Below are 72,089 nucleotides of genomic sequence, written 5' to 3'. Positions count from 1 at the left end.
GGAATTGAAGAAAAAGAATACTCCAGGCTCCAAGGTCCAGAAAATATTTTCAAGAAAATCATAGAAGAAAATTTTCCCAACTTAAAGAAAGAGATGTCCATACATATACAAGAGGCCTACAGAACTCCAAATAGACTAGACCAGAAAAGAAACACATCACGTCACATCATAGTCAAAACACTAAATCTACAGAACAAAGAAAAGATATTAAAAGCAGCAAGGGAAAAAGGCCAAGTAACATATGAAGGTAGACCTATCAGAATCACACCGGACTTCTCATCAGAAACTATGAAAGCCAGAAGGGCTTTGGCAAGTATCATGGAGACTCTAAGAGATCACAAATGTCAACCCAGACTACTATACCCTGCAAAGCTTTCAATCAACATAGATGGAGAAAACAAAATATTCCATGACAAAACTAAATTTACACAATATCTACACAGCAAACCAACCCTACAGAAGATACTAGAAGGAAAACTCCAATCCAATGAAAACAAATTCACCCAAGAAAACAGGGCATACAGATAATATCCCCCCCAAAAAATGAAAAGAAAACAAGCAATGAAACAGGGTTAGATCATCGACTCCATTACAAAAGGAACTAACATGCATTGGTCACTATTATCTATCAATATCAATGGACTCAACTCACCAATAAAAAGACACAGGCTAACGGAATGGTTAAGGAAACAGGATCCAACATTCTGTTGCATCCAAGAAACACACCTATGCAACAAAGACAAACACTACCTCAGAGTAAAGGGCTGGAAAACTGTTTTTCAAGCAAACGGTTCCAGAAAACAAGCTGGAGTAGCCATCCTAATATCTAATAAAATAGACTTTCAACCCAAGTTAATCAAAAAAGATAAGGAGGGCCACTATATTCTCATCAAAGGAAAAATCTACCAAGAGGACATCACAATCTTGAATATCTATGCCCCAAATACAAGAGCACCGACATTCGTAAATGAAACATTATTAAAGCTTAAATCATACATTGATCCTAATACCTTAATAGTGGGAGACTTCAACACTCCACTCTCACCAAGGGACAGATCAACTAGACAGACACCAAATAGGGAAATAAAAGCACTCACAGAATCCCTAAATCAAATGGACCTAATAGACGTCTACAGATCATTTCACCCAAACTCAAAAGAATACACCTTCTTTTCAGCACCCCATGGAACCTTTTCCAAAATAGACCATATAGTGGGCCACAAAGCAAGCCTCAACAGATACAAAAGGATTGAAATAATCCCTTGTATACTATCTGACCACCATGGACTAAAGCTCGACCTCAACAACAACAGAAACAACAAAAAGCCGACACGCACATGGAAACTAAACAACTTACTACTCAATGACAGCTGGGTTAAGGAAGAAATAAAGAAAGAAATTAAAGACTTCCTAGAATTCAATGAAAAGGAAGGCACAACATACCCAAATTTATGGGACACACTGAAAGCAGTGCTCAGAGGAAAATTTATAGCACTAAGTGCCTGCAAGAAGAAATTCGTAACATCACATACAAACAACTTAATGGCCCAACTGAAAACCCTAGAACAAAAAGAAGCAGAGACACCCAAAAGGAACAGACGGCTGGAAATAATCAAACTAAGGGCTGAAAACAATCAACTAGAAACAAATAAAACTATCCAAAGAATCAATGAAACAAAAAGCTGGTTCTTTGAGAAAATCAACAAGATAGACAAACCCTTAGCCAAACTAACTAAAAAGCAGAGAGAAACTATCCAGATCAGCAAAATCAGAAATGAAAATGGGGACATAACCACAGACATTGAGGAAATCCAAACAATTATTAGGTCATACTACAAAAGCCTATATGCCACAAAATTTGAGAATCTAAATGAAATGGATAATTTTCTTGAAAGATTCCATCTACAAAAACTAAGTCAATATCAGGTAGAAAGACTGAATAGCCCTATATCTCCCAAGGAAATCGAAGCAGTCATTAACAGTCTCCCCTCCAAAAAAAGCCCTGGACCAGATGGCTTCAGCGCAGAATTCTACAAGACCTTCAAAGAAGTGCTAACTCCAATTCTCCTCAAGCTATTCCACAAAATAGAAACAGAAGGAACACTACCAAACTCATTCTATGAAGCCACAGTCACCTTAATACCTAAACCACACAAAGACCCAACAAAAAAAGAGAACTTTAGGCCTATCTCTCTTATGAACATTGATGCAAAAATACTCAATAAAATACTTGCAAACCGAATCCAAGAACACATCAAAGATATCATCCACCATGACCAAGTAGGCTTCATCCCAGGCATGCAAGGGTGGTTCAACATACGGAAATCCATCAATGTAATCCACTACATAAACAAACTGAAGGAGAAAAACCACATGATCATCTCCTTAGACGCCGAAAAAGCATTTGACAAAGTCCAACACCCATTCATGTTTAAAGTCTTGGAGAGATCAGGGATACAAGGCACATACCTAAACATAGTAAAGGCAATATATAGCAAGCCTATAGCTAACATCAAACTCAATGGAGAGAAACTTAAATCAATCCCACTGAAATCAGGGACAAGACAAGGCTGTCCATTGTCCCCATATCTCTTCAACATAGTACTTGAAGTCCTAGCCAGAGCAATAAGACAACTAAAGGAGATCAAGGGGATACAAATCGGAAAGGAAGAGGTCAAAGTGTCACTATTTGCAGATGATATGATAGTATACATGAGCGACCCCAAAAATTCAACCAGAGAACTCCTTCAGCTGATAAACACCTTCAGCAAAGTGGCAGGATACAAAATCAACTAAAAAAAATCAGAAGCCCTCCTATATACCAAAGACAAAAAGGCTGAGAAAGAAATTAGGGAAACAACACCCTTCACAATAGCCACTAATAACATAAAGTACCTTGGTGTGACTCTAACCAAGCAAGTGAAAGACCTGTTTGAGAAAAACTTCAAGTCGCTGAAGAAAGAAATCGAAGAAGATATCAGAAGATGGAAAGATCTCCCGTGCTCATGGATTGGTAGGATTAACATTGTGAAAATGGCCATACTGCCAAAAGCAATCTACAGATTCAATGCAATTCCCATCAAAATACCAACTCAATTCTTTACAGACCTTGAAAAAAAGATTCTCAGCTTCATATGGAGAAACAAAAAACCCAGAATCTCCAAAACAATCCTGTACAACAACAGATCATCTGGAGGTATCTCCATCCCTGATCTCAGACTGTACTACAGGGCAACAGTAATAAAAACTGCATGGTATTGGCATAGAAACAGAAAGGAGGATCAATGGAACCGCATAGAAGACCCAGAAATAAATCCACACACCTATGAATACTCGATATTCGACAAAGAAGCCAATTCCATTCAATGGAAAAAAGACAGCATCTTCAACAAATGGTGCTGGACCAACTGGATGTCTATATGCAGAAAAATGAAAATAGATCCATATTTATCACCCTGCACAAAACTAAAGTCAAAGTGGATCAAGGACCTCAACATAAAACCAGATACACTAAATCAATTGGAAAAAAAAGTGGGGAACAGCCTAGAACTCATTGGCACAGGAGACAACTTCCTGAACAGAACACCAACAGCACAGGCTCTAAGAGCAACAATCAATAAATGGGACCTCATGAAACTGAAAAGTTTCTGTAAAGCAAAGGATACCGTCATCAAAACAAAACGACTGCCTACAGATTGGGAAAGAATCTTCACTAACCCTTTATCTGACAGAGGACTAATATCCAGTATATACAAAGAACTAAAGAAGCTGAAAAGCAGCAATCCAAGTAATCCAATTAAAAAATGGGGAACAGAGCTAAACAGAGAATTCTCGACAGAGGAATATCGAATGGCAGAAAAACACTTAAAGAAATGCTCATCCTCATTAGCCATCAGGGAAATGCAAATCAAAACGACCCTGAGATATCACCTTACACCCATCAGAATGGCCAAGATGAAAAACTCAAGCAATAACACATGCTGGAGAGGTTGTGGAGAAAGGGGAACCCTGCTCCACTGCTGGTGGGAATGTAAACTGGTACAACCACTCTGGAAAGCTATCTGGCGCTTTCTAAGACAAATAGGAATAGTGCTTCCTCCAGACCCAGCTATACCACTGCTAGGTATATACCCAAAGTTTGTTCAAGTACACAAAAAGGACACTTGCTCAACCATGTTTATAGCAGCTCTATTTGTAATAGCCAGAACCTGGAAACAACCCAGATGTCCATCAACGGTGGAATGGGTACAGAAATTGTGGTATTTTTATACAATGGAATACTACTCAGCAATCAAAAAGGAGGAAATCATGAAATTTGCAGGCAAATGGTGGGATCTAGAAAAGATCATTCTGAGTGAAATATCCCAGAAGGAGAAAGACAAACATGGGATATACTCACTTATATAGACCTATAAGATATGATAAACATAATGAAATCTATACACCTAAAAAAGATAATCAATTGAGCGGACATGGGGTAAGATGATCAATCCTCGTTTAGAAAGACAGATGGGATGTGCATTGAACGTATGACAGGAGTCTACTGAGCGCATCTGAAAGACTCTAACTAGCAGTGTTTTCAAAGCAAAGACTCATGACCAAACCTTTGGCAGAGTACAGGGAATCATAAGAAAGAAGGGGAGTTAGTCTGATGGGGAAAGGATAGGAGCTCCACAAGGACCAAATATATCTGGGCACAGGGTCTTTTCTGAGACTGACATTCAACCAAGGACCATGTATGGATATAACCTAGAACCTCCACTCAGATGTAGCCTGTGGTAGCTCAGTAACCAATTGGTTTCCCAAAGTGAGGGGAACAGGGACTATTTCTAACAGGAACTCGATGACTGGCTCTTTGGTCTCCCCACCCCCGAAGGGAGGAGCAGTCCTGTTAGGCCACAGAGGAGGGCTTTGCAGCCAGTCCTGAAGATACCTGATAAAACAGGATCAGATGAATGGGGAGGAGGTCCCCCCCATCAGTGGACTTGGAAAGGGGCACGGTGGAGATGAGGGAGGGAGGGAGGGAGGGACTGGGAAGGAATGAGGGATCGGGACACGGCTGGGATACAGAGTTAATAAAATGTAACTGATAAAAAAAATAAAATAAAATAAAAAAAAAGAAAAATCCACCAAGAGGACATCACAATCTTGAATATCTATGCCCCAAATACAAGAGCACCGACATTCGTAAATGAAACATTATTAAAGCTTAAATCATACATTGATCCTAATACCTTAATAGTGGGAGACTTTAACACTCCACTCTCACCAAGGGACAGATCAACTAGACAGACACCAAATAGGGAAATAAAAGCACTCACAGAATCCCTAAATCAAATGGACCTAATAGACGTCTACAGATCGTTTCACCCAAACTCAAAAGAGTACACCTTCTTTTCAGCACCCCATGGAACCTTTTCCAAAATAGACCATATAGTGGGTCACAAAGCAAGCCTCAACAGATAAAAAAGGATTGAAAAAATCCCTTGTATACTATCTGACCACCATGGACTAAAGCTAGACATCAACAACAACAGAAACAACAAAAAGCCGACATGCACATGGAAACTGAACAACTTACTACTCAATGACAGCTGGGTTAAGGAAGAAATAAAGAAAGAAATTAAAGACTTCCTAGAAATCAATGAAAAGGAAGGCACAACATACACAAATTTATGGGACACATTGAAAGCAGTGCTCAGAGGAAAATTTATAGCACTAAGTGCCTGCAAGAAGAAATTCGTAACATCACATACAAACAACTTAATGGCCCAACTGAAAACCCTAGAAAACAAAGAAGCAGATACACCAAAGAGGAGCAGATGGCTGGAAATAATCAAACTAAGGGCTGAAATCAATCAATTAGAAACAGATAAAACTATCCAAAGAATCAATGAAACAAAAAGCTGGTTCTTTGAGAAAATCAACAAGATAGACAAACCCTTAGAAAAACTAAAAAAAAAAAAAAAAAAAAAAAAAAAAAAAAAAAATGCAGAGAGAAACTATCCAGATCAGCAAAATCAGAAATGAAAATGGGGGACATAACCACAGACACTGAGGAAATCCAAACAATTATTAGGTCATACTACAAAAGCCTATATGCCACAAAATTTGAAATCTAAATGAAATGGATAATTTTCTTGAAAGATTCCATCTACCAAATCTAAGTCAAGATCAGGTAGAAAGACTGAATAGCCCTATATCTCCCAAGGAAATCGAAGCAGTCATTAACAGTCTCCCCTCCAAAAAGAGCCCTGGACCAGATGGCTTCAGCGTACAATTCTACAAGACCTTCAAAGAAGTGCTAACTCCAATTCTCCTCAAGCTATTCCACAAAATAGAAACAGAAGGAACAATACCAAACTCATTCTATGAAGCCACAGTCAGCTTGATACCTAAACCACACAAAGACCCAACAAAAAAAGAGAACTTCAGGCCTATCTCTCTTATGAACATTGACGCAAAAATACTCAATAAAATACTTGCAAACGGAATCCAAGAATATATCAAAGATATCATCCACCATGACCAAGTAGTCTTCATCCCAGGCATGCAAGGGTGGTTCAACATACGGAAATCCATCAATGTAATCCACTACATAAACAAACTGAAGGAGAAAACCACATGATTATCTCCTTAGATGCTGAAAATGCATTTGACAAAGTCCAACACCCATTCATGTTTAAAGTCTTGGAGAGATCAGGGATCGAAGGCACATACCTAAACATAGTAAAGGCAATATACAGCAAGCCTATAGCCAACATCAAAATCAATGGAGAGAAACTTAAATCAATCCCACTGAAATCAGGAACAAGACAAGGCTGCCCACTCTCTCCATAACTCTTCAACATAGTACTTGAAGTCCTAGCCAGAGCAATAAGACAACTAAAGGAGATCAAGGGGATAGAAACCTGAAAGGAAGAGGTCAAAGTGTCACTATTTGCAGATGATATGATAGTATACATGAACGACCCAAAAATTCAACCAGAGAACTCTTTCAGCTGATAAACACCTTCAGCAAAGTGGCAAGATACAAAATCAACTCAAAAAAATCAGAAGCCCTCCTATATACCAAAGACAAAAAGGCTGAAAAAGAAATTAGGGAAACAACACCCTTCACAATAGCCACTAATAACATAAAATACCTTGGTGTGACTCTAACCAAGCAAGTGAAAGACCTGTTTGAGAAAAACTTCAAGTCGCTGAAGAAAGAAATCGAAGAAGATATCAGAAGATGGAAAAATCTCCCTTGCTCATGGATTGGTAGGATTAACATTGTGAAAATGGCCACACTGCCAAAAGCAATATACAGATTCAATGCAATTCCCATCAAAATACCAACTCAATTCTTTACAGACCTTGAAAAAAAGATTCTCAGCTTCATATGGAGAAACAAAAAACCCAGAATCTCCAAAACAATCCTGAACAACAACAGATCATCTGGAGATATCTCCATCCCTGATCTCAAGCTGTACTATAGGGCAACAGTAATAAAAACTGCATGGTGTTGGCATAGAAACAGAAAGGAGGATCAATAGAACCGCATAGAAGACCCAGAAATAAACCCACACACCTATGAATGCTCCATATTTGACAAAGAAGCCAAATCCATTCAATGGAAAAAAGACAGCATCTTCAACAAATGGTGCTGGACCAACTGGATGTCTACATGCAGAAAAATGAAAATAGATCCATATTTATCACCCTGCACAAAACTAAAGTCAAAGTGGATCAAGGACCTCAACATAAAACCAGATACCCTAAATCAATTGGAAAAAAAAGTGGGGAACAGCCTAGAACTCATTGGCACAGGAGACAACTTCCTGAACAGAACACCAACAGCACAGGCTCTAAGAGCAACAATCAATAAATGGGACCTCATGAAACTGAAAAGTTTCTGTAAAGCAAAGGACACCGTCATCAAAACAAAACGACTGCCTACAGATTGGGAAAGAATCTTCAGTAACCCTTTATCTGACAGAGGACTAATATCCAGTATATAAAAAGAACTAAAGAAGCTGAAAAGCAACAAACCAAGTAATCCAATTAAAAAATGGGGAACAGAGCTAAACAGAGAATTCTCGACAGAGGACTATTGAATGGCAGAGTAACACTTAAAGAAATGCTCATCCTCATTAGCCATCAGGGAAATGCAAATCAAAACAACCCTGAGATATCACCTTACACCCATCAGAATGGCCAAGATGCAAAACTCAAGCGACAACACATGCTGGAGAGGTTGTGGAGAAAGGGGAACCCTCCTCCACTGCTGGTGGGAATGTAAATTGGTACAACCACTCTGGAAAGCTAATTGGCGCTTTCTAAGACAATTAGGAATAGTGCTTCCTCAAGACCCAGCTATACCACTGCTAGGTATATACCCAAAGTTTGTTCAAGTACACAAAAGGGATACTTGCTCACCCATGTTTATAGCAGCTTTATTTGTAATAGCCAGAACCTGGAAACAACCTAGATGTCCATCAATGGAGGAATGGGTACAGAAATTGTGGTATTTTTACACAATGGAATACTACTCAGCAATCAAACAGGAGGAAATCATGAAATTTGCAGGGAAATGGTGGGATCTAGAAAAGATCATTCTGAGTGAAATATCCCAGAAGGAGAAAGAAAAACATGGGATATACTCACTTATATAGACCTATAAGATATGATAAACATAATGAAATCTATACACCTAAAAATGATAATCAATTGAGCGGACATGGGGTAAGATGATCAATCCTCATTTAGAAAGACAGATGGGATGTGCATTGAACGTATAACAGGAGTCTACTGAAAGACTCTAACTAGCAGTGTTTTCAAAGCAAAGACTCATGACCAAACCTTTGGCAGAGTACAGGGAATCATAAGAAAGAAGGGGAGTTAGTCTGATGGGGAAAGGATAGGAGCTCCATAAGGACCAAATATATCTGGGCACAGGGTCTTTTCTGAGACTGACATTCAACCAAGGACCATGTATGGATATAACATAGAACCTCCGCTCTGATGTAGCCTGTGGTAGCTCAGTAACCAATTGGTTTCCCAAAGTGAGGGGAACAAGGACTATTTCTAGCAGGAACTCAATGACTGGCCCTTTGGCCTCCACACCCCCGAAGGGAGGAGCAGTCCTGTTAGGCCACAGAGGAGGACTTTGCAGTCCTGAAGATACCTGATAAAAGAGGATCAGATGAATGGGGAGGAGTTCCCCCCTATCAGTGTACTTGGAAAGGGGGACGGTGGAGATGAGGGAGGGACTGGGAGGGAATGAGGGATCGGGACATGGCTGGGATACAGAGTTAATAAAATGTAACTGATAAAGAAAATTTAAAAAAAGAAATTAAGGAAACAACACCCTTCACAACAGCCAATAATAACATAAAGTAGTACCTTGGTGTGACTCTAATCAAGCAAGTGAAAGACCTGTGTGAAAAAAACTTCAAAAAACCACCTCTAAAGAAGGAAATTGAAGAAAATATGAGAAGATGAAAAGATCTCCTGTGCTCATGGATTGGTAGGATTAACATAGTAAAAATGGCCATTCTCCCAAAAGCATACTACAGAATCATGACGATTCCCATAAAATTACTAAGACAATTCTTTACAGACCTTGAAAGAAAAATTCTCAACTTCATATGGAAAAACAAAAAATACAGAAGTGCCAAAATGATTCTGTACAACAGATAGTCTGGATATATCTCCATCCCTTATCTCAACTTGTACTACAGAGCAATGTAATAAAAACTGCATGGTACTGGCATAGAAACATAATTGTGATCGATCAAACTGAACAAAAGACACAGAAATAAACCCACACACCTATAGATAGTTGATTTTTGACAAAGAAGCCAGAACCATTCAATGGAAAAAAGACAGCATCTTCAACAAATGGTGCTGGTCCAAATGGATTTCTACATGCAGAAAAATGAAAGTAGATCCATATTTATCATCCTGCACAAAACTAAAGTCCAAGTGGATCAAAGATGTCAACATAAATCCAGATACACTAAATCGGTTAGAAGAAAAAGTGGGGAAAAGGCTAGAACTCATTGGCACAGGAGAAAAACTTCCTGAACAGAACATCAACAGCATAGGCTGTAAGATCAACAATCAATAAATGAGACCTCATGAAATTGAAAAGCTTCTGTAAAGCAAAGGATACTGTTGTCAGAAAAAAAAAAAAAAAACAGCATACAGACTTAGAAAGGGTCTTCACCAACCCTATATTTCACAGAGGGCTAATAATATCCAGAATATACAAAGAACTAAAGAAGTTAAAAGGAAACAAATCAAGTAATCCAATTAAAAAATGGCGTATAGAGCTACATAGAGAATTCTCTGTAGAGAAATAGAGAATGACAGAGAAACACTTAAAGAAATGCTCAATGTCCTTTGCCATCAGGGAGATGGAAATCAAAACCACACTGGGATTTCACCTGACACCCATCAGAATGGCTAAAATAAAAAACTCAAATGGCAACATATGCTGGAAAGGTTATGGAGAAAAGGGAACCCTCCTCCATTGCTGGTAGAAATGTAAACTTCTACAACCACTTTGGAAATCAATCTAGCACTTTCTCAGATTATTAGGAATAGTACTTCCTCGAGATCCAGCTATAACCACTCCTTGGCATATATCCAAAATATGCTTAAGTACACAACAAGGACATTTGTTCAACAATATTTGTAGCAGCTTTATTCGTAATAGACCGAACCTGAAAATCCCTCAGATGTCCCTCAATATTGGAATGGAAACAAAAATTGTGCTACATTTACACAATGGACTACTATTCAGCAATAAAAAAAAAAAACAAGGATTTTCAGGCAAATGGTGGGATCTAGAAAAGATCATCCTGAGTGAGGCATCCCAGAAGCATAAAAACACAGAAGGTATATACTCACTTATAAGTGGATACTAGACCTATACGATAAGATAAACATACTTAAATCCGTACACCTAAAGAAGCTAAACAAGAAGCATGACCAGCGGTAAGATGATCAATCCTCACTTAGAAAGACAAATGGGATGGACATTGGAAGAAGGAGAAAACAAGAAACAAGACAGGAGTCTACATTTGAGGTCTTCTGAAATACTCTACCTAGCAGTGGATCAAAGCAGAAGCTGAGACTCAGAGTGCAGGCAATCATATGAAAGAAGGGGAAGTTAGTAAGACCTGCTGAGGACAGGAGCTCCACAAGGAGAGCAACATAATCAAAATATCTAGACACAGGCGTCTTTTCTGAGACTGATTCTCCAACCAAGAATCACGCATGGATATAACCTAGAACCCCTGCTCAGATGTAGCCCATGACAGCTCAGTATCTAAGTGGGTTTCCTAGTAAGTGGAACAGGGACTGTCTCTGACATGGACTCAGAGGCTGGCTCTTTGATGCTCCTCCCTCCCCCGAGGAAGGACTAGCCTTGCCAGGCCACTGAGAAGGACATTGCAGCCAGACCTGCTGAGACCTGATAGGCTAGGGTCAGATAGAATGGGAGGAGGACCTCCCTTATCAGTGGACTTAGAGAGGGGCATGTGAGGAGATGAGGGATGGAGGGTAGGATTCGGAGAGGGAGAAGGAGAGGGGTACAGCTGGCATACAAAGCAAATAAAATGTAGTTAATGTAAAAAAAAATAAAAATTTAATTAAAAATAAAAAGTAATTAAATTAATTGTTTTAAATCAAGTATTTTTTAAATTATGGTGGAATATGGAGAAATGGTAGGGATATTTATCTATGCTTATATACTCAAAAAGGGTAAACCCCAGTGTTCAAGATGCAGGGATTGATTGTGATATAAAATGAATGCAATGATTTATGAAGTATAAAAGAGGACATTAGCAGTACAGGATTCAAACCTCCAAATATAAAGAAGTATTGATGTATCAAGAAGAACCATTAATTTTCCTGAAGTAAGAAGAAACATATTTTGGTGTGTGGGTGTGTGTGTGTGTGTGTGCAACAGGCTTGATATTAATATACTGTTTACATATATCATAGAAGTAAACATGTTAGACTTCAGCAGAGAACAGGCCAGGAAGACATGCATATATATTTTCATTTTAGACATCGTGATGCCCCATTTATTTTTAGTGGCTATACCTACAATATTTTCATTTGGCCCCTTCTTTTTAATCTAGTAGGACTCTTCTGATGTAACCTCTGGGGATCAGCCTAAGTTGCTTCATATAAAAAGTTTCTTGCTTCATCTTTTTAGCCAATTTAGCCTAACCCCGAGCTCTTGGTTGAAACCACAGTGCCTTTGGCTAATAAAGAAGATCTGCAAACATATTTTCTAGTTTGTTTTTGACCTAAGTAAATGGGCTCAGATGGAAAAGTCAATGGAAGAAATAGTTTCCAAATTCCCAGTGGCAGGGGATAAGAAAACAGCAAAGATTAGGAATGATTAGTGTGAGAGTCTCACTCAACAACAGTGTTGCAAACACATGAACCAAGCATATATCTTGCATTCTGTGTGATCTGCATCAAGCAGACACATGTATTAGTGGGATGTTCTCCTTGATTTTTATTCTCTGGCTCTTGCAGATTCCCAGTCTTGTCTGTGCCTTTAACAACAATCAATGCTATTACCAAATAAAAGAAGATTTTCACCGTGAAGGAGATGTGGTGATTGGTGCATTTTTCCCTGTTCATACTTATTACACCATCCAAGAAATCCCACATTCCCATCTAATAGGTTATTATGAGGACTATTACCTACAGTAAGTACAGTTATTCAGTTTTGGAATTCAGAATTCTTATGACTTAGGGGGAATAGCTATTAAAAAATCTTACATATTCCTTATGGTTTTTACTGTGACAATTTCTATTTTACAGTTTCCAAATCTTGTCAATTTTGTTTTTTTTTTTTTTTTTTTTTTTTGGCCTCTATTCCTCTCCAAAAGGGAAATAAAATGGAAAATGTGATTTTCTTCATGTTAGTTTCCTCATTTGATTGCTAAGTGTAACCTCTCACATGCTTCTAATGCCACAAAGTATAAATGGTTTTCAGTGCTATGCTTTCACAGAAAGGATTCTTTCATTTAAGCCTGACTTTGTTGATCAGGGAATGAGGTCACTAAATGCAGAGACTCCTGAGTGTTCATTGTCTTGCTTGTGTGAAGAAGCTGTCTTGTTTTACCTGCCACTGAACCAGACTTAAGAATATCACCGCCAAAATTCATGTATACTGCTGTGTTCTACAAATGTCCTTTATGTCATGTTTTTGTGTAAGTGTGTGTTTGCTAATTTGCTTTTTAGTTCTCAGGCAGATTTCCAGAGTTTTCCTGATTTTTCTATCTCTTTGAAGTATTTTATCTCAGTTTTATAGATGTGTTTTTGACTGTGAGAGTGTCAACATGGGGCTATTTTTTATCTTTTGTGAAATATGCAAGAATACCATGCCTGTAAGGACACACGGTCTCAATAGATTTCAGTATTATGACTTCTGAGAAAGGATGCTGTAATTTAAGCCTGACACTGATGCTCATGGAGTTTCTAAAAACTTGAAGTATTGTGATATTTAGATGTGTTCCCCAAGACATAGTGACTGTGAGGGAGTCAACTTTCAACTGTTTCTTAGCTTGTATAAAATATGCCAGATTAATAGATAGTGTCAAACAGGTCTTGCTGAATTAGAGAGAAATATTCTTATATGTTTCTTAATAATTAAAATAATTCAGAACTTCCTTTCCTGTGCAGACATTATATCTGTATTGATCCAAAAAGTAAGGATCTGAAATACAGCAATAAGACTGTTAAATCCCTTTGAACAAATAAGAATATGAGTTCAGAGTCAACAAGTAGAAAATGAACAAAGGAAATATACATGTGAAAGTGAATTATGCTCAGTTTGTCAATACTATATGTTTGTTAAGGACTTGGTATGGTAGTAAGTCATTAAATGATAGACATTGGAGGAGAAAAACTGTTTAAATATTAAAGGCCATTAAATATTTTGTTACCTTGACAGAATTTTTTTTTTGAAAATTTGAAACAGGAAAGATAGCTGTTTAAGATGAAATATTTCATGGTAGTTCTAATTTCTTAGGGAATCCTATTATGTCTCAAATAAAATCACAAAATTTCTCATTTGTATAACAGATGTGGTTGTTGGGTAAGTCATCTTCTACTTCATCATAATTATGGCTCCATATTTCTTCTGCCGGTTTTTTCCTCAATTCAGGTACCAATGTGCATTGTTTTGTGTTTCCCTGTATTTTGTGCAGCATCAAGCCCATTGCTGTGAATACTATACTTTCAGTTACTTAATATCTGGGTTTAATAGTTATTTAATATTTAATATCTGGATTCTTCATCATAAACAAGAAGATTGTGATCTCTCAAAATATTTAACTTGTTATTAAGTCAGAAAAAAAAACAAAATTCATTTAGTCTATCATAATAGCATAGGTGCCAAGTGAGTACTTGTTGCATAGAGTGTTGAAGAAATGCATATTTGCTTCCGATGAGTATAGGATTATTCTAAATGAAAAGTGGCTTGTTCCATTTTCAGATTCATCTAACATTATTTTTTTCAAATTTATTATAGCATTCAGTATTTCTGTTTGTGTGTGTTGTGTGTGTGTGTGTCTGTGTGTGTGTGTGCTTTTGATCCAACTCAAACTTGCTGGTAAAAATAGAGCCCAACTGTAGGAACAAATTTCCTCATCCCACAACTGTGTGTGCTGAGATTAAACTCAGCCCCTCAGATCCAAAAGCAGGATCCTGCACTGGCTAAGCCACTTTATTAGCCAGTATGTTAAATCCTTTTATTGATCTAGTTCATATCTTTCCAAATGTAAGAAATAATTTCCTCTTGGTGATTATGAGGGTGAATTCTTTTCCTTTACATGAATTACAAAATGGTTTTAAACTTATATGCAAAAGTATATTTCATCAATGTACATTCAATTATTCTGTTTTATTAAAACCGATGCATCACCAAAATTTATTTCTTGACAATTTGCATTTTATTAAATGCAACAGTCTATTGACTTTGTATTTTACTATAGTTATGTGTAATTATGAACAATTTTCCATATTAAAATACAAAAATATCTCCTGGCAGATTATTCTAAAATATTTTGCATTGTAATATATTTTTAAATATATTTGATTTTTTGATATTCATTATTGAAAGTACATGAAATTCCACTTTGACTAAGATTTATCAGTATTTTGTTAATGGTAATTATGAAAACTCTAATATAATTATCAACAGGAGAAAGATTTAAATATAAACATATACACTAAAACAAATGTGGACTACATTTGTAGCAGGAAGGACTGGAAAAAGCTCTAAAATATTCCATTGTTAACTTTCTAGACTAGTTCTCATTTAGTTCTAGTTCTCTGGATTCTCTTTACCATGTCTTCTTTTATGTATATCAGCAGAGAATATGGTTCCACTCCTAACTGTATTTTGATCCCAACTTGGCATTATAATTCATCTCCCTCTTTCCTTGAATTTCAGTAATATGTTTTTTCAGTGCACAGAGCTAGACTGGGTTTTGAGTGTTCCATAAATTCCTTTGTGGCATTCTTTTTACTTACATTTACTTGAAAATTCCTTCATTGTTGTCTACTCTTTTGTAGCGACTGAACTTGGTTCATCTCTAGTATGTGATTTACATTGGCACTCAGGTCTTGTTGGTTAGCTCTATTTTCCTCAGTGTGTTTTGTAAGGAATATATAATCTGAAGAGTTATATTCCAGCAAAGCCATAAATACAAACACAAGCAGCTCAGTAGCAACACACCAACATTTCTGGTATAGTGTGCTTGGCAAGGCCTCACTGAGGTAAGTACTTCTGGCTCTCCTTTGTCTGCACTACAGGGATTCTTTCACCATTCATCTCGGACTGTCATGTATAGAGACAGATGTGTGTATCCAACTATAATATTCACATTCAGCAATAACTCAGACCTTTGTGCATTTTCTGTGAAATCAATTCTAAGTTAGGAATCCATACAAAATTGAATAATATGTTTGACCTTTATCTATTTTAATTGAATAAATAGTTGGTGATATTTTCTATGATTTTTGCAAATGTTAGATGCTGCAGAAAATGTATAAAAGGCATTTCTAAAATTAAAGACAATTTCAAGTGATTTGTCTATATATCCTGGTGTTATTATCCTTCTTATTACAATATTATTAAGTTTTGTTCATTAAAATTGTTTTTTTTTTCTGAGCATTCACAATCTTATATTCTAATTTTAAATTAACTTTAACAATTTCTTAACATTTTCACTTGGCCTAAGAAGCCCATAAGAAGACTATCAGTGGACTTGGGGAGGGGCATGCATGAAGAAGAAAGTGGGAGGTTAGGATCGGGAGGGGAGGAGGGTGGGGGTTATGGGGGGGGATACAAAGTGAATAAAGTGTAATTAATTTAAAAAATAAAATGAAATGAAAAAAAAAAAAAAAGAAGACCAACAAAGCCAAGAAATCTGGCCCCTGGAGGGGGCTGCAGTGACTGATGCACCAATCAAGGACCATGCATGGAGAGGACCTAGAGACCCTGCTCATATTAGCTTATAGGCAGATCAGTTTCTACATGGGTTCCCTAGTAAGGGGCAGGGGCAGTTTACGACATAAACTATGTTGCCCATTCTTTGGTCACTTCCCCTCTGGTTGGGGGTCCTTGCTAGGCCACAGAGGAAGAAGATACAGGCAATCCTATTGAGACTTTATAGGCTAGGGTTAGATGGTAGGGGATGGTGTCTCTCCCTTTCTGAGGAATAGGGGAAGGATGTAGGGTGGAAGACAGAGGGAGGGTGGGACCTGGAGGAGATAAGAGATGGGGTAAAATCAGGATGTAATGTGAATAGATTATAAAAAAATGAATTTAAGTTAAAAATATGTAGATACTTTACATGTATAAAAAATGAATTTTTATCCAATATGTAAGATGTAAGAATCAAATTCACTGTAGTAAGAAATGTCATATAATCAGAATACAGTATTTTGTTCATCTTTTCACAATGTGGCTCATTGGGTGTGTCCACCATTCTTATTATTAACTTCCTTTTTTCTTTCAATTGGTCTTTCTTTCTTTGAATGCTGTCCAGGACCTGAGAGTCGTTTTTGTGATGCTGAGAGATGCTCTATTTTATTTAAGTCCAACCTTCCTGTGACTGCTAGTCCATCATATATCTGAGATCATAGCCTGCTTAACCAAGCCCCATGGCTTTAATCATCTTCCGGTCCATTTTCCACTGGGCAGTTGTTCATTTTGAAAGCTGTCTTTCTCTTGAATTTTTCTGGTAAACTCTACCAAAATTGTGTTCATTCTTTAAAAACCTTTTCAGTCTGTATTTTGTTACTTGTATATATATATATATTTTTTTTTCTAGGCTGACTATTTTGTAGGGGATAACCAAATGCTCTTCCATATGGAAGAATGTTATATCTTGGGCAGATTATTTTACAGAATTTCTTAGTTAGCTACACTTTTTTATGTGTAGCTTTGAGTCTTCCTGGGCAATTACAACAAGTCCAATAAATTTAATAAGAGAAAGGAGGTGCATAAGGTCCGGCACAGCTAAAAGAGGAGGGGTGCAATAGTATTATCTTATGTTATGATATGGTATGGTATGGTATGGTATGGTATGGTATGGTATGGTATGGTATAATTACATTGTATTGCCTTATATTGTATTATATTATATGCTCCAAATTATATTATAATCTCAAAAGGGAAAATAATAAAACTATTTTTCATATTCAAAAGTATATACTATATACTATTGGCATTCAAAACAGATGTCAAAAAAAGATTGACCAAATCTTTGAGATTAAAGTATCTCCTTATGATTGCTTTGTGATTGGAAATTTTGAGCTGTTCTAATTTGCTTCCTGTAAGACAAGTAATAGTGATTGTTATCTCTAGTATATTCACACATGTAAGAATTGTCAAAAATTATATATATATACACATATATATCTTCATTTTATGTAGACATACATTTAAATATAAAGTGTTTATAGATGATAAAATGTCACATTTGTATTATTCCATACAGACAATCATTTTTCTAATTAATTCTTTTCCAGTGAACAACATATTTTGCAAAATTGTTTTTGGTCTACTTTCTTTTAAAGAATAATGTTTACAAATTTTGATAATTTTTATTGTCAAATAACTTTATTAATCTATCAAATACAAAATAAATTTATTTTCAAAACAAATACATGCATTCAAAAATAACCGTGTAATAAATCTCCTACATATATACAAATATGTAGCATAAGCAATGAGCACATAACCCAGCTGCCAAGTTTTGATCTTGTTTTTCTGTTTACATTTCAATATCTCATTTCCTCCTTTTCATATTATTTTCACTACTAAGACTATTATTTATTCATTTACTTGTGTATGTGTGTGTTATGTGACTGTATGACCATTTTATGGTTATGACCAAAAAGGCCAGCAAAGGTGTTGAATCCTCTGGAGACATAGTTTTGGATAGGTGCAAACTGGCTAATGGGATTGTTAGTATGATTTCTGAGTTCTCTGGAAAGAAACATTCTTAAATGATGAACCAGTTTTCCTGCCACACCTCATTATGTTGTCATTCAAAATTTAAGCACAATAAAATATAGATACATTTATAAAGAATTGGTTATATTCACCAATTCTCCCATCTAGATCTATACTCACCTTTTCTGTCTTCATCTATATACCTGCCCAATTTTAAATTTAATTCTTTCTCTCCAGTCAAGTCAAATTGTCTTGCTCAAGTATTATGAGGCTGGAACCATCCTAAAATATGATTGGCTTAGCAAGGGTCAAATGATTGAAGAAAACTGACTCTTCCTTTCCCACAGTTATCAAGTTCTAACTGTGGTGTTTTGAATAGAAGTAACTGGCACAGACTCATGTGTTTGAATGCTTTGTCCATAGTGAGTGGCATTATTAGACAGTGTAGCCTTCTTAGAGTAGGTGTGGTCTTGCTGGAGAAAGTATGTCACTGTTCGTTGGGCTTAGAGGTCTAAGGAGGTCAGGTCTGGCCAGTGTGTCTCAGTCTTCTGTGTGTCATTCAGGATGTAAAATTAGCATCTTCTTCTCCAAGAGCACGTGTGCCTGTCTTTTGCCAAGCTTGGCCCCAATGATAATAATCAACTGAACCTCAGAAACTAAGCTAGCCACAATGAAATGTTTTTCCTTATGAGAGTAACCATGGTCATTGTGTATCTTCACAAGAAAACCATAAAAAATATCCTCTTTGCCCCTGGTGTGAATTTGTATCTAACTCTACTGTCTGGGCTGGTATTTTGTCTCGCTTGAGAATGAACAGGTTTTTACATGTTGTTACCTTACCATGAGATCATAGTTATATCTTCCCCTTTGTGTCTAGGGAACATTCATAGCGGTTACTCATAGTCTTCCTTCTTAAAATCTTTCCACTGCTCTTCAGCTAAGATGTTTAAGCCTTGTGAAAGAAGAACAATTTACACAATAGTACCTTAATGAAGCCTTTAGTGTGATCAACACATTTTGACACTGAAATAAAATCAGACTCTTCTGTGAGTGTGGATTTGGGACCTTTCAGAGTAAAAGGTATTTTCGTCACATAATTTATTATTATACAGGTGAAGAGGTGGTTAAAAAAGGAGAATACTGTAAGTGCAAATGTGAAAATCTCAGTTTAAACTCCCAAAAAGATGCTATCTTTTTTCCATTGTATGGTTTTGGCATCTTTCTCAAAAATCAGCCGTCCATAAGTGTGTGGGTTTATTTCTGGGTCTTCTATTTGGTTCCATTGATCCACCAGTCAGTTTCTATGCCAGTACCATGCATAGTACTGTTTTACCACTGTTGCTCTATAGTACAGCTTGAGATCAGGAATTGAGATCCATTCAGAAGATCTTTTATTGTAGAGCATTGTTTTAGCAATTCTGTGTTCATTGTTATTCCATATGAAGTTGAGAATTTTTCTGTCAAGACCTGTAAAGAATTGTGTTGATAATTTGATGGGAATTGCATCGAATCTGTAGATTGCTTTTGGTAAGATGGCCATTTTTACTATGTTAATCCTGCCAAGCCATGAGCATGGGAGATCTTTCCATCTTCTGATAACTTCTTCTATTTCTTTCTTCAGAAACTGGATTTTTTTTCATACACGTTTTTGACTTGCTTTGTTAGGGTTACACCAAGATACTTTATGTCCTTTGTGGCTATTGTACAGGGTGTTGTTTCTCTAACTTCTTTCTCAGCTCTCTTGTATTTTGTATACAGAAAGACTACTGATTTTTTTTTTCATTTTGTATTCAGCTCCTTTGCTGAAGATGTTGATCAGTTGTAGGAGTTCCCTGGTAAAATTTTTGGGGTCACTCATGTATACTATCGTATCATCTTAAAAACTGATATTTGACTTCTTCCTTTCCAATTTGTATCCCCATGATCTCCTTTAATTGTCTTATTGCTATTGCAAAGATTTCAAGAGCTATGTTGAAGAGATATGAAGAGAGTGGGTAGCGTTGCCTTGTCCCTGAATTCTGTGGATTGATATAAGTTTCTGTACCCTCAGTTGAGGAATGGATACAGAAATTGTGGTACATTTATACATTGGAATACTACTCAGCAATTAAAAACAAAGAAATCATGAAAATCACGGGCAAATGGTGGGAAGTAGAAAGGATCATCCTGAGTGAGGTATCCCAGTAGCAGAAGGACACACAAGGTATATACTCACTCATAATTTGATATTAGACATATATTATAGGATAAACATACTAAAATCTTTACACCTAAAGAAGCTAATCAATAAGGAGGACTCTGGGTAAGATGTACAAACCTCATTCAGAAAAGCAAAAGGGATGGACATCAGAAGAGGGAGAAAACAGGAAACAGGATAGGAGACTACCACAGAGGGCTTCTGAAAGACTCTACCCTTCAGGGTATCAAGCAGGTGCTGAGACTCATAGCCAAACTTTATTTCCTGTAGAGTTCAGGGAATCTTATGAAAGAAGGGAGAGATAGAAACACCTGGAGGGGACAGGAACACCATAAGGAGAGCAACAGAACCAAAAACTATGGACACAGGTGTGTTTTCTGAGACTGATACTCCAACAGAGACCATTCATGGATATTACCTAGGACTCTTGCACAGATGTAGCCAGTCCATGACAGCTGAGTCTCAAAGTGGCTTCTCTAGTAATGAGAACGGGAATTGTCTCTGACATGAACTCAGTGGACTACTCTTTGATCACCTCCCACTCAGGGGGATACAGCCTTACCAAGCCACAGAGGAAGAAAATGCAGCCATTTATGATGTGACCTGATAGACTAGGATCAGATGGAAGAGGAAGAGGACCTCTCCTACCAGTGGACTGGGGGAGGGGCATGAGTAGAGAAGAGGGATGGAGAGTGGGATTGGGAGGAGAAAAGGAAGGGGGCTACAGGTGGGATATAAACTGTAACTAATAAAAATAAAATATATCTTAAAAAATTCTCCCGAAAAGGATATGAATGCATGCCTGTAATTCAAAGATCACTTGAAGTGCAGGAAAAAGAAACAGAAGAATCTCTACAAGTTTGCTGTGCAGAAAACTGTGCAATGTGGTATTCTAAATAAAGGAATTGAGGAGCCAGGTATGGTGGGGATAGCCTTTATTAGGAGGACTTACCAGAGCGAGATAGGTAGGCATTTTTGTGCAAGCAAACAGGCAGGCAGGCAAGCAAGCAAGTAATTGATCAAACACATAATCAATGAAACACATAAATAAGTAATAGAAATTATTGGTGAAAAGGTGAAAAGCTAGGACTAACTCTGGAGGTTGTCCTATCTTGCATTCATACTTATAGATGTCCAAAAACTGTACACACAGGGAGAAATACATGTGCACAAGTGACCTAGACAAATATCATAAATATACAGAAGGACAAACATATAACAGGCGTCAGAGTATGTTCTTTTTAATCATATCTGAGATTTTTGGAGAAACTAATTTCTGATTTGTAGACAGAATTTTTATTGTACCTATCTATAAAAAAATAAATAAAGCATGCTTTGAGGAGCTAAGAGTAATGACTGATAATGATAAAGGATCTTGCGTAATCTTAAAAGAGTTACCCAATCTAGATCCATCCACTCAAGGTAAAAAATATTAAAATAAAATTTTCATGAAAAAATATTGAAATATAAATGTTATTAGACTAAATATGCAGATGTGTGCTCTATGTGGTCCTCCTCTTGTTTATTTTGTGCCATTTTCACAGGTATAATTTTAAGAATTACCAATTTATTCTGGCTATGGTATTTGCCATTGAGGAGATCAATGGGAACCCCAATCATTTACCCAACATATCTATTGGATTTGACTTCTACAATGTCCGATTCACTGAGCAGGAAATTCTTATGAATATCTGTATGTGGCTCACAGCACACAGAGGCAATGTTTTAGCTAATTACAATTGTAAAAAGAGAAATTTTATTGCTGCACTCACAGGAACATCTTGGACAACATCTGCTTATATTGGGACATTGCTACAACTCTTTAAATTTCCTCAGGTGAGAAAATATAAAGGATGGGACCTGGGAATCAGGCCTTTAAAAACATGTATATACTATAAGTATCTGAAAAACTAAAGGGAGAATGCTTGAATTATGCAACCATTAAAACCAGTGCCCAGAAAAGAGAAAGGAAGGTGAATTGAGTGAAGCGTATAGTATTGGTAAGACTTTCTTTTTTAAAAAGTGAAATCAGGTAGCTCCTTGAAACATATAGTATTGGTAAGACTTACTTTTTTTAAAAGATTTTAATTGAATTTTTATTTTTTATGTTAATTTCATTTTATTCACTTTGTATCCCAGTTGTAGCTCCCTCCCTCAATCCCTCCCAATCCCAACCTCCCATTTTAATCTCTTCCCATGCCCCTCTCTAAATCCACTGATGGCAGAGGTCCTCCTCAACTTCCATCTGACCCTAACTTATCAGGACTCATCAGGACTGGCTGCAATGTCCTCCACTGTGGCCTGGTAAGGCTGCTCTTCCCTCAAGAGGGGGTGGTGAAAGAGCCAGCCACGGAGTTCATGTCAGAGATAGTCCCTGTTCCCCTTACAAGGAAACCCACTTGGATACTGAGCTCCCCATGGGCTACATCTGAGCAGGGGTTCTAGGTTAAATCCATGAATGGACCTTGGTTAGAATATCATTCATGAAAAGATGATTGTGCCTAGATATATTGGTTCTGTTGCTCTACTTGTAGAGATCCTGTCCTCTCCAGGTCTTACTTCTATGTGATTCCTTGCCATCTGCCCAAAGTTTGGTTATGAGTCTCAGCATCTGCCTTCTACAAAATGGCATAAGTCGAATTTGCTTTTGAAATGGGAATGAACCTGTTTACCAACTGTTGTTATTTTCAGCTTTGGGACTATTGTAGTGTTTGATGTTAATATTCTTCCTCTTCTCTCCAATTTGGCTCAGCTTTCTTTTGGACCTTATGATCCTATCTTGAGTGACAGAGGTCAGTATTCTTCCCTCTACCAGATGGCCCCCAAGGACACATCTCTTACACTTGGCATTGTCTCTTTGCTGATTCATTTTAGTTGGTCCTGGGTTGGTCTCATCCTCCCAGATGACCACAAAGGGAATAAAATCCTATCAGATTTCAGAGATGAGATGGAGAGAAAAAGAATCTGCACAGCTTTTGTGAAGATGATCCCAAACACATGGACTTTTTATTTTAACAAACGCTGGAAATTTATTGATGAGATCCAAGAATCATCTGCAAATGTGATAATTATTCATGGTGACATTGATTCTTTACAAGGTCTGATGAGAAGTATTGGGCAAAAGTTATTGACATGGAAAGTGTGGATCATGAACTTTGAACAGGATGTTACTTCTCATGCTGATTATTTTATGTTAGACTCATTTCATGGGAGCTTCATTTTTACCCACCATTACAGGGGAAGTTTTGAGTTTACCAATTTTATTCAAACAGTTACTCCTTACAGATACCCAGAAGACATTTATCTTCCTAAAATGTGGTATTTGTTCTTCAAGTGCTCATTTTCTGAAATTGATTGTCAACTTTTGGACAACTGTCAAGCCAATGCTTCTCTGAATGTATTACCTAGACACTTATTTGATGTGTCCATGAGTGAAGAGAGCTACAATATATACAGAGCCGTGCATGCTGTGGCTCACAGTCTCCATGAGATGAGGCTTAAACAAGTACAAATGCAGCCATATGAAAACGGAAAAGAGATGGAGTTCTTCCCTTGGCAGGTAATATTCTTTCCATTGTATTTTAAGATCATCACTGGGATACATGACACTTTGCAAAGACGCTAACTTATCCATTGTAAAATTCAGCATATGTTATCCAGAATCACAGAAGTGTTTGTTTTTCTAATCTTAAGTGGAGGTGAAGACAGTCTTAAGAATGTATTGCTGAGGAATTGGATGCAAGATACCTGGAGGAAATACATTTAGTCAATATCAAGTTCATGTCAACAATATCTAGCTGTCAATTTTCTCATAATAACAGGTTCAATAAGAAAAATCAATATATTTCCTATGTATATCTCTTATAAAAGAAATAAAAGTGGACATTTAACTGAAACAATGACAGTGGTTTTGTACCTAAACAGTGCCTTTTAATTACGCTTTAGACATCAGTAATGTCATTTTACACAATGGGCTACTGAAGATATTCTGAAAGCAAATAAGTCTGGCTAGATTTTAAATTTTCTTATTCTTATTTTTTATTATTTAATCACTTTGTATCCTGGCTGTAGACCCCTCTCTCATATCCTTCCTGTCTCTTCTCCCTTGCTCTTCCTCCCCTATGTTTCTCCACTAGTTCACTAATAGAAAAGGCCTTCCTTCCATACTATTTGACCATGGCCTACCAGGTCTCATCAGAACTAGATCCTCCTTCTCTGTGGCCTAGTTAAACCACCTCACCAGGGGAAGGTGATCAAAAAGCCTGCCACTGAGTCCATGTCAGAAACGCTACCTGATGCCCTTACTAGCGTACCCACATGGAGACTGAATTGCCCACGGGCTACATCTGAGCAGGGGGATGAGGTCCTCTCTATGCATGCTCTTTGACTGATTCATCAGTCTCTCCAGGACCCCTTGAGCCCAGAATTTTAGCACTGTTGGTCTTCTTGTGGAGCTCCTGTTACCTCCAGGTCTTTTATCTCTCCCTTCCTTCATAGGATTCCCTGCACACTGCCCAAAGTTTTGCTATGAGTCTCAGCATCTGCCTTGATACCCTGATGGGTAGAGTCCTTCAGAGGTTCCCTTTGGAAGGTGCCTTTCTTGTTCTGTGTCTTCGCCTACTTCAAATGTGTATTCTGTTTACCTTTCTGAACGAGGATTAAGTATTTTCCCTATGGTCCTCCTTGTTGTTTAGCTTCTTTAGGACTATAGATTTTAGTGTCCATCCTTTATTATATGGCCAATATACACTTACAAGTGAGTATATATACCATATGTGTGTTTCTGCTTCTGGGTAACCTCACTCAGAAATATCTTTTCTATGACCATACCATCATGAACACACCTGATCTTGTCTGACTAGCTTTTAAAAATATTGTTGCATGCACGAGTCAGCAGTCATTGATCTACTATGTGAGTGTGGTTCAAAGTTTTCTCTTGAAACTGAATGCTCTTTCACAAGCCCACTAATCCAGGCTTTTATTTACTCCACATCATTTAAACTTTAATTAATGTTGACTTTTACAACAGAGATGAAAATAATAAGAGATATTCCATAGCACAGGTTCTGTTCTCCCTATTGGACACAGTGTAATATAAATTCATGAATCTCTTTCAGCTTAACGCTTTCCTGAGAGACATTCATGTGAGAGACAACATGGGTTTATATTGGAGAGAGAAGTTAAATGAAGAGTATAACATCTTTAACCTTTGGAATTTTCCAAAGGGTCTTGGACTAAAGAAGAAAATAGGAACTTTTTCTGCAAATGCTCCTCAGGGTAAACAGTTATCTTTATCTGAGCAGATGATACAATGGCCAGAAATATTTTCAGAGGTGGGTTATATATTATGTCAAAGCTTTAAGTTCAAGTTGATAATAAAATTATGATTCTTGAAATAATGACACTTGTTGTCTGACCAAAGGAACATCACTCTCCAATTGCCAGCATAAAAAACCATGAAATAATTATTAGCATAAGGGGTTTTTCCCTTCCTTGGTTCAGATCAATGGAAGTATCCGGTGTTAAATGTATCAAAAAATTCTCTCATATAAGGGTTAGTTTATTCAACTTGACACAAATATGGGACACTTTTCAGCAGGGTTTTACTGTCTTCAAAATGTCTCTAGGTTGATCTGACTGAGAAAAATCTCTCATTTCGTGTTAACATTATGAAATAATAAAATTACTTTTTGTTGCTTTTATTAAACACCATAACCAAAAGTGACTTTGGGAACAAAGAATATATTTTCGCTCATGTTTCCAGAGTTATGGGAGTCCACTATGGATGGCTGCATGACAGCAAGGGGAAACAGGCATGGAAGCAGGCATGGAAGCAGAGATAGAGTTTATCTGTTCACACACATTTACAGTAAGCAAAATGTTGGAAGTAATGCCGCTCAATGCAGTAGTTACTAAATACAAAGACCATATCAGTCTGGAGGAACTTATGCCTTTCTATATCTTCTTTCCCAGTGACCTACTTTTCTTAAATGTGTCCCAAACTCATTAAGCTTCCAAATTCTCCAACACTGTGATAATACTCATGTTAATATTTTAAAAGGTTTGCTTCAGACGGACATCATATTTCTAAATATTTTTCTATATTCATAACAATACTGAAAATCCTTTGCATAATATTAAAAAACCTCTAGTGCGATTTTTCTAGAACTGTAAATATTAGACAATGTTCTCTTATTCTTCTTAGATTCCTAAGTCCGTGTGCAGTGAGAGTTGTGGGCCTGGATTCAGGAAAGCAACTCTGGAGGGCAAGGCTGTTTGCTGTTATAACTGCACTCCTTGTGCAGAGAATGAGATTTCTAATGAGACAGGTAAAGGAAGGTTTTATTGAAAGCTTTCATTTTTCTACACAGAATTCCATAATATCATGGCAAATGAAAATTATCTGACTACAATTCAGAGATAAATAGTTTCCTCCTTTTGTTTAGGAACTCAACTATCATAATTCATTACCATACCCTTGAAATAGCTCAACAGAGCAATTAAAAATCATGCTTGATTTATATATGTGATCCATTGCCAGCATTCATTTGTAGAAAAATATTTTCCCTTGTATGTAACAGTGTGTTTTATGTCACTGTCCCATTTAACACATATTAGTTAAGTATCAAAGATTGATGTTTTTCAAACTATATTTCAATCCCTTTTAATAGTTATACAAGATTCAGATGAGATGTGATGCTCATCTGCTCTTGGATGTGTGGATGTTACTTGAGGGTTGTCAAACAAACACCCTGAAAAAGAAAACTGACTATATCCCAATAGCACTCGGTTGCCAATAACCCTTTCCTTGGGGTGTCTCGATATTCCACCCTCGACTCTCTATGCAGGAATTTTGTCTGGCTTAAGCCTGCAGTCATCTATTGCATTGTCTCAAGTGCCATGAATTCATAGATTGAACTGCTCTAGGTGTACAGAAAACCCTGTTTTATCATCGTGTTGTTCAGACTGCAGGTCTGTTAGCTTTCTCTCCTCTCTTAGATAAGAATTTTACAGAACATTTTCTTTTGTTAGCAGACCCTTTAGTAGAGATCATGAGGTGTGGCATTTAGGGACCTATGAATGCCACTAGGGGAAAGTTTTGAGGATTTAAAAGCCCATGCCACATCCAGTCTCTCTTTTGTCAATAAACTCTCAATAAACTGTATGAATGTGTCTATTTATGCATTTATGTATACATATTTGTGTGTGGGCATTCATGCCCCTTTGTCACAAAGTGAGTGGCGAATGTATCCTGTGCATGCATAATAATAGTCATTCATATACCAAGACCAAATATGACTGGAATTCTGTTTAATACATATAATTTAAAACAGTACACATAATAAAATACAAAAAAAAACAATATGTAGCTTAAAGAATGGCTGACACTTTAAATTTAAAAATATTGTTGATTGAAATTTGTACAATTATTAGATACTATTTTTCTTTTTTTACTCTTTATTAATTACATTTTATTCACTTTGTATCCTCCCCTGTGGTTCTTTCCCACCTCCCATCCCAATCTCTCCCTTTTTCCACCCTCTGCATGCATGCCCCTCCACTGATAGGGGAGGACTTCTTTTTCTTCCTTCTGATCCTAGTCAATTATGTCTCATCAGGAGTGGTTGTATTGTCTTCTTCTGTGGCCTGATAATGCTGCTTCCCCCTCAGGGGGAGGTAATTAAAGAGCAGGCCAATCAGTCCAACTGAGAGACAGTCCCTGTTCCTATTACAATGGAACCCACTTGGATACTGAACTGCCATGGGCTACATCTGTGCAGGGGTGTTAGGTAATCTCCATGCATAGTCCTTAGTTGGAATATCAGTCTCAGGAAAGACCCCTGTGCTCAGATTTTTTTTCTCTTGCTGTCCTTATGAAGTTCCTGTCCTCTCCAGATCTTACTGTTTCCCACTTCTTTCCTAAGATTCCCTGCACTCTGCCCAAAGGTTGCCCATAAGTCTCAGCATCTACATTGATAGTTTACAGGGCAGAGCTTTTCAAAGGTCCTCTGTGTCAGGCTCCTGACTTGTTTCCTCTTTTCTCCTTCTTCTGATGTCCAGCCTCATTGCCTTTCTGGATAGGAATTGAGCATTTTAGCAAGAGTCCTCCCTCTTGATTAGTTTCTTTAGGTGTATAGATTTTAGTAGGTTTATCCTATATTATATGTCTATATGAGTGAGTATATACCAAGTGCATCTTTCTGCTTCTGGGATAGCTCACTCAGGATGATCTTTTTCAGATCCCAACATTTACCTGCAAATTTCATGGTTTCCTTGTTTTTTATTGCTGAGTAATATTCCATTGTGAAGATATACCACAATTTGTGCATCTATTGCTCCACTGAGGTGCATCTGGGTTTTTTCCAGCTTCTGGCTATTACAAATAAGGATGCTACAAACATGGTTGAGCAAATATCCTTATTGTGTACTTGAGAATCTTTTGGCTGTATGCCTAGGAGTGGTATAGCTGGATATTGAGGAAATGTAAATTTGTACAACCACTCTGGAAGCAATATGGTGCTTTCTCAGACAACTAGATACTATTTTTTCAAAGGAGATATGAATCCAATAGTATTAATGAAATAAAATTGAAAGTCTGGTGATGAGGTCAGGGATCAAGAAATATAGAAGTATTATGACATATTGATGATGTAACATGTAAATCAGGATGTATATTTTTATATCAAACATAACATACAAAATTTCAAGAGCAGAGTACTGTGTAACTGTTTTCTAAAGTCCTTCAATTCATCTTATATTCCAAATCCTAAATGTCATAAAATGTTCATTGGGTACCTTTTCAGCATTTACTAATTTAATAAAGTCTATTACTAAAACTCTGGCAAAGAATGAACAGAATTTGAAGCTAAAAGAATTTTAAAGAGGTAAATTGATGTATGACTTACATGTGCAAAAAGCACTATATGAAAATGAATACAAAAAAATTTCCCCCTTATGTAAATATCATAGATCAAATTCATAAAGCATATGTGACATGATGTCACAATTAATTATGATAATTTGTGAGGTGATACAAGGGCCCAGGTAGTCTTACACAGTGTAACTTAGTATTCTAGTTACTTCTAAAGGAGTCACAAAAGGCAGGAAAGAGAGGAAAGGCATTACATTTATTCAGTTTCAAACACTATAAAGAAGATAAAAGGGCTGGTGAAAAAGCTACTAGAAGTTGAAGGCAACCTGAAGATAGACATCATTTTCTTTGGGAACATAGACCTTGAAATTCTTTGTAATTTCCAACTCAGGACATCCCAAGCATATATACAACAGCAGCACTGAATGGACTTAATAGTAAGTAAAATGTAAAAAGGAAAGATAAAAAGCACATTAAGTCAGGAGTGAAAGCTAAGGGAAAGGAGGGAGTATGATGGTAGCAAAGAAAGATGGGTTGGATTAAAACCTATTATATTTGAACACAAATACTAAAGGAAATATCTAAGGAAGAAAGTGTGCGGTTGAATCTGGAATTATTCACAACTGTGGTCTCTTACTTTGTCCCTGAGGAAACAAAAGAAGATGACTTCTGTGTCAATCCTGTGAGCACGTAGTGAGTAATGTCTCAGAATAAAAGGGAGCACCTCAACATGTCCTCATGTTCATCTTCATTTCTAACCAGATGTGGATCAGTGTGTGAAGTGTCCAGAAAGCCATTATGCAAATACAAAAAAGAACCAGTGCCTCCAGAAGGCAGTGAGCTTTCTGGCTTATGAAGACCCCTTGGGAATGGCTCTCACCAGCATAGCCCTGTGCTTCTCTGCAGTCACAGTCATTGTTATTGGGGTGTTTGTGAAACACAGAGACACGCCCATTGTCAAGGCCAATAATCGAGCTCTCAGTTACATTTTGCTCATCACACTCACTTTCTGTTTCCTCTGTTCTTTGAACTTCATTGGCCAGCCCAACACAACCACCTGCATCCTGCAGCAGACAACATTTGGAGTTGCCTTTACTGTGGCTCTTGCCACTGTGTTGGCCAAAGCTATTACTGTGGTCATTGCCTTCAAGGCTACTTTTCCAGGGAGAATGGTGAGATGGCTGATGGTATCAAGGGCCACAAACTACATCATTCCTATTTGTACTCTGATCCAACTTGTTCTTTGTGGAATATGGATGGCAACCTCTCCTCCATTCATTGACCAAGATGATCATGTTGAACATGAACACATCATCATTTTGTGTAACAAGGGCTCAGCTCTTGCCTTCCACTGTGTCCTGGGATATCACTGCTTCTTGGCCTTTGGGAGTTATACCATGGCCTTCTTGTCCAGGAATCTACCTGATTCATTCAATGAATCCAAATTTCTGTCATTTAGCATGCTGGTGTTCTTCTGTGTTTGGGTCACCTTCCTCCCTGTCTACCAGAGCACTAAAGGGAAAGTCATGGTGGCTATGGAAGTTTTTGCCATCGTGGCTTCCAGTGCAGCACTTCTTGGCTTCATATTTGCCCCTAAGTGTTATATTATATTGTTGAGACCAGAAAAGAACTCACTTCACCATATCAGGGGCAAAACACATTCTAGAAAGCATAAGTCTCACAAAACATAGTTCAAGAAATAAATTTAACTTCTATGATAACCACATAATATAAAATTTGAATTCATATCCGATAACACTCAAAACATGTGTTATGCACTTATGATAGGGGAGGTTCTCCTCTCCTTTCTGATCTTAGTCTATCAGTTCTCATCAAAAGTGGCTGCATTGTCCTCTACTGTGGCCTGGTAAGGCTGCTCCCCCCTCAGGGGGAGGTGATCAAAGAGCAGGCCAATCAGATTATGTCAGAGGCAGTCCCTCTTCCCATTACTATGTAACCCACTTGGACACTGAACTGCCATTGGCTACATCTGTTCAGGGGTTCTAGGTTATCTCCATGAATAGTCCTTGGTTGGAGTATGAGACTCTGGGGAGTTCCCTATGTTCAAATTTTCTTGATAGATTCCATTTACCAAAATTAAGTAAAGATCAGGTAAATAGATTGAATAATCCTGTATCCCTCAAGGAAATGAACAGGTTAAGTTAGTCCTGATATAGTTAGCCTGAGTAGAACTCCATTTTAAAATAAAGAGCCATCTTGACTGGGAGCTGAATTCAGGTACCAGGAAATATCACAGATTGTACACCTGGCAGAGAACAAAGTTAACTCTTTTAGCAACAGCCTCCAGGAAATAATACAGAATAAATGATGCATAAAAAATAGAGACAAACTCCCTGGCAATAATCAATGGGAATCTGTTGGAAATCAGGTGGGAAAATTCTCCCCAATGTTTCAGATATGGTTTAGAAAAATAGCCCTTATGATTACATGCCTTATCCATTGTGATTGTGTGCCTCAGAAAAGATCACCCTGCCCTGCTAAACTTCACCCAATTCACGCCAAGATTTGTGCCCCTCTTTTTGCTGTCATGGAAACACCCTGCTCACAGACTTTTCCTTTAAAAATCCTCTTCACTCAGAGCTCGGAGTCCCATTTCTCTAAAGCTGTGTCCGTGAGACTTGGGTCTCAAGTTCGATTGCTCTCATAATAAAGCTGTCTTGCTATTGCATCAAGTCAACTCCTAGTGGTCTCTGAGGGTCCCGTGAACCTGACATTGCAGAAATAGAAACAGTCATCAAACATCTCCTTTCAAAAAAACAAAATCCCAGAGTCAGACGTTTTCAGCACAGAATTTTGCCAGACCTTCAGAGAAGAACTAACTCCAATTCTCTTCAAACTATTCCACAAAATAGAAACAGAAGGAACATTACCAAAATCATTCTGTGAAGCCACAGTCACCTTGATACCTAAACCACACAAAGACCCAACCAAAAAGAGAACTTGAGACCTCTCTCTCTTATGAACATCGATTCAAAAATACTCACAAAATACTTGCAAACCAAATCCAAAAACACATAAAAGATATCATCCAACATGACCGAGTAGGCTTCATCCCAGGCATGCAAGGGTGGTTCACTATATGGAAATCCATCAATGTAATCCAGCATATAAACAAACTGAAGGAGAAAAACCACAGGATCATCCCCTTGGATGCCGAAAATATCTTCGACAAACTCCAACACCCATTCATGTTTAAAGTCTTGGAAAGTTCAGGGATGCAAGGCACATAAGTAAACATAGTAAAGACAATCTACAGCAAACCTAGAGCCAACATCAAACTCAATGGAGAGAACCTTAAATCAATCCCACTGAAATCAGAGACAACACAAGGCTGCCCACTCTCTCCAAATCTCTTCAACATAGTACTTAAAGTCCTAGCTAAAACTATCAAAGCAGATGCTGAGACTTATGACCAACTGTTGGGCAGTGTGCATGGAATCATATATAAGAAGTGGGAAATAGTAAGAGATGGAGAGGACAGGATCTCCATAAGGAGAGCAAGAGAACCAAAATTTGAACACAGGGGTCTTCCCAGAGACTCATACTGCAACCAAGTACCATGCATGGAGATAACCTAGAACCCCTGCACAGATGTAGCCCACGGCAGTTTAGTGTCCAAGTGGGATACATAGTATTGGGGAGTGGGATAGCCTCTGATATGATCTGATTGGCCTGCTCTTTGATCACCTCCCCCTGAGGGGGGAGCAGCCTTACCAGGCCACAGAAAATGACAATGCAGCCACTCCTGATGAGATCTGATAGACTAAGATCAGAAGGAAGGAGAGGAGGACCTCCCCTATCAGTGGACTTGGGGAGGGGCATTTGTGAAGAAGGGGGAGGGAGGGTCAATAGAGAGGGGAGGAGGGACCGGCTTATGGGAGGATACAAAGTGAATAAAGTGTAATTAATTTAAAAAAGTCCTAGCTAAAGCAATAAGACAATTAAAGTAGATCAAAAGAATACAAATAAGAAAGGAAGATGTCATAGTGTCACTATTCACAGATGATATGATAGTATACATGAGCAACCCCAAAAATTCAACCAGAGAACTCCTTCAGCTGATGAACACCTTCAGCAAAGTGGCTGGATCGCGATCACTGACGGTACGGCCCGCCCAATCCCACAGTGACAGAGAACACGCTATATACTCACCAAAACCAGGCAGAAACGTCATACAACCTGGACACACCAGGCGCTGGGCCTCCCAAGCTTGGAGAGCACAGTGAAGAGACCCCAGGACTTCTCAGAAAGCATCGGGACTAGCGACCCAGTCTCCAGTTACAGCGGGACTTGGCAGCGGAGGAGCACTGAGCTGGCGGGGCACAACAACCCTCCAGTTTAAGACTAACCAGGGCCAAACCAGAGAACAGAGAGCCTGGTTACCCCATCCCTGCTGATGTGACCACCCTGAAATCTCCAGCTGCAGCAAGACCTCAGAACCTGGCAGTGACAGCAGCACAGATCTGGCGGAGCACATCAAAGAAGCAGGGCCAAACCAGAGAGCAGAGAGCCCCGGATACCATGATCTCTGCCAAGTGACCTGCCTGTATAGCTAGTCCTCAGCACATGCTGAGAGTTCTCAGCTTCCTGAAGAACTCTCCAGATGCCAGAGAGAGACAGCACCAGTCTGATCTGCAGAATCCAAAAACAAACAGGGAAGGTTTCAGATAAACCAATGGCCAGGGGTAGGCGAAAGAACACTTCCAACATAAATCAGGACATCATGACTTCACCAGCAAACCCCAAAATCGATGGATACTCCAATTCAGCAGAAGCACAGGAAAATGATTTTAAAGCCATGCTTGCCCAATTATTTGAGGCTCATAAGGAGGAAATGAACAAGTCTTTCAAAGAGATGGCCAGTCAATTGGAGGCAAAGAAAGAAGAAATAGACAATATCCTTAAAGAAACACAGGCAAACATAGACAAACAAATACATACACAAGTAGAGGAAAAATTAGTGCCATATAAAAAGGAAATGAAAAAAGAAATAGAGGCCATCGTAGAGAGACAGGAATCCAAATTCAAACACATGAAAGAAATGGTGCAAGGCATGAAAACAGAATTAGAATCAATAAAGAAAACACAAAATGAGAAAACCCTTGAGCTGGAGAACTTGGAGAAAAGATCAGGAACCACAAAAGTAAGCATCACCAACAGAATACAAGAGATGGAAGAGAGAATCTCTGGAGCTGAAGACACACTTGCAGAAATGGATACTTCTCTCAAAGAAAAAGTAAAATCAGAAAAGTTCCAATTACAAAATATACAAGAAATCAAGGATGCTATGAAAAGACAAAAATCTAAGAATAATAGGAATTGAAGAAAAAGAAGACTCCAGGCTCCAAGGTCCAGAAAATATTTTCAAGAAAAGCATAGAAGAAAATTTTCCCAACTTAAAGAAAGAGATGTACATAAATATACAAGAGGCCTACAGAACTCCAAGTAGACTAGACCAGAAAAGAAACACATCACGTCACATCATAGTCAAAACACTAAATCTACAGAACAAAGAAAAGATATTAAAAGCAGCAAGGGAAAAAGGCCAAGTAACATATGAAGGTAGACCTATCAGAATCACACCGGACTTCTCATCAGAAACTATGAAAGCCAGAAGGGCTTGGGCAAGTATCATGGAGACTCTAAGAGATCACAAATGTCAACCCAGACTACTATACCCTGCAAAGCTTTCAATCAACATAGATGGAGAAAACAAAATATTCCATGACAAAACTAAATTTACACAATATCTACACAGCAAACCAACCCTTCAGAAGATACTAGAAGGAAAACTCCAATCCAATGAAAACAAATTCACCCAAGAAAACAGGGCATACAGATAATATCCCCCCCAAAAAATGAAAAGAAAACAAACAATGAAACAGGGTTAGATCATCGACTCCATTACAAAAGGAACTAACATGCATTGGTCACTATTATCTATCAATATCAATGGACTCAACTCACCAATAAAAAGACACAGGCTAACAGAATGGTTACGGAAACAGGATCCAACATTCTGTTGCATCCAAGAAACACACCTATGCAGCAAAGATAAACACTACCTCAGAGAAAATGGCTGGAAAACTGTTTTTCAAGCAAATGGTTCCAGAAAACAAGCTGGAGTAGCCATCCTAATATCTAATAAAATAGGCTTTCAACCCAAGTTAATCAAAAAAGATAAGAAGGGCCACTATATTCTCATCAAAGGAAAAATCCACCAAGAGGACATCACAATCTTGAATATCTATGCCCCAAATACAAGAGCACCGACATTCGTAAATGAAACATTACTAAGCTTAAATCATACATTGATCCTAATACCTTAATAGTGGGAGACTTTAACACTCCACTCTCACCAAGGGACAGATCAACTAGACAGACACCAAATAGGGAAATAAAAGCACTCACAGAATCCCTAAATCAAATGGACCTAATAGACGTCTACAGATTGTTTCACCCAAACTCAAGAGTACACCTTCTTTTCAGCACCGCATGGAACCTTTTCCAAAATAGACCATATAGTGGGTCACAAAGCAAGCCTCAACAGATAAAAAAGGATTGAAAAAATCCCTTGTATACTATCTGACCACCATGGACTAAAGCTAGACATCAACAACAACAGAAACAACAAAAAGCCGACATGCACATGGAAACTGAACAACTTACTACTCAATGACAGCTGGGTTAAGGAAGAAATAAAGAAAGAAATTAAAGACTTCCTAGAAATCAATGAAAAGGAAGGCACAACATACACAAATTTATGGGACACATTGAAAGCAGTGCTCAGAGGAAAATTTATAGCACTAAGTGCCTGCAAGAAGAAATGCGTAACATCACATACAAACAACTTAATGGCCCAACTGAAAACCCTAGAAAAAAAAGAAGCAGATACACCCAAGAGGAGCAGATGGCTGGAAATAATCAAACTAAGGGCTGAAATCAATCAATTAGAAACAGATAAAACTATCCAAAGAATCAATGAAACAAAAAGCTGGTTCTTTGAGAAAATCAACAAGATAGACAAACCCTTAGAAAAACTAAAAAAAAAAAAAAAAAAAAAAAAAAAAAAAAAAAAAAAATGCAGAGAAAAACTATCCAGATCAGCAAAATCAGAAATGAAAATGGGGACATAACCACAGACACTGAGGAAATCCAAACAATTATTAGGTCATACTACAAAAGCCTATATGCCACAAAATTTGAAATCTAAATGAAATGGATAATTTTCTTGAAAGATTCCATCTACCAAATCTAAGTCAAGATCAGGTAGAAAGACTGAATAGCCCTATATCTCCCAAGGAAATCGAAGCAGTCATTAACAGTCTCCCCTCCCAAAAGAGCCCTGGACCAGATGGCTTCAGCGCAGAATTCTACAAGGCCTTCAAAGAAGTGCTAACTCCAATTCTCCTCAAGCTATTCCACAAAATAGAAACAGAAGGAACACTACCAAACTCATTCTATGAAGCCACAGTCACCTTGATACCTAAACCACACAAAGACCCAACAAAAAAAGAGAACTTCAGGCCTATCTCTCTTATGAACATTGACGCAAAAATACTCAATAAAATACTTGCAAACCGAATCCAAGAACATATCAAAGATATCATCCACCATGACCAAGTAGGCTTTATCCCAGGCATGCAAGGGTGGTTCAACATACGGAAATCCATCAATGTAATCCACTACATAAAGAAACTCAAGGAGAAAACCACATGATTATCTCCTTAGATGCTGAAAATGCATTTGACAAAGTCCAACACCCATTCATGTTTAAAGTCTTGGAGAGATCAGGGATCGAAGGCACATACCTAAACATAGTAAAGGCAATATACAGCAAGCCTATAGCCAACATCAAAATCAATGGAGAGAAACTTAAATCAATCCCACTGAAATCAGGAACAAGACAAGGCTGCCCACTCTCTCCATACCTCTTCAACATAGTACTTGAAGTCCTAGCCAGAGCAATAAGACAACTAAAGGAGATCAAGGGGATAGAAACCTGAAAGGAAGAGGTCAAAGTGTCACTATTTGCAGATGATATGATAGTATACATAAGCGACCCAAAAATTCAACCAGTGATCTCCTTCAGCTGATAAACGCCTTCAGCAAAGTGGCAGGATACAAAATCAACTCAAAAAAATCAGAAGCCCTCCTATATACCAAAGACAAAAAGACTGAGAAAGAAATTAGGGAAACAACACCCTTCACAATAGCCACTAATAACATAAAATACCTTGGTGTGACTCTAACCAAGCAAGTGAAAGACCTGTTTGAGAAAAACTTCAAGTCGCTGAAGAAAGAAATCGAAGAAGATATCAGAAGATGGAAAGATCTCCCTTGCTGATGGATTGGTAGGATTAACATTGTGAAAATGGCCATACTGCCAAAAGCAATCTACAGATTCCATGCAATTCCCATCAAAATACCAACTCAATTCTTTACAGACCTTGAAAAAAAGATTCTCAGCTTCATATGGAGAAACAAAGAACCCAGAATCTCCAAAACAATCCTGTGCAACAACAGATCATCTGGAGGTATCTCCATCCCTGATCTCAAGCTGTACTACAGGGCAACAGTAATAAAAACTGCATGGTGTTGGCATAGAAACAGAAAGAAGGATCAATTGAACCGCATAGAAGACCCAGAAATAAACCCACACACCTATGAATGCTCGATATTTGACAAAGAAGCCAAATCCATTCAATGGAAAAAAGACAGCATCTTCAACAAATGGTGCTGGACCAACTGGATGTCTACATGCAGAAAAATGAAAATAGATCCATATTTATCACCCTGCACAAAACTAAAGTCAAAGTGGATCAAGGACCTCAACATAAAACCAAATACCCTAAATCAATTGGAAAAAAAAAGTGGGGAACAGCCTAGAACTCATTGGCACAGGAGACAACTTCCTGAACAGAACACCAACAGCACAGGCTCTAAGAGCAACAATCAATAAATGGGACCTCACGAAACTGAAAAGTTTCTGTAAAGCAAAGGACACCGTCATCAAAACAAAAAGACTGCCTACAGATTGGGAAAGAATCTTCAGTAACCCTTTATCTGACAGAAGACTAATATCCAGTATATACAAAGAACTAAAGAAGCTGAAAAGCAGCAAACCAAGTAATCCAATTAAAAAATGGGGAACAGAGCTAAACAGAGAATTCTTGATAGAGGAATATCGAATGGCAGAAAAACACTTAAAGAAATGCTCATCCTCATTAACCATAAGGGAAATGCAAATCAAAACGACCCTGAGATATCACCTTACACCCATCAGAATGGCCAAGATGAAAAACTCAAGCGATACCACATGCTGGAGAGGTTGTGGAGAAAGGGGAACCCTCCTCCACTGCTGGTGGGAATGTAAACTGGTACAACCACTCTGGAAAGCTAATTGGCGCTTTCTAAGACAAATAGAAATAGTGCTTCCTCCAGACCCAGCTATACCGCTGCTAGGTATATACCCAAAGTTTGTTCAAATACACAAAAAGGACACTTGCTCAACGATGTTTATAGCAGCTCTATTTGTAATAGCCAGAACCTGGAAACAACCCAGATGTCCATCAACGGTGGAATGGGTACAGAAATTGTGGTATTTTTATACAGTGGAATACTACTCAGCAATCAAAAAGGAGGAAATCATGAAATTTGCAGGGAAATGGTGGGATCTAGAAAAGATCATTCTGAGTGAAATATCCCAGAAGGAGAAAGACAAACATGGGATATACTCACTTATATAGACCTATAAGATATGATAAACATAATGAAATCTATACACCTAAAAAAGATAATCAATTGAGCGGACATGGGGTAAGATGATCAATCCTCTAGAAAGACAGATGGGATGTGCATTGAACGTATGACAGGAGTCTACTGAGCGCATCTGAAAGACGCTAACTAGCAGTGTTTTCAAAGCAAAGACTCATGACCAAACCTTTGGCAGAGTACAGGAAATCATAAGAAAGAAGGGGAGTTAGTCTGATGGGGAAAGGATAGGAGCTCCACAAGGACCAAATATATCTGGGCACAGGGTCTTTTCTGAGACTGACATTCAACCAAGAACCATGTATGGATATAACCTAGAGCCTCCACTCAGATGTACCCTGTGGTAGCTCAGTAACCAATTGGTTTCGAAAAGTGAGGGGAACAGGGACTATTTCTAACAGGAACTCAATGACTGGCTCTTTGGCCTCCCCACCCCCGAAGGGAGGAGCAGTCCTGTTAGGCCACAGAGGAGGGATTTGCAGCCAGTCCTGAAGATACCTGATAAAACAGGATCAGATGAATGGGGAGGAGGTCCCCCCTCTCAGTGGACTTGGAAAGGGGCACGGTGGAGATGAGGGAGGGAGGGAGGGACTGGGAGGGAATGAGGGATCGGGACACGGCTGGGATACAGAGTTAATAAAATGTAACTGATAAAAAAAATAAAAAGTAAAAAGAAATGCTCATCCTCATTAGCCATCAGGGAAATGCAAATCAAAACAACCCTGAGATATCATCTTACACCCATCAGAATGGCCAAGATGCAAAACTCAAGCGACAACACATGCTGGAGAGGTTGTGGAGAAAGTGGAACCCTCCTCCACTGCTGGTGGGAATGTAAATTGGTACAACCACTCTGGAAAGCTAATTGGCGCTTTCTAAGACAATTAAGAATAATGCTTCCTCAAGACCCAGCTATACCACTCCTAGGTATATACGCAAAGTTTGTTCAAGTACACAAAAGGGATACTTGCTCAACCATGTTTATAGCAGCTTTATTTGTAATAGCCAGAACCTGGAAACAACCTAGATGTCCATCAATGGAGGAATGGGTACAGAAATTGTGGTATTTTTACACAATGGAATACTACTCAGCAATCAAAAATGAGGAAATCATGAAATTTGCAGGGAAATGGTGGGATCTAGAAAAGATCATTCTGAGTGAAATATCCCAGAAGGAGAAAGACAAACAGGGGATATACTCACTTATATAGACCTATAAGATATGATAAACATAATGAAATCTATACACCTAAAAAAGATAATCAATTGAGCGGACATGGGGTAAGATGATCAATCCTCGTTTAGAAAGACAGATGGGATGTGCATTGAACGTATGACAGGAGTCTACTGAGCGCATCTGAAAGACTCTAACTAGCAGTGTTTTCAAAGCAAAGACTCATGACCAAACCTTTGGCAGAGTACAGGGAATCATAAGAAAGAAGGGGAGTTAGTCTGATGGGGAAAGGATAGGAGCTCCACAAGGACCAAATATATCTGGGCACAGGGTCTTTTCTGAGACTGACATTCAACCAAGGACCATGTATGGATATAACCTAGAACCTCCGCTCAGATGTAGCCTGTGATAGCTCAGTAACAATTGGTTTCCCAAAGTGAGGGGAACAAGGACTATTTCTAGCAGGAACTCAATGACTGGCTCTTTGGCCTCCCCACCCCCGAAGGGAGGAGCAGTCCTGTTAGGCCACAGAGGAGGACTTTGCAGCCAGTCCTGAAGATACCTGATAAAAGAGGATCAGATGAATGGGGAGGAGTTCCCCCCTATCAGTGTACTTGGAAAGGGGCACGGTGGAGATGAGGGAGGGACTGGGAGGGAATGAGGGATCGGGACATGGCTGGGATACAGAGTTAATAAAATGTAACTGATAAAGAAAATTAAAAAAAAGAAATTAAGGAAGCAACACCCTTCACAACAGCCAATAATAACATAAAGTAGTACCTTGGTGTGACTCTAATCAAGCAAGTGAAAGACCTGTGTGAAAAAAACTTCAAAAAACCACCTCTAAAGAAGGAAATTGAAGAAAATATGAGAAGATGAAAAGATCTCCTGTGCTCATGGATTGGTAGGATTAATATAGTGAAAATGGCCATTCTCCCAAAAGCATATTACAGAATCATGACGATTCCCATAAAATTACTAAGACAATTTTTTAAAGACCTTGAAAGAAAAATTCTCAACTTCATATGGAAAAACAAAAAATACAGAAGTGCCAAAATGATTCTGTACAACAGATAGTCTGGATATATCTCCATCCCTTATCTCAACCTGTACTACAGAGCAATGTAATAAAAACTGCATGGTACTGGCATAGAAACATAATTGTGATTGATCAAACTGAACAAAAGACACAGAAATAAACCCACACACCTATAGATAGTTGATTTTTGACAAAGAAGCCAAAACCATTCAATGGAAAAAAGACAGCATCTTCAACAAATGGTGCTGGTCCAAATGGATTTCTACATGCAGAAAAATGAAAGTAGATCCATATTTATCATCCTGCACAAAACTAAAGTCCAAGTGGATCAAAGATGTCAACATAAATCCAGATACACTAAATCGGTTAGAAGAAAAAGTGGGGAAAAGGCTAGAACTCATTGGCACAGGAGAAAAACTTCCTAAACAGAACATCAACAGCATAGGCTGTAAGATCAACAATCAATAAATGAGACCTCATGAAATTGAAAAGCTTCTGTAAAGCAAAGGATACTGTTGTCAGAAAAAAAAAAAAAAAAAAAAAAAAAAAAAAAAAAAAAAAAAACAGCATACAGACTTAGAAAGGGTCTTCACCAACCCTATATTTCACAGAGGGCTAATAATATCCAGAATATACAAAGAACTAAAGAAGTTAAAAGGAAACAAATCAAGTAATCCAATTAAAAAATGGCGTATAGAGCTACATAGAGAATTCTCTGTAGAGAAATAGAGAATGACAGAGAAACACTTAAAGAAATGCTCAATGTCCTTTGCCATCAGGGAGATGGAAATCAAAACCACACTGGGATTTCACCTGACACCCATCAGAATGGCTAAAATAAAAAACTCAAATGGCAACATATGCTGGAAAGGTTATGGAGAAAAGGGAACCCTCCTCCATTGCTGGTAGAAATGTAAACTTCTACAACCACTTTGGAAATCAATCTAGCACTTTCTCAGATTATTAGGAATAGTACTTCCTCGAGATCCAGCTATAACCACTCCTTGGCATATATCCAAAATATGCTTAAGTACACAACAAGGACATTTGTTCAACAATATTTGTAGCAGCTTTATTCGTAATAGACCGAACCTGAAAATCCCTCAGATGTCCCTCAATAGAGGAATGGAAACAAAAATTGTGCTACATTTACACAATGGACTACTATTCAGCAATAAAAAAACAAGGATTTTCAGGCAAATGGTGGGATCTAGAAAAGATCATCCTGAGTGAGGCATCCCAGAAGCATAAAAACACAGAAGGTATATACTCACTTATAAGTGGATACTAGACCTATAAGATAAACATACTTAAATCCGTACACCTAAAGAAGCTAAACAAGAAGGATGACCAGCGGTAAGATGATCAATCCTCACTTAGAAAGACAAATGGGATGGACATTGGAAGAAGGAGAAAACAAGAAACAAGACAGGAGTCTACATTTGAGGTCCTCTGAAATACTCTACCTAGCAGTGGATCAAAGCAGAAGCTGAGACTCAGAGTGCAGGCAATCATATGAAAGAAGGGGAAGTTAGTAAGACCTGCTGAGGACAGGAGCTCCACAAGGAGAGCAACATAATCAAAATATCTAGACACAGGCGTCTTTTCTGAGACTGATTCTCCAACCAAGAATCACGCATGGATATAACCTAGAACCCCTGCTCAGATGTAGCCCATGACAGCTCAGTATCTAAGTGGGTTTCCTAGTAAGTGGAACAGGGACTGTCTCTGACATGGACTCAGAGGCTGGCTCTTTGATGCTCCTCCCTCCCCCGAGGAAGGACTAGCCTTGCCAGGCCACTGAGAAGGACATTGCAGCCAGACCTGCTGAGACCTGATAGGCTAGGGTCAGATAGAATGGGAGGAGGACCTCCCTTATCAGTGGACTTAGAGAGGGGCATGTGAGGAGATGAGGGATGGAGGGTAGGATTCGGAGAGGGAGAAGGAGAGGGGTACAGCTGGCATACAAAGCAAATAAAATGTAGTTAATGTAAAAAAAAATAAAAATTTAATTAAAAATAAAAAGTAATTAAATTAATTGTTTTAAATCAAGTATTTTTTAAATTATGGTGGAATATGGAGAAATGGTAGGGATATTTATCTATGCTTATATACTCAAAAAGGGTAAACCCCAGTGTTCAAGATGCAGGGATTGATTGTGATATAAAATGAATGCAATGATTTATGAAGTATAAAAGAGGACATTAGCAGTACAGGATTCAAACCTCCAAATATAAAGAAGTATTGATGTATCAAGAAGAACCATTAATTTTCCTGAAGTAAGAAGAAACATATTTTGGGGTGTGTGTGTGTGTGTGTGTGTGTGTGTGTGTGTGTGTGTGTGCAACAGGCTTAATATTAATATACTGTTTACATGTATCATAGAAGTAAACATGTTAGACTTCAGCAGAGAACAGGCCAGGAAGACATGCATATATATTTTCATTTTAGACATCGTGATGCCCCATTTATTTTTAGTGGCTATACCTACAATATTTTCATTTGGCCCCTTCTTTTTAATCTAGTAGGACTCTTCTGATGTAACCTCTGGGGATCAGCCTAAGTTGCTTCATATAAAAAGTTTCTTGCTTCATCTTTTTAGCCAATTTAGCCTAACCCCGAGCTCTTGGTTGAAACCACAGTGCCTTTGGCTAAAAAGAAGATCTGCAAACATATTTTCTAGTTTGTCTTTGACCTAAGTAAATGGGCTCAGATGGAAAAGTCAATGGAAGAAATAGTTTCCAAATTCCCAGTAGCAGGGGATAAGAAAACAGCAAAGATTAAGAATGATTAGTGTGAGAATCTCACTCAACAATAATGTTCAAAACACACATGCAAGCAAACACATGAACTAAGCACATATCTTGCATTCTGTGTGATCTGCATCAAGCAGACACATGTATTAGTGGGATGTTCTCCTTGATTTTTATTCTCTGGCTCTTGCAGATTCCCAGTCTTGTCTGTGCCTTTAACAACAATCAATGCTATTACCAAATAAAAGAAGATTTTCACCGTGAAGGAGATGCGGTGATTGGTGCATTTTTCCCTGTTCATACTTATTACACCATCCAAGAAATCCCACATTCCCATCTAATAGGTTATTATGAGGACTATTACCTACAGTAAGTACAGTTATTCATTTTTGGAATTCAGAATTCTTATGACTTAGGGGGAATAGCTATTAAAAAATCTTATATATTCCTTATGATTTTTACTGTGACAATTTCTATTTTACAGTTTCCAAATCTTGTCAATTTTGTTTTCATTTTGGCCTCTATTCCTCTCCAAAAGGGAAATAAAATGGAAAATGTGATTTTCTTCATGTTAGTTTCCTCATTTGATTGCTAAGTGTAACCTCTCACATGCTTCTAATGCCACAAAGTATAAATGGTTTTCAGTGTTATGCTTTCACAGGAAGGGTTCTTTCATTTAAGCCTGCACTTGTTGATGAGGGAATGAGGTCACTAAATGCAGAGACTCCTGTGTGTTCATTGTCTTGCTTGTGTGAAGAAGCTGTCTTGTTTTACCTGCCACTGAACCAGACTTAAGAATATCACCGCCAAAATTTATGTATACTGCTGTGTTCTACAAATGTCCTTTATGTCATGTTTTTGTGTAAGTGTGTGTTTGCTAATTTCTTTTTTAGTTCTTAGGCAGATTTCCAGAGTTTACCTGATTTTTCCATCTCTTTGAAATATTTTATCTCAGTTTTATGAATGTGTTTTTGACTGTGATAGTGTCAACATAAGGTTATTTTTTATCTTTTGTGAAATATGCAAGAATACCATGCCTGTAAGGACACAGGGTCTCAATAGATTTCAGTATTATGACTTCAGAGGAAGGATGCTTTAATTTAAGCCTGATACTGATGCTCATGGAGTTTCTGAAAACTTGAAGTATTGTGATATTTAGATGTGTTCCCCAAGACATAGTGACTGTGAGGGAGTCAACTTTCAACTGTTTCTTAGCTTGTATAAAATATGCCAGATTAATAGATAGTGTCAAAAAGGTCTTGCTGAATTAGAGAGAAATATTTTTTTTATTTTTTTTATTTTATTATTATTTTTTTTATCAGTTACATTTTATTAACTCTGTATCCTAGCCGTGTCCCGATCCCTCATTCCCTCCCAGTACCTCCCTCCCTCCCTCATCTCCACAGTGCCCCTTTCCAAGTCCACTGATAGGGGGCACCTCCTCCCCATTCATCTGATCCTGTTTTATCAGGTATCTTCAGGACTGGCTGCAAACCCCTCCTCTGTGGCCTAACAGGACTGCTCCTCCCTTCGGGGGTGGGGAGACCAAAGAGCCAGTCATTGAGTTCCTGTTAGAAATAGTCCTTGTTCCCCTCACTTTGGGAAACCAATTGGTTACTGAGCTACCACAGGCTACATCTGAGCGGAGGTTCTAGGTTATATCCATACATGGTCCTTGGTTGAATGTCAGTCTCAGAAAAGACCCTGTGCCCAGATATATTTGGTCCTTGTGGAGCTCCTATCCTTTCCCCATCAGACTAACTCCCCTTCTTTCTTATACGTAAGATGGAAGAATCAAATTCACTGTAGTAAGAAATGTCATATAATCAGAATACAGTATTTTGTTCATCTTTTCACAATGTGGCTCATTGGGTGTGTCCACCATTCTTATTATTAACTTCCTTTTTTCTTTCAATTGGTCTTTCTTTCTTTGAATGCTGTCCAGGACCTGAGAGTCGTTTTTGTGATGCTGAGAGATGCTCTATTTTATTTAAGTCCAACCTTCCTGTGACTGCTAGTCCATCATATATCTGAGATCATAGCCTGCTTAACCAAGCCCCATGGCTTTAATCATCTTCCGGTCCATTTTCCACTGGGCAGTTGTTCATTTTGAAAGCTGTCTTTCTCTTGAATTTTTCTGGTAAACTCTACCAAAATTGTGTTCATTCTTTAAAAACCTTTTCAGTCTGTATTTTGTTACTTGTATATATATATATATATTTTTTTTTTTTTTCTAGGCTGACTATTTTGTAGGGGATAACCAAATGCTCTTCCATATGGAAGAATGTTATATCTTGGGCAGATTATTTTACAGAATTTCTTAGTTAGCTACACTTTTTTGTGTGTAGCATTGAGTCTTCCTGGGCAATTACAACAAGTCCAATAAATTTAATAAGAGAAAGGAGGTGCATAAGGTCCGGCACAGCTAAAAGAGGAGGGGTGCAATAGTATTATCTTATATTATGTTATGTTATGTTATGGTATGGTATGGTATGGTATGGTATGGTATGGTATGGTATGGTATGGTATGGTATGTTATAATTACATTGTATTGCCTTATATTGTATTATATTATATGCTCCAAATTATATTATAATCTCAAAAGGGAAAATAATAAAACTATTTTTCATATTAAAAGTATATACTATATACTATTGGCATTCAAAACAGGTGTCAAAAAAAGATTGACCAAATCTTTGAGATTAAAGTATCTCCTTATGATTGCTTTGTGATTGGAAATTTTGAGCTGTTCTAATTTGCTTCCTGTAAGACAAGTAATAGTGATTGTTATCTCTAGTATATTCACACATGTAAGAATTGTCAAAAATTATATATATATACACATATATATCTTCATTTTATGTAGACATACATTTAAATATAAAGTGTTTATAGATGATAAAATGTCACATTTGTATTATTCCATACAGACAATCATTTTTCTAATTAATTCTTTTCCAGTGAACAACATATTTTGCAAAATTGTTTTTGGTCTACTTTCTTTTAAAGAATAATGTTTACAAATTTTGATAATTTTTATTGTCAAATAACTTTATTAATCTATCAAATACAAAATAAATTTATTTTCAAAACAAATACATGCATTCAAAAATAACCGTGTAATAAATCTCCTACATATATACAAATATGTAGCATAAGCAATGAGCACATAACCCAGCTGCCAAGTTTTGATCTTGTTTTTCTGTTTACATTTCAATATCTCATTTCCTCCTTTTCATATTATTTTCACTACTAAGACTATTATTTATTCATTTACTTGTGTATGTGTGTGTTATGTGACTGTATGACCATTTTATGGTTATGACCAAAAAGGCCAGCAAAGGTGTTGAATCCTCTGGAGACATAGTTTTGGATAGGTGCAAACTGGCTAATGGGATTGTTAGTATGATTTCTGAGTTCTCTGGAAAGAAACATTCTTAAATGATGAACCAGTTTTCCTGCCACACCTCATTATGTTGTCATTCAAAATTTAAGCACAATAAAATATATATACATTTATAAAGAATTGGTTATATTCACCAATTCTCCCATCTAGATCTATACTCACCTTTTCTGTCTTCATCTATATACCTGCCCAATTTTAAATTTAATTCTTTCTCTCCAGTCAAGTCAAATTGTCTTGCTCAAGTATTATGAGGCTGGAACCATCCTAAAATATGATTGGCTTAGCAAGGGTCAAATGATTGAAGAAAACTGACTCTTCCTTTCCCACAGTTATCAAGTTCTAACTGTGGTGTTTTGAATAGAAGTAACTGGCACAGACTCATGTGTTTGAATGCTTTGTCCATAGTGAGTGGCATTATTAGACAGTGTAGCCTTCTTAAAGTAGGTGTGGTCTTGCTGGAGAAAGTATGTCACTGTTAGTTGGGCTTAGAGGTCTAAGGAGGTCAGGTCTGGCCAGTGTGTCTCAGTCTTCTGTGTGTCATTCAGGATGTAAAATTAGCATCTTCTTCTCCAAGAGCACGTGTGCCTGTCTTTTGCCAAGCTTAGCCCCAATGATAATAATCAACTGAACCTCAGAAACTAAGCTAGCCACAATGAAATGTTTTTCCTTATGAGAGTAACCATGGTCATTATGTATCTTCACAAGAAAACCATAAAAAATATCCTCTTTGCCCCTGGTGTGAATTTGTATCTAACTCTACTGTCTGGGCTGGTATTTTGTCTCGCTTGAGAATGAACAGGTTTTTACATGTTGTTACCTTACCATGAGATCATAGTTATATCTTCCCCTTTGTGTCTAGGGAACATTCATAGCGGTTACTCATAGTCTTCCTTCTTAAAATCTTTCCACTGCTCTTCAGCTAAGATGTTTAAGCCTTGTGAAAGAAGAACAATTTACACAATAGTACCTTAATGAAGCCTTTAGTGTGATCAACACATTTTGACACTGAAATAAAATCAGACTCTTCTGTGAGTGTGGATTTGGGACCTTTCAGAGTAAAAGGTATTTTCGTCACATAATTTATTATTATACAGGTGAAGAGGTGGTTAAAAAAGGAGAATACTGTAAGTGCAAATGTGAAAATCTCAGTTTAAACTCCCAAAAAGATGCTATCTTTTTTCCATTGTATGGTTTTGGCATCTTTCTCAAAAATCAGCCGTCCATAAGTGTGTGGGTTTATTTCTGGGTCTTCTATTTGGTTCCATTGATCCACCAGTCAGTTTCTATGCCAGTACCATGCATAGTACTGTTTTACCACTGTTGCTCTATAGTACAGCTTGAGATCAGGAATTGAGATCCATTCAGAAGATCTTTTATTGTAGAGCATTGTTTTAGCAATTCTGTGTTCATTGTTATTCCATATGAAGTTGAGAATTTTTCTGTCAAGACCTGTAAAGAATTGTGTTGATAATTTGATGGGAATTGCATCGAATCTGTAGATTGCTTTTGGTAAGATGGCCATTTTTACTATGTTAATCCTGCCAAGCCATGAGCATGGGAGATCTTTCCATCTTCTGATAACTTCTTCTATTTCTTTCTTCAGAAACTGGATTTTTTTTTCATACACGTTTTTGACTTGCTTTGTTAGGGTTACACCAAGATACTTTATGTCCTTTGTGGCTATTGTACAAGGTGTTGTTTCTCTAACTTCTTTCTCAGCTCTCTTGTATTTTGTATACAGAAAGACTACTGATTTTTTTTTCATTTTGTATTCAGCCCCTTTGCTGAAGATGTTGATCAGTTGTAGGAGTTCCCTGGTAAAATTTTTGGGGTCACTCATGTATACTATCGTATCATCTTAAAAACTGATATTTGACTTCTTCCTTTCCAATTTGTATCCCCATGATCTCCTTTAATTGTCTTATTGCTATTGCAAAGATTTCAAGAGCTATGTTGAAGAGATATGAAGAGAGTGGGTAGCGTTGCCTTGTCCCTGAATTCTGTGGATTGATATAAGTTTCTCTACCCTCAGTTGAGGAATGGATACAGAAATTGTGGTACATTTATACATTGGAATACTACTCAGCAATTAAAAACAAAAAAATCATGAAAATCACAGGCAAATGGTGGGAAGTAGAAAAGATAATCCTGAGTGAGGTATCCCAGTAGCAGAAAGACACACAAGGTATATACTCACTCATAATTTGATATTAGACATATATTATAGGATAAACATACTAAAATCTTTACACCTAAAGAAGCTAATCAATAAGGAGGACTCTGGGTAAGATGCACAAACCTCATTCAGAAAAGCAAAAGGGATGGACATCAGAAGAGGGAGAAAACAGGAAACAGGATAAGAGACTACCACAGAGGGCTTCTGAAAGACTCTACCCTTCAGGGTATCAAGCAGGTGCTGAGACTCATAGCCAACCTTTTTTTTCCTGTAGAGTTCAGGGAATCTTATGAAAGAAGGGAGAGATAGAAGGGAGAGATAGAAAGACCTGGAGGGGACAGGAACACCATAAGGAGAGCAACAGAACAAAAAACTATGGACACAGGTGTGTTTTCTGAGACTGATACTCCAACAAAGTCCATTCATGGAGATTACCTAGGACCCTTGCACAGATGTAGCCAGTCCATGACAGCTGAGTCTCAAAGTGGCTTCTCTAGTAATGAGAACGGGAATTGTCTCTGACATGAACTCAGTGGACTACTCTTTGATCACCTCCCACTCAGCGGGGTACAGCCTATATAAGCCACAGAGGAAAAAAAATGCAGCCATTTATGATGTGACCTGATAAACTAGGATCAGATGGAAAACGAAGAGGACCTCTCCTACCAGTGGACTGGGGGAGGGGCATGAGTAGAGAAGAGGGATGGAGAGTGGGATTGGGAGGAGAAAAGGAAGGGGGCTACAGGTGGGATATAAACTGTAACTAATAAAAATAAAATATATCTTAAAAAATTTTCCCGAAAAGGATATGAGTGCATGCCTGTAATTCAAAGATCACTTGAAGTGCAGGAAAAAGAAACAGAAGAATCTCTACAAGTTTGCTGTGCAGAAAACTGTGCAATGTGGTATTCTAAATAAAGGAATTGAGGAGCCAGGTATGGTGGGGATAGCCTTTATTAGGAGGACTTACCAGAGCGAGATAGGTAGGCATTTTTGTGCAAGCAAACAGGCAGGCAGGCAAGCAAGCAAGTAATTGATCAAACACATAATCAATGAAACACATAAATAAGTAATAGAAACTATTGGTGAAAATGTGAAAAGCTAGGACTAACTCTGGAGGTTGTCCTATCTTGCATTCATACTTATAGATGTCCAAAAACTGTACACACAGGGAGACATATATGTGCACAAGTGACATACACAAATGTCATAAATATACAGAAGGACAAACATATAACAGGCGTCATAGTATATTCTTTTTAATCATATCTGAGATTTTGGGAGAAACTAATTTCTGATTTGTTGACAGAATTTTTATTGTACCTATCTATAAAAAAATAAATAAAGCATGCTTTGAGGAGCTAAGAGTAATGACTGATAATGATAAAGGATCTTGTGTAATCTTAAAAGAGTTACCCAATCTAGATCCATCCACTCAAGGTAAAAAATATTAAAATAAAATTTTCATGAAAAAATATTGAAATATAAAAGTTATTAGACTAAATATGCAGACGTGTGCTCTATGTGGTCCTCCTCTTATTTATTTTGTGCCATTTTCACAGGTATAATTTTAAGAATTACCAATTTATTCTGGCTATGGTATTTGCCATTGAGGAGATCAATGGGAACCCGAATCATTTACCCAACATATCTATTGGATTTGTCTTCTACAATGTCCGATTCACTGAGAAGGACATTCTTATGAATACCTGTATGTGGCTCACAGCACACAGAGGCAAAGTTTTAGCTAATTACAATTGTTTTTTTATTTTTTATTTTTATTTTTTTTATCAGTTACAATTTATTAACTCTGTATCCCAGCCGTGTCCCGATCCCTCATTCCCTCCCAGTCCCTCCCTCCCTCCCTCATCTCCACCGTGCCCCTTTCCAAGTCCACTGATAGGGGGGACCTCCTCCCCATTCATCTGATCCTCTTTTATCAGGTATCTTCAGGACTGGCTGCAAAGCCCTCCTCTGTGGCCTAACAGGACTGCTCCTCCCTTCGGGGGTGGGGAGGCCAAAAAGCCCGTCATTGAGTTCCTGCTAGAAATAGTCCTTGTTCCCCTCACTTTGGGAAACCAATTGGTTACTGAGCTATCACAGGCTACATCTGAGCGGAGGTTCTAGGTTATATCCATACATGAGCTAATTACAATTGTAAAAAGAGAAATTTTATTGCTGCACTCACAGGCACATCTTGGACAACATCTGCTTATATTGGGACATTGCTACAACACTTTAAATTTCCTCAGGTGAGAAAATGTAAAGGATGGGACCTGGGAATCAGGCCTTTAAAAACATATATACATACATTTATATATATATATATATATATATATATATATATATATACTATAAGTATCTGAAAAATTAAGGGAGAATGCTTGAATTATGCAACCATTAAAACCAGTGCCCAGACACATGGTGATCATGCTGTATTTCTCTTGCTTGAAAGAGAAAGCAAGGTGAATTGAGTGAAGCATATAGTATTGGTAAGACTTTCTTTTTTAAAAAGTGAAATCAGATAACTTGAAATATATAGTATTGGTAAGACTTTCTTTTTTAAAAAGATTTTAATTGAATTTTTATTTTTTACATTAATTTCATTTTATTCACTTTGTATCCCAGTTGTAGCTCCCTCCCTCAATCCCTCCCAATCCCACCCTCCCATTTTAATCTCTTCCCATGCCCCTCTCTAAATCCACTGATAGCAGAGGTCCTCCTCAACTTCCATCTGACCCTAGCTTATCAGGACTCATCAGGACTGGTTGCAATGTCCTCCACTGTGGCCTGGTAAGGCTGCTCTTCCCTCAAGAGGGGGTGGTGAAAGAGCCAGCCATAGAGTTCATGTCAGAGATAGTCCCTGTTCCCCTTACTAGGAAACCCACTTGGATACTGAGCTCCCATGGGCTACATCTGAGCAGGGGGTCTAGGTTAAATCCATGAATGGACCTTGGTTGGAATATCATTCATGAAAAGACGATTGTGCCTAGATATATTGGTTCTGTTGCTCTACTTGTAGAGATCCTGTCCTCTCCAGGTCTTACTAACGTTTTCTTCTATGTGATTCCTTGCCATCTGCCCAAAGTTTGGTTATGAGTCTCAGCATCTGCCTTCTACAAAATGGCATAAGTCGAATTTGCTTTTGAAATGGGAATGAACCTGTTTACCAACTGTTGTTATTTTCAGCTTTGGGACTATTGTAGTGTTTGATGTTAATATTCTTCCTCTTCTCTCCAATTTGGCTCAGCTTTCTTTTGGACCTTATGATCCTATCTTGAGTGACAGAGGTCAGTATTCTTCCCTCTACCAGATGGCCCCCAAGGACACATCTCTTACACTTGGCATTGTCTCTTTGCTGATTCATTTTAGTTGGTCCTGGGTTGGTCTCATCCTCCCAGATGACCACAAAGGGAATAAAATCCTATCAGATTTCAGAGATGAGATGGAGAGAAAAAGAATCTGCACAGCTTTTGTGAAGATGATCCCAAACACATGGACTTTTTATTTTAACAAATGCTGGAAATTTATTGATGAGATCCAGGAATCATCTGCAAATGTGATAATTATTCATGGTGACATTGATTCTTTACAAGGTCTGATGAGAAGTATTGGGCAAAAGTTATTGACATGGAAAGTGTGGATCATGAACTTTGAACAGGATGTTACTTCTCATGCTGATTATTTTATGTTAGACTCATTTCATGGGAGCCTCATTTTTACCCACTATTACAGGGAAAGTTTTGAGTTTACCAATTTTATTCAAACAGTTACTCCTTATAGATACCCAGAAGACATTTATCTTCCTAAAATGTGGTATTTGTTCTTCAAGTGCTCATTTTCTGAAATTGATTGTCAACTTTTGGACAACTGTCAAGCCAATGCTTCTCTGAATGTATTACCTAGACACTTATTTGATGTGTCCATGAGTGAAGAGAGCTACAATATATACAGAGCCGTGCATGCTGTGGCTCACAGTCTCCATGAGATGAGGCTTAAACAAGTACAAATGCAGCCATATGAAAACGGAAAAGAGATGGAGTTCTTCCCTTGGCAGGTAATATTCTTTCCATTGTATTTTAAGATCATCACTGGGATACATGACACTTTGCAAAGACGCTAACTTATCCATTGTAAAATTCAGCATATGTTATCCAGAATCACAGAAGTGTTTGTTTTTCTAATCTTAAGTGGAGGTGAAGACAGTCTTAAGAATGTATTGCTGAGGAATTGGATGCAAGATACCTGGAGGAAATACATTTAGTCAATATCAAGTTCATGTCAACAATATCTAGCTGTCAATTTTCTCATAATAACAGGTTCAATAAGAAAAATCAATATATTTCCTATGTATATCTCTTATAAAAGAAATAAAAGTGGACATTTAACTGAAACAATGACAGTGGTTTTGTACCTAAACAGTGCCTTTTAATTATGCTTTAGACATCAGTAATGTCATTTTACACAATGGGCTACTGAAGATATTCTGAAAGCAAATAATTCTGGCTAGTTTTTAAATTTTCTTATTCTTATTATTTTTTTATTATTATTTAATCACTTTGTATCCTGGCTGTAGACCCCTCTCTCATATCCTTCCTGTCTCTTCTCCCTTGCTCTTCCTCCCCTATGTTTCTCCACTAGTCCACTAATAGAAAAGGCCTTCCTTCCATACTATTTGACCATGGCCTACCAGGTCTCATCAGAACTAGATCCTCCTTCTCTGTGGCCTAGTTAAACCACCTCACCAGGGGAAGGTAATCAAAAAGCCTGCCACTGAGTCCATGTCAGAAACGCTACCTGATGCCCTTACTAGGGAACCCACATGGAGACTGAATTGCCCACGGGCTACATCTGAGCAGGGGGGTGAGGTCCTCTCTATGCATGGTCTTTGATTGATTCATCAGTTTCTCCAGGACCCCTTGAGCCCAGATTTTTAGCACTGTTGGTCTCCTTGTGGAGCTCCTGATACCTCCACATCTTTTATCTCTCCCTTCTTTCATAGGATTCCCTGCACACTGCCCAAAGTTTTGCTATGAGTCTCAGCCTCTGCCTTGATACCCTGATGGATAGAGTCCTTCAGAGGTTTCCTTTGGAAGGCACCTTTCCTGTTCTGTGTCTTCGACTACTTCAAATGTGTATTCTGTTTACCTTTCTGAACGAGGATTAAGTATTTTCCCTATGGTCCTCCTTGTTGTTTAGCTTCTTTAGGACTATAGATTTTAGTGTCCATCCTTTATTATATGGCCAATATACACTTACAAGTGAGTATATATACCATATGTGTCTTTCTGCTTCTGGGTAACCTCACTCAGAAATATCTTTTCTATGGCCATACCATCCTGAACACACCTGATCTTGTCTGACTAGCTTTTAAAGAAATTGTTGCATGCACGAGTCAGCAGTCATTGATCTACTATGTGAGTGTGGTTCAAAGTTTTCTCTTGAAACTGAATGCTCTTTCACAAGCCCACTAATCCAGGCTTTTATTTACTCTACATCATTTAAACCTTAATTAATGTTGACTTTCACAACAGAGATTGAAAATAATAAGAGTTATTCCATAGCACAGGTTCTGTTCTACCTATTGGACACAGTGTAATAGAAATTCATGAATCTCTTTCAGCTTAACTCTTTCCTGAGAGACATTCATGTGAGAGACAACATGGGTTTATATTGGAGAGAGAAGTTAAATGAAGAGTATAACATATTTAACCTTTGGAATTTTCCAAAGGGTCTTGGACTAAAGAAGAAAATAGGAACTTTTTCTGCAAATGCTCCTCAGGGTAAACAGTTATCTTTATCTGAGCAGATGATACAATGGCCAGAAATATTTTCAGAGGTGGGTTATATATTATGTCAAGGCTTCAAGCTCAAGTTGATAATAAAATTATGATTCTTGAAGTAATGACACTTGTCTGACCCAAGGCACATCACTCTCCAATTGCCAGCATAAATTACCATGAAATAATTATTAGCATAAGGGGTTTTCCCCTTCCTTGGTTCAGATCAATGGAAGTATCTAGTGTTAAATGTATCCCAAAGTTCTCTCATATAAGGGTTAGTTTATTCAACTTGACACAAATATGGGACACTTTTCAGCAGGGTTTTACTGTCTCCAAAATGTCTCATAGGTTGATTTGATTGAGAAAATCTCTCATTTGGGATTAACATCATGAAACAATGTAAAATTAGTTTTTGTTGCTTTTATTAAACACCATGACCAAAGTTGACTTTGAGAATAAAGAATATATTTTGGCTCATGGTTCCAGAGAGACCACTATGGATTGCAGCATGACAGCAAAGGGCAGTCATGGGAAAAGGCATGGAACCAGATAGAGTTTATCTATTCACACAAATTTACAGTAAGCAAAATGTTGGATGTAATGCTGTACAACGAAGTAGCTAGTAAAAACAAAGACCGTATCAGTCTGCAGTCTAGAGACACCTTATCCCTTTCTGTATCTTCTTTCTCAATGAGCTACCTTTCTCAAATTTGTCCCAAACTCATTAAGCTTCCAAATTCTCCCACACAGTGATAATACTCAGACTAATCTTTAAATAAGTTTGCCTTCTGAAGGACAACACATTTCTAAATATTTTTCTATATTTATAACAAAAATACATGAAAATTCATTGCATAATATTAAAACCTTCTGCCGTGATTTTCCTAAAACTGTAAATATTAGACAATATTCTCTTATTCTTCTTAGATTCCTAAGTCCGTGTGCAGTGAGAGTTGTGGGCCTGGATTCAGGAAAGCAACTCTGGAGGGCAAGGCTGTTTGCTGTTACAACTGCACTCCTTGTGCAGAGAATGCTATTTCTATTGAGACAGGTAAAGGAAGGTTTTATTGAAAGCTTTCATATTTCTACACAGAATTCCATAATATCATGGCACATGAAAATTATCTGACTAGAATTCAGAGATAAATATTTTCTTCTTTTTGTTTAGGAATTTAACTATCATAATTAGCTCACCATAGCAATTAAAAATCATATTTGATTTATATATGTGATCCATTGCCAACACTCATTGTGGAAAAATATTTTTCCTTGTATGTAACAGTGTGTTTAATTTCACTGTCCCATTTAACATACATTAGTTAAGTACAAAGATTGATGTTTTTCAAACTGTATTTCAATCTATAATAAGAGTTATACAAGAATCAGATCTATTGCATCTTCACTATAATTATTCCCAGCTCATTTTAATGATGTTTTTGTCATTTTTATTAGTTTTTAAAATAATTTGGTAGAATACATTTTGATCATATTCACACCTACTACTTCTCCTAAATCCATTCTTTCCTCCTTACCTACCCAAATTTGTGTAATTAACCTATCTAATCTGTGATGCTCATCTTGGGCTGTGGATGTCAGTTGAGGGTAGCCAAAGAAACATCCTGAAACAGAAAACTGACTATCCTCCCAACCGCTCTTAGTTGCAAATAGCCCCTTTTCTGGAGGTGTGTCTATATTGAGATTCGATACTCCACCCTCGACTCTCTATGCAGGAATTTTGTCTGGCTTAAGCCTGCAGTCATCTATTGCATTGTCTCAAGTGCCATGAATTCATAGATTGCACTGCTCTAGGTGTACAGAAAACCCTGTTTTATCGTAGCACTCTCCAGACTGCAGGTCTGTTAGCTTTCTCCCTTCTCTTAGATAAGAATTTTATAGAACATTTTCTTTTGTTAGCAGACTCTTTAGTAAAGATTATGAGGTGTGGCATTTGGGGGGGGGTATGAATGTCACTAGGGGAAAGTTTTGAGGATTTAAAAGCCCATGCCACATCCAGTCTCTCTTTTGTCAATAAACTCTCAATAAACTGTATGAATGTGTCTATTTATGCATGTATGTATACATATTTGTGTGTGGGCATTCATGCCCCTTTGTCACAAAGTGAGTGGCAAATGTATCCTGTGCATACATAAATAATAGTCATTCATATACCAAGACCAAATATGACTGTTTTTCTGTTAAATACATATAATTTATAACAGTATGCATAATAAACTACAAAAATACAGCATAAAGAATGGCTGAACACTTTACATTTAAAACTATTGTTTGTTTAGGTGTACAGATTTTAGTAGGTTTATCCTATATTATATGTCTATATGAGTGAGTATATAGCGTGTTTGTGTTTCTGCTTCTGGGATAGCTCACTCAGAATGATCTTTTCCAGTTCCCACCATTTACCTGCAGATTTCATCATTTTCTTGTTTTTTTATTGCTGAGTAGTATTCCATTGTGTACATGACTAATCAAGAGGGAGGACTATCGGTAAAATACTCAATCCCCATCCAGAAAGGCAAAGAGGCTGGACATCAGAAGAAGGAGAAAACAGGGAACAAGTTAGGAGCCTGTCACAGAGGGCCTCTGAAAGGTTCTTCCCTACAGACTATCAAGCAGATCCTGAGATTTATGGCCAAACTTTTGGCAGAATGCAGGGAATCTTATGAAAGAAGTGAGAAATAGTAAGATCTGGAGAGGACAGAAGCTCCACAAGGAGAGCAACAGAACCAAAAATTCTGGGCACAGGGGTCTTCCCTGAGACTGATACTCTAACCAAGTAGCATGCATAGAGATAACCTAGAAGCCTTGCATAGATGTAGTCCATGACAATTCAGTCTCCAAATGGCTTCCATAGTAATGTGAACAGGAACTGCCTCTGACATGAACTGATTGGCCTGCTCTTTGATCACCTCCCCCTGAGGGTGGAGCAGCCTTACCAGGCCAAAGAGGAAGACAATGCAGCCATTCCTGATGAGACCTAATAGACTAGGATCAGAAGGAAGGAAAAGAAGACTTCCCCTACCAGTGAACTTGGGGAGAGGCATGCATGGAGAAGGGGGAGGAAGGGAGGGATTGGAAGAGGAGGAGGAAGGGAGCTACAGGGAGGATACAAAGTGAATAAAGTGTAATTAATAAAAAAAATATTTAAATCACCTCCCCCTGAAGGGGGAGCAGCCCTACCAGGCCACAGAAGATGACAATGCAGCCATTCCTGATGAGATCTGATAGACTAAGATCAGAAGGAAGGAGAGGAGGACCTCCCCTAACAGTGGACTTGGGTAGGGGCATGTGTGAAGGAGGAGGAGGGAGGATGGGATTGGGAGGAGAGGAGGAAGGGGCTTATGGGGGAATACAAAGTGAATAAAGTGTAATTAATAAAAGTTAAAAAATATATTGTTGATTGAAATTTGTACAATGATTTGATAGTATATATTTCAAATGAGAGATTAATTCAATACTATTAATGAAATAAAACTGAAAGTCTGGTGATGAGGTCAGGGATCGAGAAATATAGAATTATTTGGACACAATAATAATGTAACATATAAATCAGAGTGTATAATTTTATGTCAAATATAACATGTACAAAATTTCAAGGGAAGAGTAATATGTAACTTTTTTCTAAAGTCCTTCAATTCCTCTTATATTTCTCCTTTTAAATGTAATGAAATGTTTCACTGGGTATCTTTTCAGCATTTACTAATTTAATAAAGTCTATTCGCTAAAACTCCATCAGAGAATGAACAGAATTTGAAACTAAAAGGAATTTTAAAGAGGTAAATAGATTTGTGACTTACATGTGCAAAAAGCACTATCTGAAAATTAGTGCAAAAATTTTTCCTCCTATGTAAATTTCATAGGTCAAATTCATAAAGGATATTTTGACATGATGTCAAAATTAATTAAGATAATTTGTGAGGTGATACAAGGGTCCAGATAGGTTTATATAGTGTATCTTAGTATTCTAGTTACTCCTAAACGAGTCACAAAAAGCAGGAAAGAGAGGAAAGGCATTACATTTATTCAGTTTCAAACACTATAAAGAAGATAAAAGGGCTGGTGAAAAAGCTACTAGAAGTTGAAGGCAACCTGAAGATAGACATCACTTTTCTTTGGGAACATAGACCTTGAAATTCTTTGTAATTTCCAACTCAGGTCATCCCAAGCATATATACACCAGCAGCACTGAATGAACTTAATAGTAAGTAAAATGTAAAAAGGAAAGATAGAAAGCACATTAAGTCGGGAGTGAAAGCTAAGGGAAAGGAGGGAGTATGATGGTAGCAAAGAAAGATGGGTTGGATTAAAACCTATTATATTTGAACACAAATACTAAAGGAAATATCTAAGGAAGAAGGTGTGCTGTATGAATCTGGAATTATTCACAACAGTGGGCTTATTACTTTGTCCCTGAGAAAACAAAAGAAGATGACTTCTGTGCCAATGCTGTGAACAAGTAGTGAGTAATGTCTCAGAATAAAAGGGAGCACCTCAACATGTCCTCATGTTCATCTTCATTTCTAACCAGATGTGGATCAGTGTGTGAAGTGTCCAAAAAGCCATTATGCAAATACAGAGAAGAACCAGTGTCTCCAGAAGGCAGTGAGCTTTCTGGCTTATGAAGACCTCTTGGGAATGGCTCTCACCAGCATAGCCCTGTGCTTCTGTGCAGTCACAGTCATTGTTATTGGGGTGTTTGTGAAACACAGAGACACGCCCATTGTCAAGGCCAATAATCGAGCTCTCAGTTACATTTTGCTCATCACACTCACTTTCTGTTTCCTCTGTTCTTTGAACTTCATTGGCCAGCCCAACACAGCCACCTGCATCCTGCAGCAGACAACATTTGGAGTTGCCTTTACTGTGGCTCTTGCCACTGTGTTGGCCAAAGCTATTACTGTGGTCATTGCCTTCAAGGCTACTTTTCCAGGGAGAATGGTGAGATGGCTGATGGTATCAAGGGCCACAAACTACATCATTCCTATTTGTACTCTGATCCAACTTGTTCTTTGTGGAATATGGATGGCAACCTCTCCTCCATTCATTGACCAAGATGATCATGTTGAACATGAACACATCATCATTTTGTGTAACAAGGGCTCAGCTCTTGCCTTCCACTGTGTCCTGGGATATCACTGCTTCTTGGCCTTTGGGAGTTATACCATGGCCTTCTTGTCCAGGAATCTACCTGATTCATTCAATGAATCCAAATTTCTGTCGTTTAGCATGCTGGTGTTCTTCTGTGTTTGGGTCACCTTCCTCCCTGTCTACCACAGCACTAAAGGGAAAGTCATGGTGGCTATGGAAGTTTTTGCCATCGTGGCTTCCAGTGCAGCACTTCTTGGCTTCATATTTGCCCCTAAGTGTTATATTATATTGTTGAGACCAGAAAAGAACTCACTTCACCATATCAGGGACAAAACACATTCTAGAAAGCATAAGTCTCACAAAACATAGTTCAAAAAATAAATTTAACTTCTATGATAACCACATAATAATACAAAGTTTGAATTCATATCCTATACCACTCAAAACATATGTTATGCAATTATAATATAATTTTCATTCTGTCGGATGATATTTCTTTTCCAATTTTATACTGTTCTAGTGTGAGAGCCATTTATTTTGTTCATGTTTGAAAACCATAGTGTACGTTTTTTGTGATTAGTTTCTAACTATAAATCAAGCTTCTCTGGGAACTTCTATGTAGACCAACATACAGTTTCTTTATACACCTTTGCTCTCTAGTGCATAAAATGCTCTGAGTTTAAGAACTGATGGCACAACAACTGTATCATAGTTAATTTTTCCATCCTTCTTTGATATAAACTGTTCATTTTCAAGTATTGATTTAATCTGCTTATGAACTTGATGTATATTCTTTCCTCTGTCTGAATTAGGAACATATTTCTAATATCAAAAATGCATTCCAATATCCATATTAAAATTTTCATTGTCATATAAGTAGATTGTAATTTTAGTATACATTCAATTTTCAATAGAACATATTTGCAAATGAATAACATGATATTTCTAAAGTTTGCAATATATTTAAAGAAGTTTTCATGCTCCATGTTTATATGCTTATACTGAAAATTTCATATGTGCTAAATTTATAGAAATAGTAAATAAATACAAAGATAAAAGAGGTGGCAAAACTTCCTGAAAGTGTCTGTGTGATCTTCTAAGACATGGGCAAGTCACAGAAAAATGATACCACCCTCATGAATTGACATACAGGTTATGGTGGACTTTAGAGTGATGGAGTTGCCTTTGTGCTGTTCGTGTTGCAATAGGTAACCCACAATTTATTCTTCTGTAAGTGTCTGCAACATGTTTAGTTCACCAAGTTGGACTTTTGTATGATCATTACTTTTTTTTCTCTCCTTGGTTCCCTATGTGTGGCTCAGTAGACACAAGAACCAAGAAAAACAGTCACACTTAATCAATTACATTCCTGATCTGTTCAAATTATTTAAAGCACTATGGTAATTCAGCTGATATGAGTTCATCATGGAGTTAAAAATGCCTGAATGAAAGAAAAGTTGGTTAGGTTGCTAGCATTGTCAGAAAACCTGGAAAAAGTTATGAAATCTGAAAAATGAACAGCATTGATGCAAATAGTGGAAGTCATTGAAGAGAACTGAGGAGAAATAGATGAGATTAAAGAAAAACTTGTTTGCTTGATGGTTTATTTCAACAGTATCAAGCAGGACAAATTTTTTAAATTAATCAATTAATTGTTATTTATTACCTTTTATTCACTTTGTATCCTTGCTATAGCCCTCCATCCTCTTCTCATAGTCGCACCCTCCCTGCCTCTTCTCCCTCTATGCCCCTTTCCCTAGTCCACTGATAGGGGAGGACCTCCTCTCAGTCCATCTGACCCTAGCCTAGCACTTCTTCTTAGGGCTGCCTGCATCATCTTCCTTTCTGGTCTGGCAAGGCTGCACCACCCCCCCCCAATAAGAGGTGACCAAAGAGAAGGCCACTGAGTTCATATCAGAGACAGCCCTTACTAGTGAACCTACTTGGAAACTGAACAGCTTATGAGCTTCCTCTGAGCAGGGAGTCTAGGTGATCTTCATGACATGGTCCTTGGTCTGAATATTGGTCTCTGCAGGCCCCTCTGGGTCCAGATTTTCTGCTCTGTTTGTCTCCTAGTGGAGCTCCTGTAGTCAGAGTCTGAAAACAATCTAGATGTCCCTCAACTGAAGAATAGATACAGAAATTGTTTTACTTTTACACAATGGAATACTATTCAGCAATTAAAAACAAAGAAATCATGAAAATCGCAGGCAAATGGATGGAACTAGAAAAGATCATCCTGAAAGAGGTAACCCAGGACCAGGAAGACACACATGGTATATACTCACTTATAAGTGGACATTAGCCATATAATACAGGATAAACATACTAACATATGTACACCTAAAGAAGCTAAACAAGAAGGAGGACACAGAGTAAGATGATCAATCTTCATGTAGAAAGACAAATGGGATGGACATTGGAAGAAGGAGAAAACAAGAAACAGGATAGGAGCCTACCATAGAGGTCCTCTGAAAGACTCTACATAGCAGTATAACAAGGCAGATGCTGACACTCATAACCAAACTTTGGGCAGAGTGTAGGGATCTTATGAAAGAAGGGAGAGTTAGTAAGACCTGGAGAGGACAGGAGCTCCCAAAGGAGAGCAACAGAACCAAAATATCTGGTACCAGGAGTTTTTTTGTGAGAATGATACTCCAAACAAGGACCACACATGGAGATAACCTAGAACCCCTGCATAGATGTAGCCCATGGCAGCTCAGTCTCCAAGTGGTTCCCTAGTAATGGGAACAGAGACTGTCTCTGACATGAACTCAGTGGCTGGCTCTTTGACCACCCCCTCAAGGGAGGAGCAGCCTTACCAGGCCACAGAGAAGAACATTACAGACAGTCCTGATGAGACTGGATAAGCTAGGCTCAGATGGAACGGGAGGAGGATCTCCCCTATCAATGAGCTTAGAGAGGGGCATGGGAGGAGATGAGTGAGGAGGGTGGGGTTGGGAGGAGATGAGGGAGGGAGTATAGGGTTGGGAGGGAGTGAGGGAGGAACCTAAAGCTGAGATACAAAGTGAATAAAATGTAACTAATGTAAAAAATAAAAATTTAATAATTAAAAAAATGAATACAGAAACCCAGCACAAATCATGGCTCACAGAGACTTTCCCTTTTCTTCAAAAAAGAGTCATGGAGGACATGCCATGTATTTCTATGTTCAAGGCTCCCATCCATCAAAAGTAGTCATATCCCTCTTGATGGCACAGATGAGCACTCTATGTTCCACTGTTGTCATCTAATGACATAAACTGATAATCACCATTTTTAATTTCTTGGGTTGTCTGATGGTTAAATGCATCACTCCAAGCACTGTATTTACAACAGCACCTAGAAAAAAAAAAAGCTCAGTAAGCATAGTGAGACCTTGTCTTGAAAATCAAAATATTGTATTCTGTGTGGAATACTCAAAATATTTTTATTGCTATTTTATTTTAATTTGTGTATTTATTCATTACCATTTATTCACTTTGTATCCTATCTGTAGCCCCCTCTTTCATCTCCTCCCAGTCTTACCCATCCTCCCTTTTCTCCCCCTATGCCATTTCCCTAGTCCCCTGATAGGGGAGGACCTCCTCCTATCAGGTCTCATCAGGGCTGGCTGCATCATCATCCTCTGTTGCCTGGCAAGGCTGCACCCCACCCCTCATAAAGGGAGGTGATCAAAGAGCCATCAACTGAGTTCATTACAGAGACAGCCCCTGTACCTCTTACTAGGGAACACAGTTGAAAACTGAGGAGCCAAGGGGCTTCCTTTGAACAAGGGGTTTAGACCCTCTCTATGCATGGTCCTAAGTTGAAGTATTGGTCTCTGCAGTAATGACATCTTCATATTCTGACCTTGTTCACAATGTTAGAGAAAACAATAGAACACAAGTCAATCAGCATGACAAGACTTTTTTTTATATAATGAACAATGTCATTCTTACTGTAAACTTCTCTTCAAAGACCACAACATGTTGTTGTGTCACATTAATTTTTTTTATTTATGCTTCCTATGTCTCTTCCTTCCTTCTCCAATCCAATCTCTTCCAACACCCCAATACTGGATATGAAAGAAAAACAGTTAGTGGGAAGAGGGGGCATGGTGTTCCTGCTATTTAGGGCCATTAGGTTCCTTGGGGGAGCTTCAATCTTCGTTTCAAGCTATTTCATTTCGGGCTTCATTTCTCCAACTTCTCATCATGTTGCATCAACAGCAACCAGAAGCAGCACTGCAGAAGCACCCATCAGCCTTCTTTCTCTGAGCCCTTTGTACTCTTTCTCAGAGTCCTCAGGTTGAAACTATCTGAAGCTGGCAAAGAGCTCCTCTCAGTGCTTGTACGAGGCAAATAGTTTGTGCTGCAGACAATCGGAATCAGTACCATATCCCACACCTGGAATTAAAACAAAAACATGTTTACATCTCATAAAACAAAACTTCCACAACACCATGTCTCCTACAACTCTCAACGTTACAGACAATCATGTACCTTTTTTTCTGAGTCTATAGAAAACAAGAACTAGTCCTAAACAGGACTGGAGCCTACCATAGATGTCCTCTGAAAGACTCCACCCAGCAGGGAATTGAAGCACATGCTGAGACTCATAGTCAAACTTTGGGCAGAGTGTAGGGAGTTCTTTGGAAGAGTCAGGGTATAGAAGGACCCAGAGGGGACATGAGCTCCACAAGGAGACCAACAAGGCAAAAAATCTGAGCCCCAGTGGGGCAGGGGATGAAGAGACTGATGCACAAAGCAAGGACCATGCATAGAGAGGACTTAGACCCCCCTCCTCATATGTAGATAGGCAGTTTAGTATTTATGTGGGTTCCCTAGTAAGGGGAGCAGGGGCTGTCTCTGACATGGACTCTGTTGTCTTCTCTTTGATCCCCTTCCCCAAGCAGGGTGGACTTGTCAGGCCACAGAGGAAGAGGATGCAGGAAGTTCTAATGAGACTTGATAGGCTGGGGTCACATTGTAGGAGAGGAGGGCTCTGCCTTTCTGGGGAATAAAGAAGAAGAATGGGGGAAAGAGTGAGAAAGGGTGGGACCTGGAGGAGACTAGGGAAGATGGATATAAAGTGAATAAATTATACAAAGTAAATTTTTAATTACAATTTTATTTTTTGTAGTAATTACAGTTTATTCACTTTGTATGGTCCCTCCTTCATTCCTCATGAATGCATCCTCCCTCATCTCATCCCATGGCCCTCTCCATGTCCACTGATAGGGGAGGTCCCCCTCCCTTTCCATCTGACCCTAGCCTATCAGGTCTCATCAGGACTGGCTGCATTGTCGTCTTCTGTGGCCTGGTAAGGCTGCTCCCCCATTAGGGGGAGGTGATCAAAGAGCCAGCCTTTGAGCTCATGTCAGAGATAGTCCCTGTTCCCCTGACTAGGGAACCCACTTGGAGACTGAGATGCAGTGGGCTACACCTGAGCAGGGGTTTTCGGTTATATCCATGAATGGTCCATGGTTGGAGTATCAGTCTCAGAAAAGACCACTGTACCCAGGTATTTTGGTTGTGTTGCTCTCCTTGTGGAGCTCCTGTGCTCTCCAGGTCCCTCTTTCTCCCCTTCTTTCATAATATTCCCTGCACTCTGCCCAAAATTTGTCTATGAGTCTCTGCTTTGATACACTGCTGGGTAGAGTCTTTCAGAGGCCCTCTGTTGTAGGCTCCTGTCCTGTTTGTTATTTTCTCCCTTTTTAGATGTCTGTACTGTTTGACTTTCTAAGTAAGGATTGATCATCTTACCCCTGGTCCTCCTTCTTGCTTAGCTTCTTTAGGTATACAGATTTAAGTATGTTTATCCTATCTTGTAAGTCTAGTACCCACTTATAAGTAAGTATATTCGATGTGTGTCTTCCTGCTTCTGGGATACCTCACTCAGGATGATCTTTTCTGATCCCACCATTTGCCTGAAAATTTCATAATTTCCTTGTTTTTAATGGCTGAGTAGTATTCCATTGTGTAAATGTACCACACTTTCTGTATCCATTCCTCCATTGAGGGACATATGGGTGGTTTCCAGGTTCGGGCTATTATGAGTGAAGCTGCTACAAACATGGCTGAACAAATGTTCTTGTGAACTTGAGCACATTTTGGATATATGCCTAAGACTAGTAAAGCTGGATCTTAAGGAAGCACTATTCCTAATTGTCTGAGAAAGCACCAGATTGATTTCCAAAGTGGTTGTACAAGTTTACATTTGCACCAGCAATGGAGAAGGGTTCCCCTTTCTCCACATACTCTTCAGCATGTGTTGTCACTTGAGTTTTTGATCTTAGCCATTCTGATGGGTGTCAGGTGAAATCTCAGGGTCATTTTCATTTGCATTTCCCTGATGGCTAAGGATGTTGAGCATTTCTTTAAGTGTATCTCTGCCATTCTATATTCCTCTACAGAGAATTCTGTTTAGTTTCATACCCCATTTTTTAATTGAATTGCTGATTTGTTGCTTTTTAACTTCTTTAGTTCTTTATATATTCTGGATATTAGCCCTCTGTCAGATATAAGGTTAGTGAAGATCCTTTCCCAGTCTTTACTGTTGTTTTGTTCTCAGAAGTGACTTTTGCTTTAAAGAAGCTTCTCAGTTTCATGAGGTCCCTTTGTTGATTGTTGATCTTAGAGCCTGTGCTGTTGGTGTTCTGTTCAGGAAGTTGTCTCCTGTGCCAATAAGTTCCAGGCTCTTCCCCACTTGTGTCTGGTTTTATGTTGAGGTCTTGGACCATTTGGACTTCAGATTTGTGCAGGATGATAAATATGGATCTACTTGCATTTTTCTATATGTAGACATCCAGTTAGACCAGCACAATTTGTTGAAGATGCTCTCTTTATATGATTGTATGGTTTTGGCTTCTTTATCAAGAATCAAGTATCTATAGGTTGGTGGCTTTATTTCTGGGTCTTCTATTTAATTTCATTGATAGAGCATTCTGTTTCTATGTCAATACCATGCAGTTTTTATTATTATTGCTCTGTAGTACAGCTTGAGATCAGAGATGAAGATACCTCCAGATGATCTGTTGTTGTACAGGATTGTTTTGGTCATTCTGGATTTTTTGTTTTTCCGTATAAAGTTGAGAATAGTTATTTTAAGGTCTGTAAAGAATTGTGTTGTTATTTTGATGGGAATTGCATTGAATCTGTAGATTGCTTTTGGCAGTATTGCCATTTTTGCTATGTTAATCCTACTAATCCATGAAAACAGCAAATCTTTCCATCTTCTGATATCTTCTTCAATTTCTTTCTTCAGAGACTTGAAGTTTTTTTCAAACAGGTCTTTCACTTGCTTGATTAGAGTCACACCAAGGTCCTTTACGTTATTAGTGGGTGTTGTGAAGGGTGTTGGTTCCCTAATTTCTTTCTTGGCCCTTTGTCTTTGGTATACAGGAGGGCTTCTGATTTTTTTGAGTTAATTTTGTATCCAGCCACTTTGCTGAAGGTGTTTATCAGCTGAAGGTGTTCTCTGGTTGAATTTTTGGGGTTGCTCATATATATTATCATATCATTTGCCAATAGTGATACTTTGATTTCTTCCTTTCAGATTTATATCCCCTTGATTTCCTTTACTTATCTTATTGCTCTAGCTGGACTTCAAGTCTATGTTGAAGAGATATGGAGAGAGTGAGCAGTCTTGCCTTGTCCTGGATTTCAGTGGGATTGATTTAAATTCCTCTCAGTTTAGTTTGATATTGGCTATTTATTTTTATTCCCTTTAGCTGTAATTTCAAGGGAGGAACATCCTGCTACCTATTGAATCCAATTTTTATGACCATAGAGGCTTCCAGCTTTCTAACATGAGAAGCTGCTGTTGCCCCTTTAAGAGATGCCTGCTTGCACGGAAGCCTTAAACATTTTTCAAAACCTGTTTTATCCATTTCAGCAGTAGCATCAGTATTAAGTTTGGCTACTATAGGGGCTGACATCCCATATATTATCTCAAAGGGAATTAAACCTAGCTGGTAAGGGGAATTCCTAACCCTATGAAGGGCAATGGGGAGGAGCATCACCCAATCAGCACCAGTCTCCAAGGTCAATTTAGTTAAGGTCTCTTTCAATGTTTTATTTATTTTCTTTATCTGTCCTGAACTTTGGGGCCAATTCTCCAATCTGCTCCAATAAACTTAGCTACATTCTGACTTACCTTCCACACAAATACTGGCCTATTCTTTCTGTACACTTTGGCCAAATTAGTGGGCTGCTTTGAGACCTGCCAAAAGAGCCTAGTGGTAGACCAGGAGATGCTCCCTACCTGCAGCTGTGTTGTAATCCCAATTGGGCCTCTTATAGGGAAAGTAATCATCAGTACGGACTTGGTCTGCAGTTGGAACTCCTGTAGTATCTGGGACATTTTCACGTGCCTCTGAAATAGTATGTCCCTGCTCCTCTGTGGTAAACAAAACCTGGAAAAGCTGCTGGCAATAGTCCCAGGTGGGCTGGTGGGTAAAAAGCAGATAGCTTGAACATTCTGAGTTCTCCAATTATAAACATGTGATGTGGCAAAAGGCCAGTAATGATGAGATTGATTGCCATTAGCATCTGGAGGACCCTATGGCCTGTAAGGGAAGGACTGTAGAATCTGCCTCTGGTTCCCCAGAGGGAGAAACTGCCTGGAGGCTCTGGGTTCTTGGCATTGAGCCAGATGGTGGTACTAACCTGGATAAAGGAGCCAGAGCCAATTGAGGAGTGGGAGGAGGAGGGGGGTGGGAAAATTATTTCCATGGGAGTCCCATCCTGCAAAACAAAGTAAGGGGGTGCGAGGAAGCTAGGGTAATGGCGTCTGGTTTCAGAGAGCCTGTGGAAGGAGGATTGTTAATGGGGGGTCAGAAAGGGCTTAATCCATGGAGGTGGATGAATCACTAGATCCTTCCAAACTACAATATAGGGCACTTGGTCTGGGTGCCCACATGCTTTCTAAAAGACCCTATTTTCCATCACAAGGACGGTGGGAAGGTGGAAAGTTCCTTCTGGCGGCTAGCCCACATTGAAGGTAGGCCATTCTGAGCTGCAAAAGGTCATTTTTCCTTCTCTCACATCAACTGAAAGACCATGAGCTCTAGTCTTAACCTCTCCAAAATGAGCCAGAACCAAGTCACAGAAAAAGAAGAAGCCAGCTGTCTCAGGCAAAAGTGAAACCAAAGACAATAAATCACAACCTATACGTAGACTAGTGTCCAGGGACAAAACTAAAATCACGAAAGCAAAAAGAGCTGCAAATGCGAAACCATAAACAATTAATCACAGAAATGAAACAGTGACTCCTGGCACAACACCAAGCAAGAGACAATTAATCACACACAGAGACGAAGTAAAACCAAAAACCTGGCTCTTCCTGGACTTCTCTGCCACAGAAGTTCTGGAGGGGTTGAACTGATGAGAGAGCCTGATGTCTCAGACACCCCCTCAGGCAGATAGCCATCTGAAGGACTTCCCCAAGCCATATTCTGCCCTTTATTCCATTGAAGGTTAAGCAAAACCATATAACAAAACACGTAAGACAGACAGACAACACAAAACATTTACCCATGGGATTAAGCTCTTTGGGTCGGGAGTCCTAGAGGTCCTGAGGCATCCCGGGAGGATGAGCCACCTAATGTAATGCCAGGTTCACAGGACTCTCAGAGACCACCAGGAGATGACTTGATGCAATTGCAAGAGAGCTTTATTACCAGAGCGATCGAACTTGGGACCCAAGTCTCACTGACACAGCAGCAGAGAAGTGGGACCCTGAGCCCTGAGTGAGCAGGGTTTTTAAAGGGATAGTCTGTGATCAGGGGTTTTCCATGGCAGCAAGCAGGGGGCACAAGCCTTGGTGTTACAGAATTGGGTGAAGTTTAGCAGGGTGGGGTAACCTTCTCTGAGGCAAACAATCACAATGGCGAAGGCATATAATCACAATGGGTAAAGCATATAATCACAATGGCTATCTTTCTAAACTATATCTGAAACATTGGGGAAAATTTTCCCACATGATTCCCAACTGATTCCCATTGATTATTGACAGAGAGTTTGTCTCTATTTTCTATGAAGCATTTATTCTGCTATATTTCCTGGAGGCTGTTGCTAGGAGAGTTAACTTTGTTCTCTGCCAGGTGTACATGCTGTGATATTTCCTGGTGCCTGAATTCAGTTCCCAGTCAAGTTCTTTATTTCAAAATGGAGTTATACTCAGGCTAACTTAAACTCTTCAATAATGGATGATATCCTTTATGTGTTCTTGGATTCAGTTTCAAAATATTTTATTGAGTATCTTTGCATCAATGTTCATAAGAGAGATAGGTCTCAAGTTATCTTCTTTTGTGGGGTCTTTGTGTGGTTTAGGTATCAAGGTGACTGTGGCTTTATAGAATGTGAGGTAATGTTCCTTCTGTTTCTATTTTGTGGAATAGTTTGAAGAGAATTGGAGTTAGCTCTTCTTTGAAGGTCTGGTAGAATTCTGCGCTGAAACCATCTGGAAGGGAGACTTTTGATGACTGTTTCTATTTCCTTGGTGAATATAGGACTATTTAATCTTTCTACTTGCTCTTGATTTAATTTTGGTAAACGGAATCACTCAAGAAAATTGTCCATTTCCTTTAGATTTTCAAATTTTGTGGCATATAGGCTTTTGTAGTAAGGCCTAATGATTGTTTGATTTTGCTGATTTGGATAGTTTCTCTCTGCCTTTTAGTTAGTTTGGCTAAGGGTTTGTTTATCTTGTTAATTTTCTCAAAGAACCAGCTCTTGGTTTCATTGATTCTTTGAATAATTTTACTTGTTTCTAATTTATATATGTCAGACCTGAGTTTGATTATTTCCAGCCGTCTGCTCCTCTTGGGTGTATCTGATTCTTTTTTCTTAAGGCTTTCAGTGGAGACATTACGTTGCTTGTATGAGATGTTACAAATTTCTTCTTGAAAGCACTTTGTGCCATGAATTTTCCTGTTAACACTGCTTTCATTGTGTCCCATAAGTTTGGGTATGCTGTGCCTTCTTTTTCATTGAATTCCAGGAAGTCTTTAATTTCTTTATTTCTTCCCTAACCCAACTGTCATTGAGTAGTGAGTTGTTCAGTTTCCATGTGTGTGTAGGCTTTTTGCTATTTCTGTTTTTGTTGAGGTCCAGCTTTAGTCCATGGTGGTCAGATAGAATATAAGGGATTATTTCAATCTTCTTGTATCTGTTGAGGCTTGCTTTGTGACCAATTGTATGCTCTATTTTGGAGAAGGTACCATGAAGTGCTGAAAACAAGTTATACTCTTTTGAATTTGGGTGAAGAGTTCTGTAGACATCTATTAGGTCTGTTTGATTTAGGACCTCTGTAAGTGCCTTT

At 38.2% G+C, this 72,089-nt stretch overlaps 2 protein-coding genes across 2 annotated transcripts; both read left to right on the top strand.

Moving 5' to 3' along the window:
• The first annotated feature begins 12,507 nt into the window (after nt 1-12,507).
• Nucleotides 12,508-31,244, top strand: LOC110543626 (vomeronasal type-2 receptor 116-like). Its single transcript, XM_060366244.1, has 6 exons — nt 12,508-12,719; nt 22,226-22,517; nt 23,434-24,240; nt 25,799-26,014; nt 26,887-27,010; nt 30,316-31,244. Exons 1-6 carry the CDS (start codon nt 12,508-12,510, stop codon nt 31,242-31,244), a joined length of 2,580 nt encoding a protein of 859 aa, XP_060222227.1.
• A 13,227-nt stretch (nt 31,245-44,471) lies between these two features.
• On the top strand, nt 44,472-61,151 carry LOC110563834 (vomeronasal type-2 receptor 116-like). Its single transcript, XM_060366243.1, has 7 exons — nt 44,472-44,683; nt 51,459-51,655; nt 52,042-52,148; nt 53,147-53,953; nt 55,520-55,735; nt 56,607-56,730; nt 60,223-61,151. Exons 1-7 carry the CDS (start codon nt 44,472-44,474, stop codon nt 61,149-61,151), a joined length of 2,592 nt encoding a protein of 863 aa, XP_060222226.1.
• The last annotated feature ends 10,938 nt before the right edge of the window (nt 61,152-72,089 follow it).

This window comes from Meriones unguiculatus, chromosome 14 (genome assembly GCF_030254825.1).
Source record: "Meriones unguiculatus strain TT.TT164.6M chromosome 14, Bangor_MerUng_6.1, whole genome shotgun sequence".
Lineage (NCBI taxonomy): Eukaryota > Metazoa > Chordata > Mammalia > Rodentia > Muridae > Meriones > Meriones unguiculatus.
This window is presented reverse-complemented; position numbering and strand designations above follow the sequence as displayed.

What these genes read in the sequence shown, in the direction of transcription:
- LOC110543626 (XM_060366244.1), top strand. Translation starts at nt 12,508, where the DNA reads ATGTTCTCCTTGATTTTTATTCTCTGGCTCTTGCAGATTCCCAGTCTT. An exon ending in AACTCTTTAAATTTCCTCAG is followed by an intron (nt 22,518 to 23,433) that starts GTGAGAAAATAT and finishes AATTTGGCTCAG; the next exon opens with CTTTCTTTTGGACCTTATGA. An exon ending in GGCCAGAAATATTTTCAGAG is followed by an intron (nt 26,015 to 26,886) that starts GTGGGTTATATA and finishes TATTCTTCTTAG; the next exon opens with ATTCCTAAGTCCGTGTGCAG.
- LOC110563834 (XM_060366243.1), top strand. Translation starts at nt 44,472, where the DNA reads ATGTTCTCCTTGATTTTTATTCTCTGGCTCTTGCAGATTCCCAGTCTT. An exon ending in TATGAGGACTATTACCTACA is followed by an intron (nt 44,684 to 51,458) that starts GTAAGTACAGTT and finishes CCATTTTCACAG; the next exon opens with GTATAATTTTAAGAATTACC. An exon ending in AGTTTTAGCTAATTACAATT is followed by an intron (nt 51,656 to 52,041) that starts GTTTTTTTATTT and finishes TCCATACATGAG; the next exon opens with CTAATTACAATTGTAAAAAG.